A 72,089-nucleotide genomic window follows, 5' to 3' on the forward strand; every position below is an offset into this window, starting at 1 on the left:
CTACTGGAAAAGCCATAGCTTTGACTAGATGTACCTTTGTTGGCAAAGTAATGTCTCTGCTTTTTAATGTGCTGTCTAGGTTGGTCAAAGCTCTTCTTCCAAGTAGCAAGTGTCTTAATTTCATGGCTGCAGTCACCATCTGCAGTGATTTTGGAGAAAAAAAAAAAAAAAAAAACTAGTCTCTCACTGTTTCCATTGATTCCCCATCTATTTGCCATGAAGTGATGGGACCAGATGCCATGATTTTAGTTTTTGAATGTTGAGTTTTAGGCCAACTTTTTCACTCTCCTCTTTCACTTTCATCAAGAGACTCTTTAGTTCTTTGCTGCACAGCATGTCTCATAGCTTCACTGAGTTATGTGAGCCCCTTCATCATGACAAGCCTGTGATCCTTGAAGAGAAAATTACTTGGATTAATTTCATTTCTTTCAATTCTGTGATTGTCATGATTAGGACCTCCAGAACCATATTGAATAGAAGTAGAAAGAGGGAACATATCTGTCTCATTCCTGATCATGGAGGAAATACTTTCAGCTTTTTACTGTTGAGTACAATGTTACCTGTGGGTTTGTTATATATGGCCTTTTGTTATTTTGAGGTAGGTTTCCTCTATACCCACTTTCTGGAGAATTTTTTTTTAAGTCATAAATGGGTATTGAATTTTATCAAAAGCTTTTCCTGCATCTATTAAGATGATCATATGGATTTTATTCTTCAGTTTTTTAATGATTTGCAGATATTGAAACATCCTTGTTTCCTTGGGATAAATTCTACTTGATTGTGGCATATGTTCCTTTTAAATTATTGTTTGATTCAGTTTCCTATTATTTTGCTGGCAATTCTTGCATCTATGTTCATCAGTGATATTGGCCTCTAATTTTCTTTTTTGTGTGATATCTTTGTCTGGTTTGGTATCAGAGTGATAGTGGCCTCATTAAATGAGTTTGGGAGTGTTCCTCTCTCTACAGTTTTTGGGAAGAGTTTCAGGATAGGTGTTAACCCTTCTCTAAATGTTTGATATAACTTTCCTGTGAAACCATCTGTTGCTAAATTTTGTTTGTTGAGATATTTTAAACCACAGTTTCAATTTCAGTACTTGTGATTGATCTATTCATAATTTCTTTCTTCCTGGTTCAGCTGGGCAAGGTTGGAGCTTTCTAAGAATTGTCCATTTCTTCTAGGTTGTCCTTTTTATTGGCGTAAAGTTGCTTGTGGCAGTCTCTTATGAGTCTTTGTTTTTCTGTGGTATTGGTTGTAATTTCCTTTTTGTTTCTAATTTTATTGATTTACATCCTCTTTTTTTGATGACTTTGGCAAAAAAAAAAAAAACTAGAATAGGTAAAAGCAACTATGTAAAACAAGAAGACAGTTGAGCAGAATTACTCAACTTTAATACTTATTATATAGCTTCAGTCATTAAAAACAATGTAATTCTATGGAGGCATAAACACACAAATCAATGGAACACAATAAAGAGTCCAAAAATAGATTCATACAAATATTCCCAATTTCTTTTTACAAAGGTGAAAAATCAATTCAGTTTGAAGACATAAACAACAAATTGTGCTGGAGCAATTGGATATCCATAGACAAAAATTTACGCTTACTCCTTATACAAAAAAATAAACTTTTAGAGCAAAACAAAAAAGGAGATCCTTGGGACCTACGACTTCATAACAAGTTCTGATATTTGACACTAAAAGCACAATGCATTATAGGGATAATTGATGAATTGGTTCTCACATTATCAACCTTAAAAACTTTTGATCTATAAGAGGCCTTGCTAAAATAATGAAAAAACAAGCTACATGCTGGAAGAAAATATTTGCAAACCATATATCTGTCAAAGGACTTATATCTAGAACATATAAAGATTTCACCTGGTTCCCAGAATTTTTTGAATTGAGCAGTTTCTAGCCTTTGTTAGTATGTCTTTAAGACATTCCTAAATTTTAAGTCATCAGGCCTATATAAATGTCACTCTTATAATTCAGACTTTTAGTGTGATTCTGATGCCTAATAATTTCCTGAACTCCCATACCTTGATACAGAAGATCTAAGCAATCTACCATTAATTTACAAACACTTGGCTGCTCACAAACTGACCTGAGAATTCCTCTAGCTATAAAAAGGGATTGATAGTACCTGACCTGTGAGTAAGGTAACACTGTTGTTGCAAGAAGTTTTTAAAAGTATTATTATCTTTATTTTCCAAATTTAACTAATGAGGATGTAGAAGATGCAGCAACTTGCCCAAGATTATGGACCGAAATAATAGATAGTTATTACCTTTTTTCTATAGTTTTTTTGTGTCTATTTCATTTATTTCACCTCTGATCTTTATGATTTATTTCCATCTACTTACTTTGGATTTTGTTGTTCATACATTTATAATATAATATTTTGAGAGACTTTCTTTTTTTCTAAGACTGAGACTTTTGCTTCCTAGTTGGATGCTTTCTCTCCACTGCATAGCATAGCTCCCTCAATAATATCAGAATGTATGATACCTGAAAGAGATTTTCTTTAACTCAAATTGATAAAATTTGTAGTATATAAAATTTAGTAATATATTCATTCAACATTTCAACAAACATGCATTGAGATCTTACTATGTTGCAGGCCTTGGGCTAAGTAGTATAGAAATATTTGAGGTATTCAAATAGGAATCACTCCTGAATAATTCTCATTAAATAAGTCTCTAGGAGCACTGTTGTATATAACAGTCTGAATTTTTCCAAGAGATCTATTTAGAATATTAGGTTTAAAAGAGTTTGCCAGAAATCAAACTTCCAAGTAGAGGCAAACCCAACTTAATCATAGCTAAATCTAAGTACTGATGTAAGCACTACACACACATGTGCATACACACAGAGTAATCTAATCCACACTATAATTCTAAGAGATAGGTGGCATTTTCTCCACTTTAGAGATGAGGGAATTAGGGTTAGGAAGATTAAGTGACTTGTCCATAACTATATGGCAAGTAAGTAGCTGAGCCAATATTTAAACTCTGTTGTGGGAGTTCACACTTTTAGTCACTTCACTCTTCAACATGCACATTATTTTGTGGATATTAGAGTGTATTCCCCCAAATACTTCCACTAACCTAGGTGAAAAACAGAAAGCACAAAGGAAGCAAAAAAGTAGTCATCTAATTGAGTGCTCTGTATTGACCTTTAAGCTCAAAGAAACTTATCCCACCATATGAAGCAAAAACAAAAGTCATAGAGTTTTCATAAAGGAGTGATGGAGACATTGAACTTGAATTTTATTAGAGTCCCTTTCAAGATAGTACAATTGAAAATGTTCTTTTTAATGACTGAGTAATATTCCATTGTGTATATGTACCACAGCTTTCTTATCCATTCGTCTGCTGATGGGCATCTAGGTAGCTTCCATGTCCTGACTATTATAAACAGTGCTGCGATGAACACTGGGGTGCATGTGTCTCTTTCAGATCTGATTTCCTCAGTGTGTATGCCCAGCAGTGGGATTGCTGGGCCATATGGCAGTTCTATTTCCAGTTTTTTAAGGAATCTCCACACTGTTCTCCATAGTGGCTGCGCTAGTTTGCATTCCCACCAAGAGGGCAAGAGAGTTCCCTTTTCTCCACACCCTCTCCAGTATTTATTGCTGTGTAGACTTTTAGATAGCAGCCATCCTGACTGATGTGTATTGGTACCTCATTGTGGTTTTGATTTGCATTTCTCTGATAATGAGTGATGTTGAGCATCTTTTCAGGTGTTTGTTAGCCATCTGTATGTCTTCTTTGGAGAAATGTCTGTTTAGTTCTTTGGCCCATTTTTTGATTGGGTCATTTATTTTTCTGGAATTGAGCTGCAGGAGTTGCTTGTATATTTTGAGGCTAATCCTTTGTCTGTTCCTTCATTTGCTATTATTTTCTCCCATTCTGAAGGCTGTCTTTTCATCTTGCTTATAGTTTCCTTTGTTGTGCAAAAGCTTTTAAGTTTCATTAGGTCGCATTTGTTTATTTTTGCTTTTATTTCCAATATTCTGGGAGGTGCGTCATAGAGGATCCTGCTGTGATTTATGTCGGAGAGTGTTTTGCCTATGTTTTCCTCTAGGAGTTTTATAGATTCTGGTCTTACATTTAGATGGAATATTACTCAGTCATTAAAAAGAATTCATTTGAATCAGTTCTAATGAGATGGATGAAACTGGAGCCCATTATACAGAGTGAAGTACGCCAGAAAGATAAACACCAATACAGTATACTAATGCATATATATGGAATTTTAAAAGATGGTAACGATAACCCTATATGCAAAACAGAAAAAGAGACACAGATATACAGGACAGAATTTTGGACTCTGTGGGAGAAGGCGAGGGTGGAATGGTCTGAGAGAATAGCATTGAAACAGGTATACTATCAAGGGTGAAACAGATCACCAGTCCAGGTTGGATGCATTAGACAAGTGCTCAGGGCTGGTGCACTGGGAAGACCCAGAGGGATGGGATGGAGAGGGAGGCGGGAGGGGGGATTGGGTTGGGGAACACATGTAAATCCATTGCTGATTCATGTCAATGTATGGCAAAAAACACTATAATATTTTAAAGTAATTAGCCTCCAACTAATAAAAATAAATTTAAAAAAAGAAGAAGAAGAAAATATTCTGCAGGGAGTTTCTTGAGGCAGTTTTTGGTTGTTTTGTTTGTTTGTTTGTTTTGTTTTTTTGAGGAGTCTCTAATATAGTCTCAACTTGACATAAAATGGGGGAAAAGGTAGCACTTCCACTGAGCTTCTGAGTCCTTTGACATACACTCCAAAAGTGTTACTCATCCTACCTCCGCCCCCAACTCCTACTGCCACTCCCACAATGTAACAGTCCAAGTAGTAGAATGTACCTTTTGGAAAAAATTACTCTTTCCAATAATTTTGGATCATAGGAATGTATCCCTTTCTCCCCAGATGGTTTCCCACTTCAATTTCCCAGCAATGAGTGTTTCCTAATACCTAGACTGTTCTCAGTATTTCCACCAAGAAAAGCTGCATCCCAGTCCTGTTGCACAGGGTCAGGTTACAAAATAGTAGTCAGGATGGCAAATGAGGAGGAGCCTAAAACTATTGAATGTGAGGAACAGTAAAATGAACTAGAGATGTTTATCATGAATAGATTTAGTTACTGTAAGGGCTATAATAGAAAACTGAAATCAGACTTTCCTATATAATATAAATGGAGAAGAAAATGGCAATCCATTCTAGTATTCTTGCCTGGAGAATCTCATGGACAGAAGAGCCTGATGGGTTATAGTCCATAAAATTGCAAAAGTTGGACATGACTGAGTGACTAACACACATATAATACAAATGAAATAGGACTACTGGATAGAAGTTGCTGACAAGGGAAACTTTTCTAACAAATCTGGGAATATGCCAGAACTCAAAAAAATGTTTCCTAAAATCAGTTTTAAATTGACTGGAGTGATTACTCACCAATGGCAGATAGAAGTAACAGTGAGCTGGCAGAAAGAGGGATCATCAGAGGACCCAGAATGCTGATGGGAAAAGCTGTGGATTTAATTGAGGTGAGGATAAAAGCAAACTCACAAAGAACCCAAAATGTTAGAGTGGAAAAGCAAAAAATAAGAGCAAAGTGAGGTGAAGTCCCAGTCAGTATGAGTGGGAAACAACCAGAAGAAATGCATATAGTAGTTTCAGATAAAGTCCAGATAGCAGAACCAAGACGGAAAGAGTAATGACAGCTGGATTTTACCCAGGAAGTTATTTCATGGTTCCTTCAGAGATATAAAATATTTAAGAAGGTGACTCAAAAGGACAACTGACTATAAAGATCACTGCCCCCAAGTGATTGAGGAATCTTAAAGCTAGAAGTCACCTTAGAGAGCATATAGTCCATACTCTGTTTCAGTTTTACCTTTGAAATTCTATTTTCTGCAGTGTTTAGTGCACTTTTCCATAACATGCTAGTTTCAAACTGACAGCTAGGCAAAGCACACAAACTTCATACTTGAGGAACATCAGTTACCAACAACTAGGTAACCTTTCTCATTTGGGCAGCTATCTTTTACAGTATTGTAATGTACTTCATCTGAACACTATTTTCAAGCAAACTACAGATTTAGACTCCAAGGATTTCTATCATCCTATCCCTTTCGACAACTTTCCCCACTGTATAAAATGTCCTTAGGTGCTCAGAGCAGTGTAGGCTGATCTTCAATTATTCCTTTAGCAGCCCAAAGACATATAAATGACCAAATGGAAAGAGTACTCCTCAAGGAACCCTACTACTCTAGAGAAAACATGCAGTTGCTCAGCCAATTCCTGTTCATTGTGTTGTCAAGTCCATAGCCTTGTAGTTACAGCGATCAAATATTCTCAAGATCCATCTCATCTTCCACTGATCCTCAGTCAAAGTTAGCCCTGCATCCTAGTGACTATCAAAATTGCCCTTTTTGTGTGTGTGTGGGTTCTAATTTCTTTCTTTTTTTTTTTTCATTTATTTTTTTTTTTATTTGGAGGCTAACTACTTTACAATATTGTAGTAGTTTTTGCCATACACTGACATGAATCAGTCATGGATTTACATCTGTTCCCCATCCTGAACCCCCCTCCCACCTCCCTCCCTATCCCATCCCTCTGGATCATCCCAGTGCACCAGCCCCGAGCACTTGTCTCATGCATTCAACCTGGACTGGTGATCTGTTTCACGCTTGACAATATACATGTTTTGATGCTCTTCCCTCAGATCATCCCACCCTCGCCTTCTCCCATGGAGTCCAAAAGTCTGTTCTATACATCTGTGTCTCTTTTTCTGTTTTGCATATAGGGTTATCATTGCCATCTTTCTAAATTCCATATATATGCATTAGTATACTGTATCGGTGTTTATCTTTCTGGCTTAATTCACTCTGTATAAATCTATGAGGCCACCGTCACCCTAATTCCAAAAACGCCCTTTTTTAAACAAGTGAAAATAAAAGAGGATATAAACACGGGACTTCCTATCCACTAAATACAATTACAAGTGACAAACAAAGAAGAATTTTGAAAGGTAGAACTAGTTAAGGACCCCCAGGATTACAGGGAAAAAGCAGCAGGGTGCCTTACATCATGCCATTCAACAGAAGAAAGTAACCCATGCCTGGCATTTCCTGACCCCCAACTTAATAGCAGAAGGTAGTGCAAGTAGGCTTATTTCTCCCCTAGAGCCCCTGGAGTCTGGCCTACAACACCAGGCCACCCTAGCACCACAGGAAAGGGGGAACTGATCTCCCCACTGACAATAAGTAGCCAGGAGAAGTGTTCTCCTTTCCTATAGGCCTAATACCCTCCTCCCTACCAAAAGATACTGGATGCCTGGGTAGCACAGACAGAGATTGCACAACAAAAACCATCTCCACCAGGGTATGAATCACTCTTCATTATCACAGGCTAGAGCTTCCATTTCCCCACTTATAAGCACCAGATGACATCTCTTTGGGAAGCCCATCTATCTCTTCAGTTAACATCAGCTGAAACCAGTGGGACCCCTAGAAGCACAAGATAAACCAAGTAGATGATACTAGCAATAGAAAGGTTCTGAAAATTACACCTTCATTGAAACTAAAGTTCACAGAAGTATAAGGCCTGCATGTTAAACCTAAATAGAGTGAATACCTGCTAAAATAAAAAATTTAAATAGGACTCCGAATCTGTTAATGTAATAGAAAATATATATTCAGGAAACAATAAAAAATTACCTATTATAATAAGAAAAATGAAAATCATGATCTGAATTTCATTTATTTTACTTTTTTATTATTTTTTATTATTTACTTTAATTTATTTATTTATTTATTTTACTTTACAACATTGTATTGGTTTTGCCATACTTTGACTTGAATCTGCCATGGGTGTACATGTGTTCTCCATCCTGAACCCCCCTCCCACCTCCCTCCCCATCCCATCCCTCTGGATCATTCCAGTGCACCAGCCCCAAGCATTGTGTATCATGCATCGAACCTGGACTGGCGATTCGTTTCACATATGATAATTTACATATCTCAATGCCATTCTCCCATTTCATCCTGCCCTCACCCTCCGCCACAGAGTCCAAAAGACTGTTCAATATATCTGTGTCTCTTTTGCTGTCTCCCATACAGGGTTATCGTTAGCAACTTTATAAATTCCATATATATGCGTTAGTATACTGTATTGGTGGAGAAGGCAATGGCACCCCACTCCAGTACTCTTGCCTGGAAATCCCATGGATGGAGGAGCCTGGTGGGCTGCAGTCCATGGGGTCGCTCAGAGTCGGACACGACTGAGTAACTTCCTTTTCACTCTTCACTTTCATGCATTGGAGAAAGAAATGGCAACCCACTCCAGTGGTCTCGTCTGGAGAATCCCAGGATTGGGGGAGCCTGGTGGGCTGCCATCTATGGGGTTGCACAGTGTCGGACATGACTGATGTAACTTAGCAGCAGCAGCAGTAGCATACTGTATTGGTGTTTTTCTTTCTGGCTTACTTCACTCTGTATAATAGGCTCCAGTTTCATCCACCTCATTAGAACTGATTCATATGTATTCTTTTTAATGACTGAGTAATATTCCATTGTGTATATGTACCACAGCTTTCTTATCCATTCATCTGCTGATGGACATCTAGGTTGCTTCCATGTCCTGGCTATTATAAACAGTGCTGTGATGAACATTGGAGTACACGTGTCTCTTTCAATTCTGGTTTCCTCAGTGTGTATACCCAGCAGTGTGATTGCTGGGTCATATGGCAGTTCTATTTCCAGTTTTTTAAGGAATCTCCACACTGTCCTCCATAGTGGCTGTACTAGTTTGCATTCCCACCAACAGTGTAAGAGGGTTCCCTTTTCTCCACACCCTCTCCAGTATTTATTGCTGTGTAGACTTTTGGATAGCAGCCATTCTGACTGGCGTGCAATGGTACCTCACTGTGGTTTTGATTTTCATTTCTCTGATAATGAGTGACGTTGAGCATCATTTCATGTGCTTGTTAGCCATCTGTATATCTTCTTTTGAGAAATGCCTGTTTAGTTCTTTGGTCCACTTTTTCATTGGGTCTTTTGTTTTTCTGGAATTGAGCTGCAGGAGTTGCTTGTACATTTTTGAGATTACTTCTTTGTTTGTTGCTTTGTTTCCGATGATTTTCTCCCATTCTGAAGGTTGTCTTTTCACTTTCTTTATAGTTTCCTTTGTTGTGCAGAAGCTTTTAATTTTAATTAGGTCCTATTTGTTTATTTTTGCTTTTATTTCCAATATTCTGGGAGGTGGGTCATAGAGGATCCTGCTGTGATTTATGTCGGAGAGTGTTTTACCTATGTTTTCCTCTAGGAGTTTTATAGTTTCTGGTCTTACATTTAGATCTTTAATCCATTTTGAGTTGATTTTTGTGTATGGTGTTAGAAAGTGTTCTAGTTTCATTCTTTTACAAGTGGTTGAGCAGTTTTTCCCAGTACCACTTATTAAAGAGAATGTCTTTTCTCCATATGCATTCTAGCCTCCTTTGTCAAAGATAAGGTGTCCATAAGTGTGTGGATTTATCTCTGGACTTTCTATTTTGTTCCATTTATCTATATTTCTTTGTGCCAGTCCCACACTATCTTGATGACTGTGGCTTTGTAGTAGAGACTGATGTCAAGCAAGTTGATTCCTCCAGTTCCATTCTTCTTTCTCAAAATTGCTTTGGTTATTCGAGGTTTTTCGTATTTCCACACAAATTGTGAAATTATTTGTTCTAGTTCTCTGAAAAATACCATTGGTAGCTTGATAGGGATTGCATTGAATCTATAGATTGCTTTGAATAGTATACTCATTTTCACTATATTGATTCTTTTGGTCCATGAACACGGTATATTTCTCCAACTATTTGTGTCCTCTTTGATTTCTTTCATCAGTGTTTTATAGTTTTCTATGTATAGGTCTTTTGTTTATTTAGTTAGATTTGTTCCTAAGAATTTTATTCTTTTCATTGCAATGGTGAATGTAATTGTTTCCTTAATTTCTCTTTCTGTTTTCTCATGGTTAGTGTATAGAGATGCAAGGGATTTCTGTATGTTAATTTTATATCCTGCAACTTTACTATATTCATTGATTAGCTCTAGTAATTTTCTGGTGGAGTCTTTAGGGTTTTCCATGTAGAGGATCATATCATCTGCAAACAGTGAGAGTTTTACTTCTTCTTTTCCAATCTAGATTCCTTTTATTTCTTTTTCTGCTCTGATTGCTGGCCAACACTTCCAAAACTATGTTGACTAGTAGTGGCGAGAGTGGGCACCCTTGTCTTGTTCCTCTCTTTAGGGGAAATGCTTTCAATTTTTAACCATTGAGGATAATGTTTGCTGAGGGTTTGTCATATATAGCTTTTATTATATTGAGGTATGTTCCTTCTATTCCTGCTTTCTGGAGAGTTTTTATCATGAATAGATGCTGAATTTTGTCAAGTGCTTTCTCTGCCTCTATTGAGATAATCATATGATTTTTATTTTTCAATTTGTTAATGTGGTGTATTACACTGATTGTTTTGCAGATATTGAAGAATCTTTGCATTCCTGGGATAAAGCCCACTTGGTCATGATGTATGATCTTTTCAATATGTTGTTGAATTCTGTTTGCTATAATTTTGTTAAGGATTTTTGCATATATGTTCATCAGTGATATTGGCCTATAATTTTCTTTTTCTTTGTGGCATCTTTGTCAGGTTTTGGTATTAAGGTGATGGTTGCCTCTTAGATTGAGTTTGGAAGTTTACCTTTCTCTGCAATTTTCTGGAAGAGTTTGAGTAGGCTAGGTGTTAGTTATTCTCTAAATTTTTGGTAGAATTCAGCTGTGAAGCCATCTCTTCCTGGACTTTTGTTTGCTTGAAGATTTCTGATTATAGTTTCAATTTCTGTGCTTGTGATGGGTCTGTTGATATTTTCTATTTCTTTCTGGTTCAATTTTGGAAAGTTGTGCTTTTCTAAGAATTTGTCCATTTCTTCCAAGTTGTCCATTTTATTGGCATATAGTTGCTGACAATAGTCTCTTATGATCCTTTGTATTTCGGTGTTGTCTGTTGTGATCTCTCCATTTTAATTTCTAATTTGGTTGATTTGATTTTTCTCCCTTTGTTTCTTGATGAGTCTAGCTAATGGTTTGTCAATTTTATTTACCTTCTCAAAGAACCAGCTTTTGGTTTTGTTGATTTTTGCTATGGTCTCTTTTGCATTTATTTCTGCCCTAATTTTTAAGATTTGTTTCCTTCTACTAACTCTGGGGTTCATAATTTCTTCCTTTTCAAGTTGCTTTAGGTGTAGAGTCAGGTTATTTATTTGACTTTTTTCTTGTCTCTAGAGGTAAGCCTGTACTGCTATGAACCTTCCCCTTAGCATTTCTTTTACAGTGTCCCATAGGTTTTGGGTTGTTGTGTTTTCATTTTCATTCGTTTCTATAAATATTTTCATTTCTTTTTTTCATTTCTTCTGTGATTTGTTGGTTATTCAGCAGCGTGTTGTTCAGCCTCCATATGTTGGAATTTTTAATAGTTTTTCTACTGTAATTGACATCTAATCTTACTGCATTGTGGTCAGAAAAGATACTTGAAATGATTTCAGTTTTTTTGAATTTACCAAGTCTAGATATATGGCCCAGAATGTCATCTATCCTGGAGAAGGTTCCGTGTGCACTTGAGAAAAAGGTGAAATTGATCATTTTGGGGTGAAATGTCCCATAGATATCAATTAGGTCTAACTGGTCCATTGTATCATTTAAAGTTTGTGTTTCCTTGCTAGTTTTCTGTTTAGTTGATCTATCCTTAGGTGTGAGTGGAGTATTAAAGTCTCCCACTATTATTGTGTTATTATTAATTTCCCCTTTCATACTTGTTAGCACTTGTCTTACATATTGTGGTGTTCCTATATTGGGTGCATATATATTTATGATTGTTATATCTTCTTCTTGGCTTGATGCTTTGATCATTATATAGTGTCCTTCTTTGTCTCTTTTCACAGCCTTTGTTTTAAAGTCTATTTTATCTGATATGAGTATTGCTACTCCTGCTTTCTTTTGGTCTCCATTTGCGTGAAATATCTTTCTCCAGCCCTTCATTTTCAGTCTGTATGTGTCCCTTGTTTTGAGGTGGGTCTCTTGTAGACAACGTATATAGGGGTCTTGTTTTTGTATCCCTTCAGCCAGTCTTTGTCTTTTGGTTGGGGCATTCAACCCATTTACGTTTAAGGTAATTATTGATAAATATGATCCGGTCGCCATTTACTTTATTGTTTTGGGTTCAAGTTTTTACTCCCTTTCTGTGTTTCCTGTCTAGAGAAGATTTTTTAGCATTTGTTGAAGAGCTGGTTTGGTGATGCTGAGCTTTTGCTTATCTGTAAAGCTTTTGATTTCTCCTTCATATTTGAATGAGATCCTTGCTGGGTACAGTAATCTGGGCTGTAGGTTATTCTCTTTCATCACTTTAAGTATGTCCTGCCATTCCCTTCTGGCCTGAAGAGTTTCTATTGAAAGATCAGCTGTTACCCTTATGGGAGTCCCCTTGTGTGTTATTTGTTGTTTCTCCCTTGCTGCTTTTAATATTTGTTCTTTGTGTTTGATCTTTGTTAATTTGATTAATATGTGTATTGGGGTGTTTTGTCTTGGGTTTATCCTGTTTGGGACTCTCTGGGTTTCTTGGACTTGGGTGATAATTTCCTTCCCTATTTTAGGGAAGTTTTCAACTCTTATCTCCTCCAGTATTTTCTCGTGGTCTTTTTTCTTGTCCTCTTCTTCTGGGATTCCTATGATTCGAATGTTGGGGCATTTAACATTGTCCCAGAGGTCTCTGAGGTTGTCCTCATTTCTTTTAATTCTTTTTTCTTTTTTCCTCTCTGCTTCATGTATTTCCACCATTTTATCTTCTACTTCACTTATCCTATCTTCTGCCTCCATTATTCTACCGTTGATTCCCTCCAGAGTGTTTTCAATCTCATTTATTGCATTATTCATTATTGGTTGACTTTTATTTCTTCTAGGTCTTCATTAAACCTTTCTTGCATCTTCTCAATCCTTGTCTCCAGACTATTTATATGTAACTCCAATTTGTTTTCAAGATTTTGGATCATTTTCACTATCATTATTCAGAATTCTTTATCAGGTAGATTCCCTATCTCTTCCTCTTTTGTTTGGTTTGATGGGCATTTATCTTGTTCCTTTGGCTGCTGGGTATTTCTCTGCCTTTTCTTCTTATTTATATTGCTGTGTTTGGGGTGGCCATTCTCTATTCTGGCAATTGGTGGTTCCTCTTTGTTGTGGAGGTTCCTCACTGTGGGTGGGGTTGGACAGGTGGCTTGTCAAGGTTTTCTGGTTAGGGAAGCTTGTGTTGGTGTTCTAGTGGGTGGAGCTGGATTTCTTCTCTCTGGAGTGCAATGAAGTGTCCAGTAATAACTTTGGAGATATCAATGGGTTTGGTGTGACTTTGGTCAGCCTGTATATTGAGGCTCAGGGTTATGTTCCTGTGTTGCTGAAGAATTTGCGTGGTATGTCTTGCTCTGGAGATTGTTGGCCCTTGGGTTTCAGTGTAGGTATGGAGGCGTCTGATGGGCTCCTATCATTTAGTGTTCCCTGGATTCAGGACTTCTCTGGTATTCTCAGGATTTGGACTTAAGCCTCCTGCCTCTGGTTTTCAGTCTTATATTTACAGTAACCTGAAGACTTCTCCATCTATACAGCACCAATGATAAAACATTTAGGTTAATGATGAAAAGTTTCTCCACAGTGAGGGACACCTGGAGAGGTACACAGAGTTACATGGAGAAGAGAAGGGGGGAAAGGGAGTTAGAGGTGACCAGGATGAGCAAAAGGGGAGAGAGCAAGCTAGCCAGTAATCACTTCCCTATGTGCTCTCCACAGTCTGGACCCCTCAGAGACGTTCACGGAGTTACACGGAAAGGAGAAGAGGGAGGAAGGAGATAGAGGTGGCCAGGAGGATAAAAGGGGGAATCAAAAGGAGAGAGACAGATCCAGCCAGCAATCAGTTCCCTAGGTGTTCTGCACAGCTTGGAACACACAAAAAGATTCACCGTGTTAGGTAGAGAAGAAAGGGGGCAGGGGGAGATAGAGGCGACCTGGTGGAGAAAAAGGAGAGTCAATCAGGCCAGTGATCCCGCTCCCAAGTCAAAATGGGTACTGAAGATTGGGTTCTTAAATGTACAAAGTTGATAACAAATACCGAAAAGCAAAGATTAAAAATCTTGAGTAGAGGTTAGGTTCCCTAAAATATAATATTTTAAAAAGTAAAAAACAAACAAACAACAACAAAGAAATGTCACAGAAATTGCAATATATATATATATATATGAAGTTTGTTTTAAAAATAGGGTCTTTTTTTGTTTGTTTTTGCAAGGTAATGCTGCTAAGTCACTTCAGTCGTGTCTGACTCTTTGCGACCCCATAGACAGCAACCCACCAGGCTCTGCTGTCCCTGGGATTCTCCAGGCAAGAACACTGGAGTGGGTTGCCATTTCCTTCTCCAGTGCATGAAAGTGAAAAGTGCAAGTGAAGTCGCTCATTTGTGTCCAACTCTTCGCGACCCCATGGACTGCAGCCTACCAGGCTCCTTCATCCATGGGATTTTCCAGGCAAGACTACTCGAGTGAGTCATCACTTCCTACTCCAGCAGTGAAAATACATACTTAATGACAAGGAGATAAACCACTGATCAGAAAAACTGAGGAGTGCCACTCCCGTTACCATTCGATATTGAAGTGCTGCCTAAAGATATTTTATAAAGTAAAAAGTGTTTGAAGTTTAATTTTACAAAAATTGACACCATTAAAACCAACATCGGATTGGGGAATACATGTAACTCCATGGCTGATTCATGTCAATGTATGACAAAATCCACTGCAATGTTGTGAAGTAATTAGCCTCCAACTAATTTTAAAAAAAAAATCAACATGATTATTTGCTACTCATCCAATCACTGAGGTAACAATATTATAAAAATATGTAAAAAATTCTAGTTTCATAATAACCAGATATGCTAATTCCCATATAGCTAGTATAAATTTGATTATTAAAAAATCGTTTTGTTTCCTTAAAAGTACTTGGTTCATTTATCATTTAATATCACATAGGTATTTGCTATCTTGAAGTACCAAAAAAGTTACAAATAAAAATGGCAATGTCTATACTCTGGATTTCTCGTTGGGCATATCCTGAAGACTAAATATTGGAATTTCACCAGAAGGAGCATGTGGAATTCTCTTTGAAGACACCTTCTTGCCAATTGTTTCAATCTGGAAGCCAGTGGTTTGTAGTTCATTGTGGAGCCCTTCCAGGACACGTAGTCCATCAAAGATAAAAGCTGGTTTCAGCATTTTTTTATGAATGCATTCATAATCCAGTTCCTTAAACATGTCCCACTCAGTGCAAATAACAACAGCATGGGCACCATCACAAGCTTCATAGGGATCCTTGGAGATGGTCACAAGCCGGGCCACTTGGTCATCCTTTGAAATCCTGGATGAGAAAGATCCACAACTATTTGTTCCCTTGGTAATTTTGGATCATATATATGGAGGTATGTGCCTTTATCCATCAAGTATTTGTTAATAATATATATACTAGATGACTCTCTTGTATCACCAGTGTCCTTTTTGAAAGCAAACCCCAAAATAGTTATCTTCTTATCTGTCACTGTATTAAACAGACTGTCTGTGATCCGGTAAGCAAACCTCCTTCTCTGGTAGTCATTCATGTCTATAACCTGCTGCCAATAATGAGCTACTTCAGGCAAATTTAGAGCTTCACAGAGATAAACCAAATTCAGAATGTCCTTTTGAAAGCAACTTCCACCAAAACCAACACTGACTTTCAGAAACTTATTTCCAATTCTCTGGTCCATTCCAATGGCTGTTGCCACCTCTTCTACATCAGCTCCTGTTGCTTCACAGAAACCGAGGGCAGAGTCTGGTAGGGCTTGGCTCCCAGGGAATGAATCCTCCGCCTTCTCAGGTGGAAGCCTTTAAATATGGGCTCGGACCCGGGACTCGGGGTACAGCACCTGGCAGCCCGAGAAGGATGTGCAGTGAGGAAAGATCAGACGGAGCAGGGCGCAAATGCTGAAGTTGCGACTGTGTGGCCCAGAGTGAGGAGCTGCAAGGTAATAGTAGGTTATAAAAACTGAAAATTAAAGGAGTAATGGGGACTTAAAAAATAAAAAAAAGTAAAAAAAAATTTTTTTAATTTAAAAAATGATAGTAGTAAAAATATATCTAAGACTTTCTCTAGAGCTGTTGCGGACAGTGTGGGGACATTTCATCTTCAGATAGTTCCTTGGTCTGGCTTGTACTTCTCAAGGACTATAGGCCCCTTCCTACGTAGTTGGGGCTAACTACAGGGTTTTAATCTATTGCACCTGTCACTTCCAAAGCAGTTCTGTCTGTTTATTTTAGCTTCTGTTTGCTGGTCTCTTCAGTGTCTAATTTCCACCCTGCCACAAGGGGGGCAGTGGTGGTTGCCTTTTTTTTTTAGGCTCGCTTGTTCAGTCGTGCTTTGGGGAGGGAGGAACACTGCAAACAACTATCACTGGCGTGTGCTCACAGTGATTCAGCCACACTGGGTTTGCCCCCGCTCATGGCGTGTGTGCTTTCCCAGTCTACACTGCTCAGACTCTAGGTTGCTCTGCTGGGAACAGGCCCTGTTTTACATGTACTTCCCAGGTCTAGCTGCTCAGGTTCAGGTTCTCGGGTACTCCACAAACGTGCAGACTTGGTTGGGCCTGCATTTTGCACCCGTTCCAGGTCCAAGAAGCTGAGGTGACCAGGTGCTTGGCACGCATAGTGGCCCCCAGTTGAAGGCTGTGGCTTATCCCCTCCCCTGTTCCAGGCACTCGGTTTTCTGGGTGTACAATGGGCGTGCCTTCTTAGGTGTGCTGTGTGTCTATACTGGGGAGCTGGTCTCTGGCTGTGACCCTCCTGGCAAATGTCAATCGTCCAGAATCCCAAGGAGTCTTGGTTAGCAGAGAAGTCTGCTTGCAATTTGGTATAGGATGCCTTTCTGGGGCCGAGATTGCCCACTTCTGGCTCTGGCAGCCCTCACCTGCCTGTCTCCGGCGGGGGATGGGCTGGTCTGCAGCCAGCTAGCTCTGCTCAGTCCTTTGTTCTGTGAGCATGCCTGGCACTGGTTAAGGCTTTTCGCGGGATAGCTGTCCCACAGTCTGGGTTGTTTTCTCAAGTTGGTTCCCTCAGATTGCCCTCAGGGCATTCAGGCCCAGTCCTTATCCTAAGCAATGCCACCTGATCCTCCCTGTCCCTCCCCCACTTGCTAGTGGGGGATGTGAGCGTCTGGGCTGTTGCACTGCTGGGAGTTGCTTTTAGGCACATAATCTGTCGGTTTTGATCATTTATTTATTTTTCCTCCTGGTTATTTTGCCCTCTGAGATTCCAAGGCTCACTACAGACCCGCAGGAGAGAGTGTTTCCTGGTGTTTGGAGACTTCTCTCTTTTTTAAGACTCCCTTCCCGGGGATGGATCTCCGTCCCTGCATCTTTTGTCTCTCTTTTTGTCTTTTATATTTTGTCCTACCTCCTTTTGAAGACAATGGGCTGCTTTTCTGGGTGCCTGATGTCCTCTGCCAGCATTCAGAAGTTGTTCTGTGGAATTTGCTCAGTGCTCAAATGTTCTTTTGATGAATTTGTGGGGGAGAAAGTGGTCTCCCCGTCCTATTCCTCTGCCATCTTAGGGCCGCCCCCCCACAATCTGAACTTTAAAAAAGAGTCAATAGATGGCATCAAAATCAATCAGATTATTCATTATTGGAATTATCCTATGTAAAATTAAAGCAACAAGAATTTTAAACAAAAAAAAAGAATTCAGTAAGCATTACAAATTCTTTTGAAATACATGAAGACATAGAAAATATTAGCAAAGAAAGAGAAGTTATAATAAAAACCAAATGGAAACTATGGAACTAGAACATACAATAACAGATTTTTTTAACTTATGAATGGGCTCAATAGTCAATTGTAGTAATTAGCCTCCAACTAATAAAAATAAATGGAAAAAAATAGTCAATTGTAGATAACAGAAGATAAAATCAGTGAATTTGAGAACATATGAATAGAATTTATGCAACCTGAACAACAGAAGAAATAGTCAGGGGGAAAAAAAGAATAGAGTCTCAGGAGCTTGTAAGATAAGATCAAAAGATCCAACATTTGTAACACTGAATCTCAGAAAAGGAGAGAGTGCAGCTGAAAATCTCTCAAATTTGTTGAAAGATATAAAACCTTAGAATCAAGAAGCTAAGTAAATCCCAAAGAGGATAAATCTAAAGAAATGCATGCCAAGACACATCATAAGTAAACTTCTGAAAATATAGGCAAAGGGAAAAAAAATCTTGAAATCTAAAATTAAAGAAGCAATACATCAAGATCTGGGCAATCCTTTGTTAATAGTCACCATTGCTAGCTACTGTACCTCAAGATGTGGAAAAAATTTGGCCCCAAAATAATGTCTATCAATATCCCTCACCTCGTATTCACCTTCTACCTCCCACTTCAGAGGCTATTTCCATAATATCCAAAAGATTGTGGAGCAAATGTTCTCAGACTTCCTGAGAACTGACAGTCTACCCTAGAAAACATCCATCTTGTCACACAAGCTAGAACTCTTCATGTTTGTTCCCAATACTATCTTACTTTATGTCCTCAGGCATTTTTCAAGTTATAGATCTTCTACCTCCTCCCCTGAAAAAACGATGGCATGATTCATTGGTTTTGTCTAGTAAGATATTTTCTACTTTGTCAGCATATATTCTACCACTCCTTGTCAATTTAATATCATTAATCTTACTTTTCTCTCCCGGTATCACTCCAAATGACTGTTCTGTGTCTCACATTTGTAGGCTATTATCATAGTCTCCTTCTCTCGCTCAGACGTTAATCAGTCTCACTATCCCTAGAGATTCAAGCTGCCCCTTTCCTTTAGGAAGTTCAGAATCCACTTGAATGATCCCAGTTATTTTTCAATAACTCTCTTGAAATTTCCCCAATTTGTTGATATCTGTTTAAAAACAGGATAGAACTTAGCCTTACCTGAGCTTCCCAGTGCCATCACAATACCAGAGTCAATAGGACATTTCCAGGACAGCAAAATTAAGGAGCTGCTGAAAAACATTACATTTAGCCCCAATGCTCAAACTACTGCACAATTGCACTCATCTCACAAACTAGTAAAATAATGCTCAAAGTTCTCCAAGCCAGGCTTCAGCAATATATGAACCGTGAACTTCCAGATGTTCAAGCTGGTTTTAGAAAAGGCAGAGGAACCAGAGATCAAATTGCCAACATCCGCTGGATCATTGAAAAAGCAAGAGAGTTCCAGAAAAACATCTATTTCTGCTTTATTGACTATGCCAAAGCTTTTGACTGTGTGGATCACAATAAACTGTGAAAAATTCTGAAAGAGATCGGAATACTAGGCCACCTGACCCACCTATTGAGAAACCTATATTCAGGTCAGGAGGCAACAGTTAGAACTGGACATGGAACAACAGAGTGGTTCCAAAGAGGAAAAGGAGTTCGTCAAGGCTGTATATTGTCACCCTGCTTGCTTAACTTATATGCAGAGTACACCATGAGAAACGCTGGGCTGGAGGAAGCACAAGCTGGAATCAAGATTGCCGGGAGAAATATCAATAATCTCAGATATGCAGATGACACCATCCTTATGGCAGAAAACGAAGAGAACTAAAAAGCCTCTTGATGAAAGTGAAAGAGGAGAGTGAAAAAGTTGGCTTAAAGCTCAACATTCAGAAAACTAAGATCATGGCATCTGGTCCCATCTCTTCATGGGAAATAGATGGGGAAACAGTGGCTCACTTTATTTTGGGGGGTTCCAAAATCACTGCAGATGGTGATTGCAGCCATGAAATTAAAGGACGCTTACTCCTTGGAAAGAAAGTTATGACCAACCTATATAGCATATTAAAAAGCAGAGACATTACATTGCCAACAAAGGTCCATCTAGTCAAGGCTTTGTTTTTCCAGTGGTCATGTATGGATGTGAGAGCTGGACTGTGAAGAAAGCTGAGCACTGAAAAATTAATGCTTTTGAACTGTGGTGTTGGAGAAGACACCTGAGAGTCCCTTGGACTGCAAGGAGATCCAACCAGTCCATCCTCAATATCAGTCCTGGGTGTTCATTGGAAGGACTGATGCTGAAGCTGAAACTTTGGCCACCTCATGTGAAGAGTTGACTCATTGGAAAAGACCCTGATGCTGGGAAGGATTGGGGGCAGGAGGAGAAGGGGATGACAGAGGATGAGATGGCTGGATGGCATCACTGACTCGATGGGCATGAGTTTGAGTAAACTCCGGGAGTTGGTGATGGGCAGGGAGGCCTGGCGTGCTGCAATTCATGGGGTCACAGAGTCCGACTGAGCGACTGAACGAGTGAACTGAACTGATGTGTGTGTGTTATTCGCTTAGTCGTGTCTGATTCTCTGTGACCCCATGGACTGTAGCCTGCCAGTTCCCTCTGTCCATGAAATTCTCCAAGCAAGAATACTGGAGTTGGTTGCCATTTCCTTCTCCAGGGGATATTCCCAACCCAGGGATCGAAGCTGGGTCTCCTGAATTGCAGGCAGATATTTTACTGTCTGAGCTACCCTTAAGGTCCTGTAATCTTCCTGTGCCTCTATTTATTCTCTGGTTTCTCAGGGGGAAAGTGATTCAGGATCACAATTAGAAATTTAGTGCAAATTGCCTTTCCTATATTACATTTTATCCTATCACTCTCATGCTATTGCTAGTGCCTTCTGTTGCAGAGGAAATGTATTTATTTTTTTAATTGGAGGATACTAGCTTTACAATGTTGTGTTTGTTTCTACCATTCAACAACATAAAACAGTTATAAGTATACATATATTCCTCCTCCTAAGCCTCCCTCCCACTTTATCCCCTATCTCATCCCTCTAGGTCATCACAGAGCACCAGGCTGAGCTCCCTGTGTTATACAGCAACTTCCCACTAGCTATCTATTTTACACATGGTGCTACTCTCTCAATCCATCCCACCCTCTCCTTTCCCCACTGGAAGGAATAAAGACACAAACACAGAGAACAGACTTGTGAAAATGTATTTATATTGAAGTTCTGGATACTTCAGATGTTATGCCTTCATGGGATACTATATTTTAAAAGAAACAGAGAGAAGGCAATGATAAACCCCAAAAGAATATATGACTAAATTGGCAATTCTAAAAAAGAACTTTGGTCTATCACAAGAAGCAATGTGATGTAAGTGGGAAAGGGTTAGGATGAGAACCTGCCACTAATTTACCCCTTAAGGCCTTAGTACTGACTGTGTGAACTTGAACAAATCATTTCACCTTTCTGGACCTTGGAGGACACTCACTTGTATGAAAGGATTTGGACCAACCAATATTAAGATTTCTACTAATCCTTAAATTCTTCAGATTGCCAACAAAGGAGACCTTCCCAACAGGATTCAAATTACAGCACAAAGACATTTTCAACTGCTTACAAACAAAGCTGGTCATAAATACAACTTATCTTCCCCAGCTATGAAAGTGCAAAGTGAGCAATTAATTCTCCTTGAGAGTTTTGGAATAAACTTCATGGAGAATTATTGCATGAAGAGCAATTAGAATATTTTCAGGTGGCAAATGATATAAAGGACATTTTAGCAAAAGAGTAAAATATATGAGATAACATACTAGTATGTTAGAATGTGCCATATCCAACAAATAGTGAGTGTGAGTAAAGCTAGTATATGTATGTGTATATGCCCAGTCGTTTCCAACTCTTTGCGACCCCATGGACTATAGCCCATCAGGCTCCTCTGTCCATGGGAGGATTTCCATGGTAAAGGTAAAGGATTACCACTGAGCCACTGGGGTATTCAAGAAATAGGGAATGTGAGTAAAGCTGGTATATGAGAGTAATAGTAAAAGTTGAACCTAATGTAGGTTAGGTTCTGACTGTGCAGGGCCTTGAATACAATCCTCAGTGTTAGGTATTAATCCTATATGGTCAACCCCAATGGGTAGCTACTGAGGATTTGTAAACTAAGGAGTGACAGAATCACATCTGTGCTTTAGAACAAAACTTCTGGCTAGACAGTAAAATTTATATTTGAGAACAGCCTGGAAGTATAGAGGCTTGTTGTTATAGAAATCTAAGCAGAAGAATGAGGAAGATAAAGGGGCAGAGAAAGGTGGGTGGTACTTTTGTGGGAAAATAATATCAAATTAACCATGTTAATGATTAACATGTTAATCATGTTAACCATGTTTCTAGATCATGAACAAAGTTCTACATTTCTTTCTGCCTCCCACAATGCCCAGTTTGTGGCTAGGCTCACAACAGACATAGAATACACACTTCTCCAAAAGTTGGAGACTCAGGAAGTTTTGGTTCTGCTAAGCATTGTAAGCTAGTTTTCACTTGAAGTAACACAGAATTAAGCATGGAGGAGTCTACACAGAGATGCTCTAAGTCAGTCAAAAAGACTGATTTGGATAACTTTCAGCTCTTATTTTTGATAAGGATTAATTTAACTGACAAGGCAGGACTAGGTTTACAAGGCCTTGCCAGATTTTTGTTCACCTTTCAATCAGAACTTTTGTTTCTTGTACCATATTATCTGTTGTCACAGTTATCAAAAATTATACCTTAAAGCTTATTTTATTTAACTATTCTCCATCTCATTCTATTATAGGAACCCCCTCATAACACTCCTGATAGGTATTATCACTAGGAACCAATATTGAATAGGTGAGGGACACAGAGAGGAATAAGAATCTGTTTTTCAGGGCACTGCCAGTTTCAAATAGTCTACCCAAATTTTCAAATTTGCTCTGATTTTTAGTTTGGAAAATATAGTCACCATAAGTACAAGATATACATGAAAATTGTCACACAGTAAATAATTAGATCAGTGCAATTCATTGCTAGAAACAAAATGAATTTAAATAAGGCTAAAGGAGTTAAAGCATGGCGCTGGAGCGACTGAGGAGATACCCCACATCTGCTGCTTGACACTGCAGTGGCTGTGAGGAGATACCCACATCCAAGGGCAGAGAAGCCCCTGTAAGTGGTAGGCGCTGGAGCAGCAACTATGCGGTGCCGGAGCGACTTTGAGGAGATATCCCATGTCCAGGCGCAAAGGAGAAGCCCCAGTAGGATGGTAGGAGAGGTGAAATCGCATTTAGAATCAAACTCCATACACACCAGAGATGCTCAGAGGGCTCAAACATACCTTGTGCGCACCAGGACCCAGAGACCCCACAGAGACTGAAACAGAACTATGTTTGGCTGTCTCCTGAGGAGGTATGGATCAGCAGTAGACTGCTACGCGGGCAGAGGCTCTGGGTGCAGTAGACATGGGTATGGCACAAGCCCTCTTGGAAGAGGTCGCCATTAACCCACCATAGAGCCACCAGAATTTACACAGGACTGGGGAAACAGACTCTTGGAGGGCACAAGCAGAACCTTGTGCACACTAGGACCCAGGAGAAAGGAGCAGAGACCCCACAAGAGAGTGACCCACACTTGCCTGTGAGTGTCCAGGAGTCTTTGGCTGAGGTGTGGGTCGGCAGTGGACTGCTGCAGGGTTGGGGACACTGAGTGTGGTAGTGCCTGCATGGGACATTTTGAAGAAGGTCGCCATTATCTTTATTACCTCCACCATAGTTTGGCCTCAGGTCAAACAACAGGGAGGGGATACAGCCCCGCACTTCAACATAAAATTGAATTAAAGATTTACTGAGAGTGGCCCTTCATTGGAAGGACTGATGTTGAAGCTGAAACTCCAATATTTTGGCCATCTGATGCAAAGAGTTGACACCTTTGAAAAGACCCTGATGCTGGGAAGGACTGAAGGATGAAGGAGAAGGGGAAAACAGAGGATGAGATTGTCAGATGGCATCATAGACTCAATGGACATGAGTTTGAGTAAACTCTCGGAGTTGATGATGGACAAGGAGGCCTGGCATGCTGCAGTCCATGGAGTTGCAAAGAGTCGGACACAACTGAGTGACTGAACTGAACTGAGGATGGCCCCGCCCATCAGAACAAGACCCATTGTCCCTCTCAGTCAGTCTCTCCCATCAGGAAACTTCCATAAGCTTCTTACCCTTCTCCATCAGAGGGCAGACAGACTGAAAACCACAATAATGGAAAACTAACCAGTCTGATCACATGGGCCACAGGCTTGTCTAACTCAACAAAACTATGAGTCATGCCATGTCGGGCAACTCATGATGGATGGGTCATGGTGGAGAGTGCTGACAAAACATGGTCTGCTGGAGAAGGGAATGCAAACCACTTCAGTATTCTTGCCTTCAGAACTCCATGAACAGTATGAAAAGGCAAAAAGATAGGATACAGAAAGATGAACTCCCCAGGTCAGTAGGTGCCCAATATGCTACTGGAGATCAGGGGAGAAATAACTCCAGAAAGAATGAAGAGATGGAGGCAAAGCAAAGACAACACCCAGTTGTGGATGTGACTGGTGATGGAAGTAGAGTCAGATGCTGTGAAGAACAATATTGCATAGGAGCCTGGATTGTTAGGTCCATGAATCAAGGCAAATTGGAAGTAGCTAAACAGAAGATGGCAAGAGTAAACATCAACATTTTAGGAATCAGTGAACTAAAATGGACTAGAATGGGTGATTTTAACTCAGATGACCATTATATCTACTACTGTAGGCAAGAATCCCTTAGAAGAAATGGAGTAGCCATCATAGTCAACAAAAGAGTCCAAAATGCAGTACTTGGACGCAATCTCAAAAACGAACGAATGATCTCTGTTCGTTTCTAAGGCAAACCATTCAATATTACAGAAATACAAGTCTATGCCTGGACCAGGAATGCTGAAGAAGCTGAAGTTGAATGTTTCTACGAAGACCTATAAGACCTTCTAGAACTCATACCCAAAGAAAGATGTCCTTTTCATTATAGGGGACTGGAATGCAAAAGTAGGAATTCAAGAAATGCCTGGAGTAACGGGCCTTGCAGTTTGGTCTTGCAGTACACAATGAAGCAGGGTAAAGGCTAATAGAGTTTTGCCGAGAGAACACACTGGTCATAGCAAACACCATCTTCCAACAACACAAGAGAAGACTCTACACATGGACATCACCAGATGGTCAACACCGAAATCAGATTGATTATATTCTTTGCAGTCAAAGATGGAGAAGGTCTATACCATCAGCAAAAACAAGACTGGGAGCTGATTGTGGCTCAGATCATGAACTCCTTATTGCCAAATTCAGACTTAAATTGAAGAAAGTAGGGAAAACCACTAGAATATTCAGGTATGAACTAACTGTAATCCCTTACAACAGTGGAATCCCTTATACAGTGGAAGTGACATATAGGTTAAAGGGATTAGATCTGATAGACAGAGTGCCTGAAGAACTATGGATAGAGGTTCATGACATTGTACAGGATGCAGTGATCAAGATCTTTCCCAAGAAAAGGAAATGCAAAAAGACAACATGGTTGCTGAGGAGGCCTCACAGACAGCTATTAAAAGAAGAGAATCAAAAGGCAAAGGAGAAAAGGAAAGATATACCTATTTAAATGCAGAGTTCCAAAGAATAGCAAGGAGAGATAAGAAAGCCTTCCTCAGTGATCAATGCAAAGAAATAAAGGAAAAAAACAGAATGGGAAAGACTAGAGATCTCTTCAAGAAAATTAGAGATACAAAGGGAACTTTTCATGCAAATCTGGGCACAATAAAAGACAGAAATGGTATGGACCTAACAGGAACAGATTATTAGTGGTGGCAAGAATATACAGAAGAACTATACAAAAAAGATCTTCATGACCCATATAATCACGATGATGTGATCACTCACCTAGAGCCAGACATCCTGGAACGCGAAGTCAAATGGGCCTTAGAAGCATCATTGCAAACAAAGCTAGTGGAGGTGATGGAATTCCAGTTGAGCTATTTCAAATCCTAAAAGATGATGCTGGGAAAGTGCTGCACTCAATATGCCAGCAAATTTGGAAAATTCAGCAGTGGCCACAGGACTGGAAAAGGTCAGTTTTCATTCCAATCCAAAAGAAAGGCAATGCCAAAGAATGTTCATTCTAGTGCACAACTGCACTCATCTCACATGCTAGCAAAGTATTGCTCAAAATTCCCCAAGCCCGGCTTCAACAGTATGTGAACCATGAACTTCCAGATGTTCAAGCTGGATTTAGAAAAGGCAGAGGAACCAGAGATCAAATTGCCAACATCTGTTGGATCATCGAAAAAGCAAGTGAGTTCCAGAAAAACATATACTTCTGCTTTATTGGCTATGCCAAAGCCTTTGACAGTGTGGATCACAACAAACCATGGAAAATTCTTAAAGAGATGGGAATACCAGACCACCTTACCTACCTCCTGAGAAATCTGTATGCAGGTCAAGAAGCAACAGTGAGAACTAGACATGGAGCAACAGACCCGTTCCAAATAGGAAAAGGAGTACGTGAAGGCTGTATATTGTCACCCTGCTTATTTAACCTATATGTAGAGTACATCATAAGAAATGTTGGGCTGAATGAAGCCCAAGCTGGAATCAAGATTGTCAAGAGAAATATCAATAACCTCAGATATGCAGATGACACCACACTTATGGCAGAAAGCAAAGAACTAAAGAGACTCTTGATGAAAGTGAAAGAGGAGAGTGAAAAAGTTGGCTTAAAACTCAACATTCAGAAAACTAAGATCAGGGCATCTGGTCCCATCACTTCATTGCAGATAGATGGGGAAACAGTGAGAGACTTTATTTTGGGGGCCTCCAAAATTACTGCAGATGGTGACCACAGCCAGGAAATTAAAAGTGCTTGCTAATTGGAAGAAAAGCTATAAACATCCTAGACAGCATATTAAAAAGCAGAGACATTACTTTGCCAACAAAGGTCCGTCTAGTCAAAGCTATGGCTTTTCCAGTAGTCATGTATGGATGTGAGAGTTGGACTGTGAAGAAAGCTGAGTGCTGAAAAATTGATGCTTTTGAACAGAGGTGTTGGAGAAGACTCTTGAGAGTCTCTTGGACTGCAAGGAGATTCAACCAGTCCATCCTAAAGGAAATCAGTCCTGAATGTTCATTGGAAGGACTGCTGTTGAAGCTGAAGCTCCAAATCTTTGGCCACCTGATGCGAAGAACTGACTCATTTGAAAAGACCCTGATGCTGGGAAAGATTGAAGGCAGGAGAAGGGGATGACAGAGGATGAGATGGTTGGATGGCATCTCCGACTCAATGGACATGATTCTGAGTAAACTCCAGGAGTTGGTAATGGACAGGGAGGCCTGTCATGCTGCAGTCTATGGGGTCTCAAAGAGTCAGACATAACTGAGCGACTGAGCTGAACTGATAGTTTGCATGCATGTGTGCTCGGTCATGTTTGACACTTTGTGACCCTGTGTACTGTAGCCCACCAGACTCCTCTGTACACGGGATATTCCAGGCAAGAATATTGGAGTGAGTTGCCATTTCCTCCTCCAGGATAATATAGCATAGGGAATTGCCAAATTACTATATCATACTTTTAAAAACTGTAGGCAGGACACTGTATATGAATTGACTGTAGAAACTAAGTACAAGGAGAAATTTGATTCAGTAATTTTAAAATAAGCTAATTTTATAACTGCTCACTAAGTTGTACAACTCTAATTTAAACATATAATGAATACATATAAGAAACCTATTTTTTTAGTTCAAGTTTTTTAATTCACTTTTTCATAGCAAACTACCTGTTAATTCAATATTTATTTTAAAGACATACTAGAACTTATACACCCAAATGTGTGCTGTAGTTTTCAAAGTAGTCCTTTTGGGAATATTTATATTTATTATTTTATTATTTTTTCTGATTTTTTTTCATTTATTTTTATTAGCTGGAGGCTAATTACTTTACAATATTGTAGTGATTTTTGCCATACACTGACATGAATCAGCCATGGATTTACATGTGTTCCCCATCCCGATCCCCCCTCCCGCCTCCCTCCCCATCCCATCCCTCTGGGTCTTCCCAGTGCACCAGCCGTGAACACTTGTCTCATGCATTCAACCTGGGCTGGTGATCTGTTTCATCCTTGATAGTATACTTGTTTCAATGCTATTCTCTCAGAACATCCACCCTCGCCTTCCCAGAATATTTTCAAAATGCTGCTTTAGAACTGCCTTCAGAACCAGCTTATGAACTACACAATTAAAAGTCAAATTATTTTCTTCTCATATTTCAAAAGGTAATGTTTATGACATATATCAGCTATACAATATATTAGCTACATATATATATATATATACCAAATTAATACAATAAATTAGAATGCAGTCATTTTATTATTAAAGCCCTTTCCCACACTACCCTCTGAGCTTTTTCTCAGGCTGGATCCAAAACCAGTTCCTTCCTCTCCACCAACCCTCCCTCTCAGAAGATACATGTAAATCCATGGCTGATTCATGTCAATGTATGGCAAAAACCACTACAATATTGTAAAGTAGTTAGTCTCCAACTAATAAAAATAAATGAAAAAAAGAAAGAAAAGTATTGGCCATCATTTGTTTCAAAACTCTAAGCTGAACTTACTTCAATAAAGTTTCTGAATATACTATACTTGGCTGGACAAAGCAGCTAGACTATAAGCTTCATGATAACAGAAAACTTTCCTGTCTGGTTCACTGCTGTAACCCCAGTGTCTAGAGCAGAGTCTGGCATGTTGACGTTGCTCAATAAATATTTGTTGAATGGGTGAATCTATGGATGAATTAATGAAATTTCTTTCAGAGTCATTATGGATCAACAAACATAGGTGGGCAAATGTGAAATATCAAGGTGATGGCTATGTTGAAATTAAAACCGTATTTCCATCTGACAACGAGCCCAAGATATCATTTTTTGGCTGTGGTTTACAAAGATACTGGTGGTGGCTATAGCATGTCTCTAGATTAGGAGCTAGTTAGCTTAGTGTGACTTTAAAGGCTGGTGTCATGCCCTTTGTGGACCAGTTTGCTCATAATATTCCATTCATAGATTAGGCCTCTGGTACCAGCCTAAGTGGCAATGGGCTTTATTTTCTAGGGTAAATACCAAAACCTAGAGATTAAGAGTGGTTTGGGCTAGGTCACATAGCAAACTAATGAAGAGTAGAAGAGATTTGGTCTGAGATAAGAGAAATACAATAACATACAAGCCTGTACTTTTCTGGTATTTACTCTGTTCCCAGCTAGAATTATAGTCTTGCAATCTTCTTCCATGATACTATCACCCTCTATATAAGCTAGGAAATTATGACCTTGAGGCCCTCTTCAGCTCAACTCACTTGAGAAAAGCTCTCATTGCCAGGAGTGGTAGAATAAAAATAGGTAGTAGTAACAGTAGTGATAGTAGTAGTTGTTATAGTTGTAGTAGAAGAAGTAGTAAAGGTAAAGTATTTGCAGCTTAATACATGCTATATACTGTGTAGACTCTACATGTGATCTCTTTTATTTCTCTTCACAAACCTATCAAGTAAGCAACATTATTATCACCATTTTACAGATGAGAAAACTGAAGCTCTGAGAGGTTAAATCACTCAACTAGTCAGAAGTCTAAGCTTTTGTCTGCCTAAGTCAGAAAACCAAAGCACTGAAGCATGACAGAATGTTGCCTCTTCAGCATTATGCTCTGTTATCTGACCCACCCTTCTCCTGGCCTACAGTAAAGCTATAAGTAAAATCTGAAGAGCCACCATGGTTTAAACATTAGAGTGATTTGGCTGTACTTATAGCATTAAATAATAATGGCTGCAAAGCAACAGAGTCCTATAGAATGAACACCTGTTTTAAGATCTTAAGTGAGAATGTTTTTCTGGAATATCCTCTTAGAAATGTTTTATTTGTTAAAACAAGTTAAAGTCTGGACACCTTCTGATGTCTTTCTTGATTTGTTATATGCCAAGTATGACATGATCCTTCTGCATGTGGTCTGGGTTAGGTGGAAGCATTGTACATATTTGAGACACTGGGCAAGCCCTCCAGAGTTGCCCCTAAATTCAGACAAGCAGGCCCCCTGAGGAAATATCAGCCCTAGTATGGCTGAGCTGGAACCATTGGTTGGCTGAATCACCCCAGAACCCCCAGTGGGGAGACAGCCTTTGCCTGACAGCTAAGATGTTTATGTTCTCCTAAACTTTCCTTTGCCTTCTCTGCCTGGATATTTTCTGGTCTTTGGGACAGGTTCCAGAAACACCCATGGGACTTATGCCTTGAAGCTTAAGAGTTTCAGAGGCTCTGAGCCAAACTACTAGCCCAGGGCTGCTATAATCTTACTTTCCTGCCACAAGCCACCTGAGCTCTATCTGCTGTACCATGAAATCACTAGCAAATATTAATGTCATTAGCAGGTACCTCACTGCACATAACAGGAAGGGACTACAATTTCAGACAGTTTAACAGCTTTAGCAGGATGGAAGCATTTTCTGTGGACAGATTGAATGTAACATCTTAGCATGCATTTGTGGGAGATGCTGCAGAGCCCATCAGCAAACCTGCCACATGGCCAAGTACATATGAGTGATGGAAACATGACTGTGGTGAGAGGCCAGGGTTGCTAATGAGGAGGGAGATACTAAAATCTAAGGGAAATCTCTGAATTCCCAACATCTGTGAGACAATCAGGTGAGGATAGAAGGCAAAAAGCAACAGAAAAGCATTTAGCTGATATAGGTATATAAGGAAAGAAGCAAAGAAGATCAAATCTTATGTTGTGGCTAACAGGAAGCTATAGCTGTCAGATCTACTTTAACATCCAAATTAGGAAATAAAATATACAATGGGAGTGCTTCAAAGTTAGACACAATCTAATTATGGAGGCATCTTTCCTCAGTCCACGATGAAATCCTGAAATTTCCTCCAACTACTCTAGGAAGAATGCAAAATAATGTTATTCCTTCTTCACCTCCCAATATAAAACACACTTGTACCACTAAAAACTGAGTCTATCACCTCCCTGTAAACTTGGTCTAACACTACTGATGGAAAAAGAAACTAAGGTAAATGTTGTTGTATGTTTGTATTGATTGAAGTTAAGGTTTAGAAGGAATTGACCAGATAATGTTTTTTTTTTTCTTCAGATAATGTTATTACAATATTTGAAATGAGGAGTTATAAAGGCCTAAATGAGAATTGAAGTAGTGAGTATGGAAAGGAATTGTTGGTTGTGAGAGAGATTATAAAGGAATATCTACACAACTTGGCAACTGACTGGATTTAGTGGGGCAATGGAAGAATCAGAGATATTAGTCTTAGTAATTGGGAAAATAAAAATGGTGGAGTAAATTCAGAAGAATAAAAAGGTATTATAGGGAACATAAATGAGTTTGAGATGCCATACTGAGAGGCAGAACAGGCAATTTGACATTCTAACTCAGGAGAGGTTGGACTGGAGATAAAAATTCAGGCAGGCATAACTTGTCTGCTCCTTCACCTAAGTATAACTTTCTGGCTCTCAATCCTTATAAACAGAGGCCACACACAAAGGATATTTGAAATGTTCTTCCCTTTGCTTCTGCTGTTATTCTCCCCCATTCCACAGGTTCTTCTGCCCACTAATTATCTCTAGAACCTTACTGCAGAGAAACCTATTCGGCCTCTTTGTCTATTTAACCATTCATTGTAAATGTTTAGTTTTAAGAATAGTTCTTTATTTTCCCAAATACATGTCATTTGTGACTAATAACTGATCCAAGCAGATTATATTTATAAAATGTTTCAACTACTTTGAAAATTATTAATATCAATGAGAAAAACCTAGAAAGGAAAGCTCAGGTGAGTGCTACAGAGTTATAATGACCATATTTTCTGAAGCAAAAAAATGGGCATTGGTTTCTGATGAAAAAAAGATTCATGTTCTGAAGTCCTTTCTGATTGAATGAGGAAATTTAGGAGATGCAATGAGAATGGTGAAACATTGCAATTACCAGGGCATTTGGATTGTTTCTAGGGACAATAAGACAAGATATTTATCCTGGGAAATCTGGAAATCACATAGAAGGGAATGCTAATAACAATGCATACTTTATGGTTTTGAATGGTAAAATTGTCTCCTGTTGTTATTTTATATTCTATAACTTTTAATTTAAGATACCTGACAGTCTTGATATCTGTTCCCTCTCTAAATAACCTTGAGGACTCAAAAGTATTGAAGGTCAGAGTGAGAAGGTACCTTGGATATCAATTAATCCAAACACATTTTTAAAATAGTATAAATAAACTTAGGATCAGAACTAAGAAATGACTTGCCCAAGTTCACACATCAAGTCAATGGCAGAACTAGGACCAGAATCCAAGAAGCCTAACCTCCCAGACATCCTTTCTCCAAACACAAAACCTCCATTTAAGCAATAGTTCTTCCATTCCTTATTCACATCTCAACCCCACCCTTTGCCTTGAGAATCCCTGGAGGAATGGGACCCACTACTAGGAGGGCACAGTGTAAAAGTGCAGAATCCTCAATGGTTGTCTTCTTGAATTTCTTTGACCTAGCAGGAGCATCCCCTCCCCTCACCGAGATACCTTTCTCTCTTAGCTGAAACACCCACACTGCTGTTACATCAGATGTCTTAGGGTGAAATGGGACATCAAAGGGGAATGCAAGTGAAACTTGGATATATGATATTCCCAGCATTGCAGTCCCAGGTTGACAACTTTGCACTTACCTAGATCTGCTAGAATGTCAGCACATTTCCTGCATTTCAAATTTCTCCTAAATTTGTTGGAAGGACAAAACCTCCTATTCAGGGACAAAGACTCACTACTAAGAGAAAATTCATTGATGGTCATATCTCATTCTTTGAGCTTTGTTCAACTCCTCCCTATGGTTAAGCAGGAGAACAATATTACTTTTTATATTTTGCAAAAAAGTGATTTGCCCCAAACCAACACAGCAGGGCTAGAAACCAGGACTTACACTTCACATATCCAAGACTTCCCAAGGCTGTCAGAAAAACCAGTGACCAAGAATGGAACAGGGGTGGCTGATTCTCCCTCATGTGTGACTTCTTTACATGGAGTGAAGTGAAGTTGCTCAGTTGTGTCTGACTCTTTGTGACCCCATGGACTGTAGCCCACCAGCCTCCTCTGTCCATGGAATTTTCCAGGCAAGAATACTGGAGTGGGTTGCCATTTCCTTCTCCAGGGGATCTTCCCAACCTAGGGGTCAAACCTGGGTCTCCCGCATTGCAGGCAGGTGCTTTACCATTTGAGCCACCAGGGAAGTAAGCTCCTGTAATTCCATTAACTATGTATGACACTTTAGAAGTTTCCTCTACGTACTTTTGAGCTTTATGAAGGGGGAATTATAGATAGATTGGTCTGTCTATTCCCAGGGTCTGGGATGCAACCAGGAAGTACATCACAAATGAGTGCAACAGGAGGAGGAGTGTGACAGGAGTACAAAGGGAAGGCCAGGATAGGGGTATGGAGGGCTTTGCATGATACTCCTGGACTCTACAATTCTCAACATAGAGACTGTGCATCTTTGTTTTGTGAAAGACAAAACACTTTCGACATTGGGGTATATAGCTTCATAACATATTTTTTAAATAATCTTCCCAGTTACTTCAGTGCTTATACAAGTATTCAGCCTTTATTTAAAAAAAAAAAAGAAAATATTTGAGGAACACATTGTTCCCAGGCACTCACTCTAATATGTCGCAAGCAATTTGATTGAAGTATTGCATATACCTTGGGCCTGAGACCAAGTGTGAGAAATTTCACCCCATCAGAAAAACCACTAAGGCAGCTTAAGGTAATGGAAACTGGTGCCTTGGACTAAATCTGTCTCTTTCCATCTCTGTTTTTGATACCTGGGTAATGCCTTTGAAGGATAAAACAGAGCAAGTAGATTTAATACTTTGGATTAAAGAGGAAAGAAAGACAAAATGGAGAGGATATGGAGATGTGTTAAAATTTTTAATTCAGGTGCCAATTGGTATCTAAAGATAAATCATGATCAATAAGGTGGAATAGGAGGACGTGGAACATACCTCCCACAAACACAACAAAAAAAATACATCTACATGTGAAGCAGTCTTCACTGAAAACTAACTGGAGAGTGGCAAACTCCAGTACAACCAAGGCTGTAAGAAAGATCCAAGTGGGAATCAGGTAGGAAGGAAAGAAAGCAATCACATTGGGACTTGTGCCCCTGAAAGGGGACTCAGAAGAGAAGGGGGATTACCCAGGCAGAGATCGTCACTGGGTAGTGAGCAGTTGGAGTCACATATTGGGCACCAGGAAGATGGGTTCCCTTGGCTGGTTGGAGAACCTGTGGAGCCAACAGGCACATGAAAAGATGCTCAATATCACTAATCAGAGAAATGCAAATCAAAACTACAGTGAGGTTTCATTTCACACCAGTCAGAAAGGCCATCATCAAAAAGTCCTCAAATGCTAGAGAGGGTATGGAGAAAAGGGAATCCTCCTACACTGTTGGTAGGAACATAAATTGGTACATCCACTATGGAAAACAGTATGGGGGGGGGTTCCTCAAAGAACTAAAAACAGAACTACCATATGACCCAGCAACTCCAATCCTGGGTATATATCTGAAGAAAGTGAAACACTAATTCAAAAAGATATATGCACCCCAACAGTCATAACAGGATTATTTACAATAGTCAAGATATGTAAGCAACCCAAGTGTCCATTATATGTGCTGTGTTTAGTTGCTCCGTCATGTCTGACTCTTTGCAATCTCGTGGACTGCAGCCCACCAGGCTCCTCTGTCCATGGGGATTCTCCAGGCAAGAATACTGGAGTGGGTTGCCATGCCCTCCCCCAGGGGATCTTCCCAACCCAGGGATCAAACCCAGATCTCCCACATTGCAGGTGGATTCTTTACTGTCTGAGCCACCAGGGAAGCCCCCATCATACAAATGTGTGTGTATCTATTTATATGTATACATACATAGTGGAATATTATTCAGCCATTAAAAAGAATGAAATTCTGCCACATGCAACAATGTAGATGGACCTAGAAGTTATTATGCTTAGTGAGATAAGTCAGACAGAGAAAGACAAATACCATAATTTATCACTTATATGCGGAATCTAAAAATAATACAAATTAATGAATAATAATTTGTTGTTATTGTAAATAACAATTGTAAAATTGTTATTAATTATAAAAATTATTAATAATAATGTAATGAACAATACATAAACAAACTCATAGAGAACAAACTAGTGGTTACTAGTGGGGAAAGAGAAGAGGGGAAGGGCAAGATGGGAGTAGCGGATTAAGAGGTACAAACTACTATGTATAAAATAAATAAGCAACAAGAATACATTATACAGTATTGGGAAATATAGCCATTATTTTGTAATAACTTTAAATGGAGCAAGTTATTTTTATACTGAATCATTATATTGTACATGTGAAACTAATATAATATTGTAAATCAACAATAAATAAATAGTAACATGTAAAGAAAATTTTCAAACCAGGGACACCCAACAGGCCACAGTAGGTTCCATCAGCCCTACTCAAGCCTAGAATATTTGCTCTTTTGACTGAAATACAAGACTATGGCCATCCTTTTGTTTTTTCTTATGTTTACCAACTTTCTGTATTGTATTACAATGAGAGTATCTGTTAAACAGATTTATTTATATTTACTACAGTATTGGATACAAAACACTAAAAGAAAAAAGAAAGAAAGAAAGAAAAGAAAAGAAAGTGAAGTCGTTCAGTCATGTCCAACTCTTTGCGATCCCATGGACTGTAGTCTACCAGGCTCCTCCCTCCATCCATGGGATTTTCCAGGTAAGAGTACTGGAGTGGGTTGCTATTTCCTTCTCCAGGGGATCTTCCTGACCCAGGGATCGAACCTGGGTCTCCTGCATTGTAAAGGCTAAGGTAAAAGCTAAAGGTAAATAAGTTGCAGGCTTATAGCATAGTTACCTATTGCAGTTTTAAATGGTTTAGTTACAAGAAAAGAAGGAATGTTAACAAGAATACTTCAAATTCATATAAAGCTTTAGCCTTTTTCAAAGGTCATTTGCTTTGAATTAAGTGCCCAGAACATTAAAAAGTGGTTATTTGTATTAGCCTGCTCATAGGCTGCCATAGCAGACTACCATACCTTGCGTAGCTTAAACAACACACATTTTTGTCTTCATATAATTCTAGAGGACAGATGTACAAGAGTAAGGTACTAGGGAAGGTTTCTGATGAGACATCTCTTCTTGTCTTGTAGATGGTCACTTTCTCAGTATGTTTTCACATTATCCTTTCCTCTGTGCTTGTGCAGGGAGAGATACCTCCAGTATTTATTCTTCTTCTTATGAGGCCACCAGTACTATCAGATTAGAAGGCATTTATGCTTCATTTAACTTTAACTACCTCCCCAAAGGCCCTATCTCCGAGTACAGTTACAAGGAGGATTAGGACTTCAACATACGAATTTTGGAGTTGTACAAAACAGTACTGTCATATTTCACTGATAAAGACACTAAGACTCAAAGAGGTTTGGTAATTTGTACATACTAATAAGTAATAGAAGTCAAGGATAGAACACAGAACTTTGACCTCTTAGTCTGATGTTCTTTATAATATATCTTGTTGCCTCATTGAATGATTTGGGGCTCATTCTTTGACTTCTGTTTTCTGGAAGAAATTATGGAGAACTGGTATAATACCTTTATAAATTTGGTAGAATTCATCAGTGACTACATCAGTGCCTGACACTTTCTGTTTTGGAAGGTTATTATTGATTCAATTTCTTTAATAAATATCAGTTCAGTTCAGTTCAGTCACTCAGTTGTGTCAGACTCTTTGCGACCCCATGAATCTCAGGACACCAGGCCTCCCTGTCCATCACCAACTCCCAGAGTTTACTCAAACCCATGTCCATAGAGTCGGTGATGCCATCCAACCATCTCATCTTCTGTCGTCCCCTTCTCCTCCTGCTCCCAATCCCTCCCAGCATCAGGGTCTTTTCCAATGAGTCAACTCTTCGCATGAGGTGGCCAAAGTATTGGAGTTTCAACTTCAGCATCAGTCCTTCCAATGAACACCCAGGGCTGATCTTCTTGAGGATGGACTGGTTGGATCTCCCTGCAGTCCAAGGGACTCTCAAGAGTCTTTGCCAACACCATAGTTCAAAAGCATCAATTTTTTGGTGCTCAGTTTTCTTCACAGTCCAACTCTCACATCCATACATGACCACTGGAAAAACCATAGCCTTGACTAGATGGACCTTTGTTGGCAAAGTAAAGTCTCTGCTTTTTAATATGCTATATAGGTTGGTCATAACTTTCTTTCCAACGAGTAAACGTCTTTTAATTTCATGGCTGCAGTCACCATCCGTAGTGATTTTGGAGCCCCCCAAAATAAAGTCTGACACCGTTTCCACTGTCTCCCCATCTATTTCCTATGAAGTGATGGGACCAGATGCCATGATCTTAGTTTTCTGAACGTTGAGCTTTAAGCCAACTTTTTCGCTCTCCTCTTTCACTTTCATCAAGAGGCTTTTTGTTCCTCTTCGCTTTCTGCCATAAGGATGGTGTCATCTGCATATCTGAGTTTATTGATATTTCTCCCGGCAATCTTGATTCCAGCTTGTGCTTCTTCCAGCCCAGCGTTTTTCATAATGTACTCTGCATATAAGTTAAATAAGCATAGGCCTACTCAAATTATCTCTCTCTCTTTGAGTGAGTTTTAGTAGATTGTGTCTTTCAAGGAACTGGTCCATTTTATCTAGGTTATCAAATTTGTGATCACATAACTGTTCATCATATACCTTTATTATCTTTTAATATCCATTGGATCAGTAGTTATTGTCCCTCTTTCATTTCAAATATTAGTAGTTTGTATCTTTTATTTTTTTTAGTACTGGCTAGACATTTATCAATTTTATTAACCTGTTCAAAGAAGCAACTTTTAGTTTTGTTGATTTTCTCTGTTGATCTCCTCTTTTTAACTTCATTGATTTCTCTTCTAATTTTTATCATTTCATTTCTTCTGCTTACCTAGTATTTAATTTACTCTTTTCCTATTTCTCTAAGGTAGAAGCTTAGATTGTTGATGGCAGGTTTTTTCTAATATATGTATTCAGTGCTATAAATTTTCCTTCGATTACTGCTTTTGCTATATCCCATGAATTTTGACATTATATTTTTTCATTTAATGTGAAATATTTCTTAATTTCTCATGATACTTTCTTTTTTGACCTATGTGTTATTTATTTACTTATTTTAAGCTTATTTTATTTTTAATTGGAGGATAATTACTTTACAATATTGTGTTAGTTTCTGTCATATATCAACATGAATCAGCCATAAGTATACATACATCCCCTCCCTCTTGAACTTTCCTCCAACCTCCCACTCCTTCCCACCCCTCTAAATTGTCACAGAGCACTGAATTTGGGTTCCTTGTGTCACACAGCAAATTCCCTAATGTATATGCTTCAATGCCATCCCACCTTCTCCCTCTCCCAATGTGCCCACAAGTCTGTTCTCTATGTCTGCGTCTCCTTTGCTGCCCTGCAAATAGGTTACTCAGTGCCATCATTTTAGATTTCATATATATTCATTAATATATGATATTTTTTCTCTTTCTGAATTGCTTCACTCTTTTATAGAGTGAAGAGCCTGTATATAGACTCTAGGTTCATGCACCTCATTAGAACTGATTCAAATGCATTCCTTTTTATAGCTGAGTAATATTCCATTGTATGTATATATATATATATATATATATATATATATATACCACATAGTCTTTATTCATTCATCCGTCTATGGACATTTAGGTTTCTTCCATGTCTTAGCTATTGTATATAGTGTCATGATGAATATTGAAGTATATGTGTTTTTTTCAATTATGATTTCCTTAGGGTATATGCCCAGGAGTGGGATTGTTGAGTCATGTCATAATTTTATTCTTAGTTTTCTAAGGAATCTCCATGCTGTTCTCCATAGTGGCTGTATCCATTTGGATTCCTATCAACAGTGCAAGAGGGTTCCCTTTTCTCCACACCCTCTCCAGCATGTATTGCTTGTAGATTTTTTTATGATGGCCATTCTTAATCACAAATATTATGAGGTTTTCCAACTATCTTTCTGTTATTGATTTTAGTTCAACTCCATTGTGATCTGGCAGCACACTTTGTATGATTGCTGTTCTTTTAAATCTTATCAAGGTATGTTTTATAGCCCAGAAGGTGGTCTATCTTGGTAAATGTTCAGTGTGATCTTGAGAAGAATGTACATTTTGCTGGTGTTGGATAAAGTATTCTATAAAATACTTATAAAATTGATTAATCTAGTTGTTTGATGGTGCTGTTCAGTTCAACTCTGTCCCTGTTGACTTTCTGCCTGCTTGGATCTCTCAAGTACTAATAGACAGGTATTGAAATCTCAAATTATTATAGTAAGCTTATCTATTTCTCCTTGCAGTCTATAAGATTTTTCCTCACATATTTTGATGCCTTATTGTTAGGTGCATACATATTGAAGATTTTTATGTATTCTCAGAGTCATTTCAGTCACTCAGTTGTGTCTGACTCTTTGCGACCCCGTGAACCACAGCACACCAGGCGTCCCTGTCCATCACCAACTCCCAAAGCCTGCTCAAACTCATGTCCATTGAGTTGGTGATGACATCCAACCATCTCATTATCTGTCATCCCCTTCTCTTATTGCCTTCAAACTTTCCCAGCATCAGGGTCTTTTCCAATGTGTCAGTTTGCCGCATCATGTGGCCAAATTATTGGAGCTTCAGCTTCAGCATCAGTCCTTCCAATGAATATTCAGGACTGATCTCTTTTAGGATGGACTGGTTTGATCTCCTTGCTGTCCAAAGGACTCTCAAGAGTCTTCTCCAACATCACAGTTCAAAAGCATCAATTCTTCCATGCTCAGCTGCCTTTATAGTCCAATTCTCAAATCCATACGTGACCACAGGAAAAACCATAGCTTTGACAAGATGGACCTTTGTCAGCAAAGTAATGTCTCTGCCTTTTTTTTTTTTTTTTTTTTTTTTTTGTCTCTGCTTTTTAATATGCTGTCTAGGTTGGTCATAGTTCTTCTTCCAAGAAGCAAGCATCTTTTTATTTTATGTTTGTCACTGTTTTGTTGTTGTTGTTTTTTTTCATTTATTTTTATTAGTTGGAGGCTAGTTACTTTACAATATTGTAGTGGTTTTCGTTATACATTGACATGAAACAGCCATGGAGTTACATGTTTTCCCCATCCCGATTCCCCCTCCCACCTCCCTCTCCACCCGATTCCTCTGGGTCTTCCCAGTGCACCAGGCCCGAGCACTTGTCTCATGCATCCAACCTGGGCTGGGGATCTGTTTCACCCTAGATAATATGCATGTTTAGATGCTGTTCTCTCAAAACATCCCACCTTCACCTTCTCCCACAGAGTCCAAAAGTCTGTTCTGTACATCTGTGTCTCTTTTTCTGTTTTGCATATAGGGTTATCAATACCATCTTTCTAAATTCCGTATATATGTGTTAGTATGCTGTAATGTTCTTTATCTTTCTGGCTTACTTCACTCTGTATAATGGGCTCCAGTTTCATCCATCTCATTAGAACTGATTCAAATGAATTCTTTTTAATGGCTGAGTAATATTCCATGGTGTATATGTACCAGAGCTTCCTTATCCGTTCGTCTGCTGATGGGCATCTAGGTTGCTCCCATGTCCTGGCTATTATAAACAGTGCTGTGATGAACATTGGGGTGCACGTGTCTCTTTCAGATCTGGTTTCCTCAGTGTGTATGCCCAGAAGTGGTATTGCTGGGTCATATGGCAGTTCTATTTCCAGTTTTTTTAAGAAATCTCCACACTGTTCTCCATAGTGGCTGTACTAGTTTGCATTCCTACCAACAGTGTAAGAGGGTTCCCTTTTCTCCACACCCTCTCCAGCATTTATTGCTTGTAGACTTTTGGATAGCAGCCATCCTGACTGGCGTGTAATGGTACCTCATTTTGGTTTTGATTTGCGTTTCTCTGATAATGAGTGATGTTAAGCATCTTTTCATGTGTTTGTTAGCCATCTGTATGTCTTCTTTGGAGAAATGTCTGTTTAGTTCTTTGGCCCATTTTTTGATTGGGTCATTTATTTTTCTGGAATTGAGCTTCAGGAGTTGCTTGTATATTTTTGAGATTAATCCTTTGTCTGTTGCTTCATTTGCTATTATTTTCTCCCAATCTGAGGGCTGTCTTTTCACCTTGAAGAAGCAAGCGTCTTTTAATTTCATGACTGTAGTCACCATCCGCAGTGATTTGGAGCTGCCCAAAAATAAAGTCTCTCACTGTTTCCATTGTTTCCCCATCTATTTGCCATGAAGTGATGGGACCAGATGCCATGATCTTAGGTTTCTGAATGTTGACTTTTAAGCCAACTTTTTCACTCTCCTCTTTCATTTTCATCAAGAGGCTGTTTAGTTCCTCTTCGCTTTCTGCCATAAGGGTGGTGTCATCTGCATATCTGAGGTTATTGATATTTCTCCCGGCAATCTTGATCCCAGCTTGTGCTTCATCCACCCATAATTTCACGTTATATTCTGCATGTAAGTTAAATAAGCAGGGTGACAATTTACAACCTTGACATACTCCTTTCCCTATTTAGAACCAGTCTGTTGTTCCACATCCAGTTCTAACTGTTGCTTCCTGACCTGCATGCAGGTTTCTCAAGGGGCAGGTCAGGTGGTCTGGTATTTCCATCTCTTTAAGAATTTTCCACAGTTTGTTGTGATCCACATGGTCAAAGGCTTTGGCATAGTGAATAAAGCAGAAGTAGATGTTTCTACTTCTACTGGAGAAGGCAGTGGCAAACCACTTCAGTATTCTTGACTTGAGAACCCCATGAACAGTATTAAAAGGCAAAAAGACTCTCAGAGCATTGACTCCCTTATCACTATATAATGTCCCTGTTTATCCATGATAATTTTCCTTGCTCTGAAGTCTGCTTTGTCTGAAATTATTATAGCTACTCCATTATTCTTTTGATTTATATGAGCCTGGTATATACTTCTTCATTCACTTTTAATTTATCTCTGTCTTTATATTTCCATTTGGGTTCTTATATAACAGATCAGCTTCTTCTTGTTTTTTAGTCACTACATTGTGTCCAACTCTTTTGGACCCATGGACTGCCAGGCTTCTCTGTCCGTGGGGTTTCCCAGGCAAGAACACCGGAATGGGTTGCCCTTTCCCTCTCCAGGGTATCTTCTTGACTCAGGGATTGAACACACATCTCCTGCACTGGCAGGCAGATTCTTTACCACTGAGCCACCAGGGAAGACCCAAATTCTTATAGCTGAGTCTTTTTTTAATCTACTCTAAAAGTCTCTGTATTTTATTTTTTTAATTTTGGAGTTTTTTTTCCAGGTAAAAGTCTTTATTTAAAATAAACTGGTTTAAATGGTTTAAGTGAGATGAGTATCACTAGAAAAAACATTAAAAATTAATGTTTCAAGTTGTCAGGAACTATTTTGATCAAATGGTCTTCAAAATTGTTCTATAATGTATATGAAAGAAACAAAAATTATAAAATACTTCCCAGATAGAATTAGCTTTCTGCTTTTCTCGCATGGTGGCATGGTTTCAGTTCCTTTCAAAAGCTCAAATATGTGCCCAGAAGCAAATTTGCTGAGATGCTAACGAATTTAAGCTATCAGCCCTCTTATTTGCAGGACTCCATGCAGTATGTTCATGTGGATAATGGATATCTTTGCGAAATTTGCAAAAGTAATTCTATATTCTCTTTTCTTAAAAAGGGCCCACAAAATGTTACGTCTCAGGCCTCCCAAATCCTGGCTCTGATGAAGACTGTTAGGGTTCTAAGTTGGAGAGGCCCACTCAAGTTAACCCTTTCTGAAACATGGAGTTTGGGAGATCTATGTGGGAATAATGGAAACTGGGAGTGTCCCTAAATGTAGCCAGACACAGATATTGGACTCATTGCCTCTTCCATGTTCCCATTACCTTCTTTCTTTGAGCTTTTGTTTATCTTTCTCTACTGACTGCCCACTTCACTAGGGAGTGAATGTTTCTCTCCCTTATTTTTTCCCTTTAACCATGGAGTCATCTCCCTTAGACTTCATCTTGTTTGTGGTTTGTTGCAGCCCCCACAGCCTCTCCTCAGCCTCTCCTCAACCTCTCAGATTCAGCTCCTCTCTCTGCCTGCCCCACCCTCTTCACTCACAGGCCAGCCTTGTTTTTCTCACATTTGATCTCAGCCAAAGTCTCTGGGCAACTTTGGGGTTTGCTTTCTCTGCTTAGGGGGCCATAGTTTTATGGAATGCATTGTGGTTACCTAAGGGTCAGGGTTACCTAAGGCCTCCAGCTCTGGTTAAGCAAACAAAGAACACATGCACTTCATGAGATTCAAGGAAGTGGCCAAGAAAAGCAGCAATTGATCAGAGCAAAAGGAAAACAAATGGCTAGCAAGTGTCCAGGGAAGAGAGTGGTATCCTAAATTGCACCTGGAAAGAAGTTTTGATTTGAAAACACTGGGAGAAGAACAATTCAATTAACTTCAAGCAGTGCACATTTCCCATGAACATTGATAGCCTGCCATATGCATGACTCTGCATCAGTGCCTTGGCAGGCAGAAGGTGGACTAGATTAGGACACAGTGTGCTGTGGTGAAGGAGGAAAAAGATTATCTTTCAACTGAGGGTATTTATTTCATTGACATTTAAAGTGATTATTGATATAGCTGGATTAATAGCTATCATGTTTAGTACTGTTTTCTATTTGTTGCCCTTGATCTTTGTATACCTATGGCTGATTCATGTTGATGTATGTGCTTATTTAACTTATATGCAGAGTACATCATGAGAAACGCCGGGCTGGAAGAAGCACAAGCTGGAATCAAGATTGCTGGGAGAAATATCAATAATCTCAGATATGCAGATGACACCACCCTTCTGGCAGAAAGCAAAGAGGAACTAAAAAGCCTCTTGATGAAAGTGAAAGAGGAGAGTGGAAAAGTTGACTTAAAGCCCAACGTTCAGAAAACTAGGGTCATGGCATCTGGTCCCATCACTTCATAGGAAATAGATGGGGAGACAGTGGAAACGGTGTCAGACTTTATTTTGGGGGGCTCCAAAATCACTACGGATGGTGACTGCAGCCATGAAATTAAAGACGCTTACTCCTTGGAAGGAAAGTTATGACCAACCTAGATAGCATACCAACAAAGGTCCGTCTAGTCAAGGCTATGGTTTTTCCAGTGGTCATGTATGGATGTGAGAGTTGGACTGTGAAGAAAGCTGAGTGCCGAAAAATTAATGCTTTTGAACTATGGTGTTGGCAAAAACTCTTGAGAGTCCCTTGGACTGCAGGGAGATCCAACCAGTCCATCCTCAAGAAGATCAGCCCTGGGTGTTCATTGGAAGGACTGATGCTGAAGTTGAAACTCCAATACTTTGGCCACCTCATGCGAAGAGTTGACTCATTGGAAAAGACCCTGATGCTGGGAGGGATTGGGAGCAGGAGGAGAAGGGGACGACAGAAGATGAGATGGTTGGATGGCATCACCGACTCTATGGACATGGGTTTGAGTAAACTCTGGGAGTTAGTGATGGACAGGGAGGCCTGGCGTGCTGAGATTCATGGGGTTGCAAAGAGTCTGACATGACTGAGGGACTGATCTGACTGGCTGACTGATGGCGGAAACCAACACAATATTGTAAGCAATTAATTATCTTTCAATTAAAATAAATAAAATTTTTAAAAAGAATATGAAAAAGCATGATTATTATATAAACTGAATTACATGTATGTATATATGTGTGTGTGTATATATATACATATGTATATATAACTGAATCACTAACTATACAGTAGAAATCGACACATTGTAAATCAACTATATTTCAATAAAATAAAAATATTTTATTTTACTTTCATTTATTCTTTCTCTAATGCTCTTCTCTTCTTGTAGATCCAAGCTTCTGACTTTTATCATTTTCCTTCTTTCTGAAGAACTTTAAACATTTCTTACAAGGCAGGTCTTACTGGTGACAAATTCTTTCAACTTTTGTCTCAGAAAGTCTATTTCTTTTTCAGTTTTGAAGCATAATTTCTCTAGATACAGAATTCTCAGTTAATGGGCTTCTTCCTTCTTGTACTCCATGCCCAATTTTGAATAAGTCCATTGCTCCATGTCCAGTACCAACTGCTGCTTCTTGACTTGCATATAGATTTCTCAGGAGGTAGGTAAGATGCTCTGGTATTCCCATCACTTTAAGAATTTTCCAGTTTGTTTTGATCCACACAGTCAAAGGCATTAGCATAGTCAATGAAGCAGAAGTAGATGTTTTTCTTGAATTCTCTTGTTTTTTGTATGGTCCAACAGATGTTGGTATTTTGATTTCTGGTTCCTCTGCCTTTTCTAAATCCAGCTTGTACATCTGGAAGTTCTTGGTTCATGTACTGTTGAAGCATAGCTTGAAGGACTTTGAGCATTATTTTGCTAGTTTGTGAAATGAGTGCAATTGTGTTTGAACATTCTTTGGCATTGCCCTTCTTTGGGGTTGGAATGAAAACTGATCTTTTCCAGACCTGTGGTTACTGCTGAGTTTTTCAAATTTGCTGGCATATTGAGTGCAGCACTTTCACAGCATCACCTTTTAGGATTTCAAATAGCTCAGCTGGAATGCCATCACCTCTACTAGCTTTGTTCATAGTAATGCTTCCTGAGGCCCACTTGACTTCACAACCAGGATGTCTGGCCCTAGGTGAGTGATCACACCATTGTGCTCATCCGGTTCATTAAGACTTTTTTTTTTTTTTTTGTATAGTTCTTCTGTGTATTTTTGCCACCTCTTCTTAATATCTTCTTCTTCTGTTAGGTCCATACCATTTTTGTCCTTTATTTTGCCCATCTTTGCATGAAATGTTCCATTGATATCTCTAATTTTCTTGAAGAGATCTCTAGTCTTTCCCATTTTGTTGTTGTTGTTGTTGTTGTTTCTATTTTTTGCATTGTTCACTTAAGAAGGCTTTCTTATCTCTCCTTGCTATCCTTTGGAACTCTGCATTCAAATGAGTATATCTTTCCTTTTCTTCCTTGACTTCCCTTCTCTTCTTTCCTCAGCTATTTGTAAAGCTTCCTCGAACGACCATTTTGCCTTTCTTTTTCTTGGGGAAGATTTTGATCACTGCTTCCTGTACAATGTTATGAGCCTCCATCCATAGTTCTTCAGACACTCTATGAGATCTGATCCCTTGACTCTATTTGTCACCTCTACTATATAATCATAAGAGATTTAATTTAGGACATACCTGAATGGTCTAGTGATTTTCCCTGCCTTCTTCAAATTATGTCTGAATTTTGCAACAAGGAGCTGATGATTCGAGCCGCAGTCAGCTCCTGGTCTTATTTTTGCTCACTATCTATAGCTTCTTCATTTTCCACTCAAAGAATATAATCAACCTGATTTTGCTGTTGACCATCTGGTGATGTCCATGTGTATAGTTTTCTCTTGTGTTGTTAGAAGACAGTGTTTGCTATGACCAGTGTGTTCTCTTGGCAAAACTCTGTTAGTCTTTGCCCTGCTTCATTTTGTACTCCAAGGCCAAACTTGCCTGTTACTCCAGATAATTCTTGCAAATTCCTAATTTTGCATTCCAGTCCTCTATGATGAAAAGGACATTTTTGGGGGGAGGGGAATTACTTTTAGAAAGTCTTGTAGGTCTTCATAGAACCAATCAACTTCAGTTTCTTCGGCATTAGTGTTTGGGGCATAGACGCAGATTACTGTGATGCTGAATGGTTTGCTTGGATACAAACTGAGATTATTGTGTCGTTTTTGAGATGAGTACTTGAAATGCACTAAGTATTGCATTTTAGACTCTTTTGTTGACTATGAGGGCTATTGCATTTCTTCTAAGGGATTCTTGCCCACAGTAGTAGATATAATGGTCATCTGAATTAAAGTCACCTATTCCTATTATTTTAGTTCACCAATTCTTAAGATGTTGATGTTCACTCTTGCCATCTCCAGTTTAACCACTTCCAGTTTACCTTGATTCATGGATCTAACATTCCAGGTTCCTTTACAATATTGTTCTTTACAGCAACGGACTTTACTTTCACCTCCAGGCACATCCACAGCTGGGCGTCATTTCCGCTTTGACCCAGCCTCTCTATTCCTTCTGGAGCTATTTATCCATTATTCTCCAGTAGCATGTTCGACCTAATGACCTGAGGGCTTCATCTTTCAGTGTCATATCTTTTTGCCTTTTCATACTGTTCATGGGCTTCTCAAGGCAAGAATACTTGAAAGGATATGTCATTCTCTTCTCCAGTGGATCACAAATTTGGGAACTATTACAATCTCATGACATTGTTGCCTTTACTTAACACTATCAGTGTGTTACACTGAGTACTGTCAAAGAAAAATGAACATTTACAACACGTGGTAAAAATTGTACTCTGGTTATCAAAGCCTCTGTGGGAAATATCTGGTGATTGAAATTATAATTTCCTCTTTGAATCCCCATCTGTAGGGATTCTGTAGGGAGGCTGTAGGACAGACTCCCACTTGTTAGCTATAACAATCAAACAAATTTTAATACAATGAACCTTCAGGTTTAGACAACTAGACAGAAGGAAGACCGCTTGAATCAGGCCTGAATAGCTGTCAAGGACAACATCTTTGCTAATCCTTCTTCCCTTCCACCCTCTGAGTTTAATGGCAAACACCTGGTACTGGGATGACTTCAAGAGCAAATCTTTAGTTCAGGCAACAAGAAGAAAATCTGGAATGTTTTCTTTCTAATGACAACAGGATTTAGTTTGCTTAGCATAAACTAACTTCATTACCCTATTCCTATCTTCTCCATAATTTCTTTTGTTTTTTACTTCTTTTGCTTTTCATTGAATTGTAGAAAGCTCCCCCTCTCTCTTTTTCCTCCCCTACCCGCTTCCTTTCTCTCTTTATCTCTCATCTCTCTCTCCCTTCCCCTAGTTAGAACTGTGAGAATAATCCCTTGTCTAAGTAAACAAACTAAACTCTTATAGTTATGTATGAGAGATGGGAAATGCCTGTCTCCTACTTGAATAGAAATAAATCCAGAAAAAACCAACCACACTTTGACACCCTGAGGGTCCTCAGCTAATAATAGACCTTAAAATAATAATTTTTTGAAAACAGCAAACTAGGTCAGTGCCACGGATGTCCACCTCTATTGCATTTCTACCAATCCCATCCTCTTGCAAGGAAATCAAGAATATAACACAACCTTCATATCTGAAAGTTTGAAAAAAAGTTTCTGGGGTCAGAAATCACTATTTGGTCACAATTTAAAGGCAAGTTGGAATTATAAGTGCAACCCTGTGGTGAAAGTCTCTGAAACATGACAAAATGAAAGCAGTTAGCCACAACCAACAGTGTTTTCCCAGAACTAAACCTGACTGAAAATCTTAAAAAAAAAAAAATAGATTTTGAGCAGATTTCTTTGAGGACTACTAAGATGGCAAATTCAGTGCTCTCTGTGTCTGGCTGAAATTCCTCTACTGGATATCATCTTGATATTGGAAACTGATTTCTACAGACTGTTTTCTCGAATTTTAGTAGTTCTGAGTTTATGCAGCATGAGCTCCTACCTATCAAGGCTTTTAAAAACCAAAAGGAATAAGGTCATAGCTTTGGTCATCTACTATGGAGTCTTATCCAATGTGTGACTGAATTTTTCCAACAGCTATATATATTATGTTAGGAAGAAAAGAATGAGCCATGAAAGACTGAATTTTATCAGTGATTTCATATACGTAATTTTAACAAGGGTGAAAATATTCACTGAGATGAAAAGGAGGCAGGGGCAGACCTAAGCCCTGAGCCACCAACTATGGAGCTCGTTGTCAGTGGAAATGCTGGACTCCAAGTAATAATAATAATACATTCAAGTGATCTTTTCCTACTTATCTTCATGTTTTCTATGGATACAGGAAACAAGAGACAGTCATGTGTCCTCAAGAAGCTATTATACTCTAATAAGGTAGGCTCTCTCCAGACGCTCTGGCAGTTTGTGCTTCCCTATCACTGTGTTAATATAACAATCAAATTCTTATTGTCATCCATATATTTATAATGAATGTCTCCCCAGCTGGACCGTGAGGGCTTTGAGAGCAGTTCTTTCCACTTATATATTATTTACACCTACAAAGATAATAGATACCCACTAAAAACTGTTTCAATAAATAAACAGAAAAGAAAACAGGTATGGACTACAAAAAAGCAAAATCAGGAATAGGTCAAAGTTGAAAGCTTCTAATCTCATCATTCTCCAATATGTGTTATACACTTTTAGTAGAAGGAACTTTCCCACAAATTTGATCAGATCACTATTTTAGTTGAATGAGTCTTCACTGCAGTGGGACTATAACCTAAACTCCTTAAGCCTTAGTGATGTGTCCTGTGCCTGCCTTACCCCTCACTACAGCATGGATCATATTATTGTAATCATGAGTGACTCCAACTAGACTATGATTTCCCAAAGGGTAAGGATCATCTCTACTTTATCTGTGTGGTACCAGTGCTTACAGCAGAGTGTCTTTTTTTTTTTTTTTCTTTTTTAAAAAATTTATTAATTTTTTTTTATTGAAGGATAATTGCTTTACAGAGTTTTGTTGTTTTCTGTCAAACCTCAACATGAATCAGCCATAGGTGTATATATATCCCCTCCCTTTTGAACTTCTCTCCCATCTGTCTCCCCATACCACCCCTCTAGGCTGATACAGTCAGTCTTTGAGTCAGTTCTAATGAGATGGGTGAACCTAGAGCCTATTATACAGAGTAAAGTAAGTCAAAAAGAGAAAAATAAATATCGTATTCTAACACATATATATGGAATCTAGAAAAATGGTACTGAAGAATTTATTTACAGGGCAGCAATGGAGAAACTGACATAGAAAAAGCAGAGTTTCTTAATACTAACTAAACATTTACTATTTACCAGATCCCCCCAGTGGCACTGGGATGTTAACCACATATTCATTTATTCCTATATTCTTTGTCATTTAACTGTACCTCATAGCCCTTATAAAATTTTCCAAATAAACAATAATTCCAAAGCCCTTTTTTGAACCAGTAAACTCAGCTTTTGGTGCTGAAAAATGACTGATGTTGAAGCTGAAGCTCCAATACTTTGGATACCTAATGCAAAGAAGTGACTCACTGGAAAAGACCCTGATGCTGGGAAGGATTGAAGGCAGGAGGAGAAGAGGATGGCAGAGGATGAGATGGTTGGATGGCATCACAGACGTGATGAACATGAGTTTGAAAAAGCCCCAGAGTTAGTGATGGACAGGGAAGCCTGGCATGCTGCAGTCCATGGGGTCACAAATAGTCAGACATGACTGAGTGACGGAACTGAACTGAAACTCAGCTTCTAGTCATGGCTGTCCTACTATTTAGCTGAATTCATCTCTGCTTGTTTCATTGGTCATAAAATAAAAATATTATCACCTGTATTTTTTTACCTTACATGTTATTCTAAGCTGATATCCTTTCTGTAATATGGTAGAATATAAATAAATATCCACATACACAAATGTTGTAAAAAGCAAATTATGTAATTATATAAGTATAAAGTGGTATAGTTATAACATGTTATATTTATTGACTGAATCTGGAGCCAGGTTATCTGGATTCAAATCTTGACTCAGACACCTGTGATCAAGGGTTTTCTTTTAATCACTATCTTCATCTATAACTGGAGATAATAATTTTATTTACTTCTTTGTGTTGTATTAAAGATGAGTAAATCATGTGAAATGTTTAGAACATTACCTGGTATCTAATAGATACTCAACAAATGTCAAAACAAGTGTGTGTGTGGTTTTTTTTTTTCAGTTATCTGTGACTGGAGTGTGGCAGTAACTATCAAGTTACCCAACCAATAAAGGCATCAGCTGCATACATCTGATAGCTACCTAAGACCTAAGAGCTAAATTTTAGGATGCTCAGAGATAAACTCACCTTTAAATTCTACCCAAGGATGCCCACTCTCACCACTACTATTCAACATAGTGTTGGAAGTTTTGGCCACAGCAATCAGAGCAGAAAAAGACATAAAAGGAATCCAGATAGGAAAAGAAGAAGTGAAACTCTCGCTGTTTGCAGATGACATGATCCTCTACATAGAAAACCCTAAAGACTCTTCCAGAAAATTACTAGAGCTAATCAATGAATATAGTAAAGTTGCAGGATATAAAATTAACACACAGAAATCCCTTGCATTCCTATACACTAACAATGAAAAAACAGAAAGAGAAATTAAGGAAACAATACCATTCACCATTGCAACAAAAAGAATAAAATACTTAGGAGTATATCTACCTAAAGAAACAAAAGACCTATACATAGAAAACTATAAAACACTGATGAAAGAAATCAAAGAGGACACAAACAGATGGAGAAACATACCGTGTTCATGGATTGGAAGAATCAATATTGTCAAAATGGCTATTCTACCCAAAGCAATCTATAGATTCAATGCAATCCCTATCAAGCTACCAACGGTATTTTTCACAGAACTAGAACAAATAATTTCACAATTTGTATGGAAATACAAAAAACCTCGAATAGCCAAAGTAATCTTGAGAAAGAAGAATGGAACTGGAGGAATCAACCTGCCTGACTTCAGACTCTACTACAAAGCCACAGTCATCAAGACAGTATGGTACTGGCACAAAGACAGAAATATAGATCAATGGAACAGAATAGAAAGCCCAGAGATAAATCCACGAACCTATGGACACCTTATCTTTGACAAAGGAGGCAAGGATATACAATGGAAAAAAGACAATCTCTTTAACAAGTGGTGCTGGGAAAACTGGTCAACCACTTGTAAAAGAATGAAACTAGAACACTTTCTAACACCATACACAAAAATAAACTCAAAATGGATTAAAGATCTAAATGTAAGACCAGAATCTATAAAACTCCTAGAGGAGAACATAGGCAAAACACTCTCCGACATAAATCACAGCAAGATCTTCTATGACCCACCTCCCAGAATATTGGAAATAAAAGCAAAAATAAACAAATGGGACCTAATGAAAATTAAAAGCTTTTGCACAACAAAGGAAACTATAAGCAAGGTGAAAAGACAGCCCTCAGATTGGGAGAAAATAATAACAAATGAGGAAACAGACAAAGGATTAATCTCAAAAATATACAAGCAACTCCTGAAGCTCAATTCCAGAAAAATAAACGACCCAATCAAAAAATGGGCCAAAGAACTAAACAGACATTTCTCCAAAGAAGACATACAGATGGCTAACAAACACATGAAAAGATGCTCAACATCACTCATCATCAGAGAAATGCAAATCAAAACCACAATGAGGTACCATTACACGCCAGTCAGGATGGCTGCTATCCAAAAGTCTACAAGCAATAAATGCTGGAGAGGGTGTGGAGAAAAGGGAACCCTCTTACACTGTTGGTGGGAATGCAAACTAGTACAGCCACTATGGAAAACAGTGTGGAGATTTCTTAAAAAACTGGAAATAGAACTGCCATATGACCCAGCGATACCACTTCTGGGCATACACACTGAGGAATCCAGATCTGAAAGAGACACGTGCACCCCAATGTTCATCGCAGCACTGTTTATAATAGCCAGGACATGGAAGCAACCCAGATGCCCATCAACAGATGAATGGATAAGGAAGCTGTGGTACATATACACCATGGAATATTACTCAGCCGTTAAAAAGAATTCATTTGAATCAGTTCTAATGAGATGGATGAAACTGGAGCCCATTATACAGAGTGAAGTAAGCCAGAAAGATAAAGAACATTACAGTATACTAACACATATATACGGAATTTAGATAGATGGTGGCGATAACCCTATATGCAAAACAGAAAAAGAGACACAGAAGTACAGAACAGACTTTTGAACTCTGGGGGAGAACGTGAGGGTGGGATGTTTTGAAAGAACAGCATGTATACTATCTATGGTGAAACGGACCACCAGCCCAGGTGGGATACATGAGTCAGGTGCTCGGGCCTGGTGCACTGGGAGGACCCTGAGGAGTCGGGTGGGGAGGGAGGTGGGAGGGGGGATCGGGATGGGGAATACGTGTAACTCTATGGCTGATTCATGTCAATGTATGACAAAACCCACTGAAATGTTGTAAAGTGATTGGCCTCCAACTAATAAAATAATATTTTAAAAAAAAAAAAAAAAAAATTCTACCCAAAATGGAAGATGTGTGGCTAACTCTTGAGAACTTCCCAAACACTTAAGGTATGCTGTCTAGTGCTCAATATTGACTACAGTTTCACTTATTTGAAAACTTCTCATGAATTTTCCTCAGTAAATAGGGAAAGTTCCAAGTTTACATATATCCAATGTAATAGTCAATTCCCCTCAAGTAGGTGTGATATGAGGGTTTCCCCAAAACCCACATTTTCTAATAAATCCCTACTGAACTCTTTTCTACCACCCTCCTGTCTGATAAGAAAGCCAATTGACAGAGCTCTCTTGAGTCAACAAAATCTTCAGAGAGTGAAAGGTTGGAGACAGCTTTTTATGTTAAGCACTTCTCAGAGTTGCAAATATTGTAGCTTGAGCTGCCTTGAACCACTTCAGCTAAGATTATATCTTATGACAGTTTCACAAATCCAATTCAGAGGATATCACAGAAAAATTGATTTGGAGGAAAAGTCAAAAAGAAAGAGATAGAAAGTAAACGTGCTTGATTTTAGACATCCAAATTTGCAGTACAGGTATAATCAGACATCCTTATTTATCCTGAGAGAGTTAATTCTTAGGTAAGCTTATGAGGAGTCCAGGGCCCCTGAGGAGGAAGAAGGGGTCTGGGGCCTTCAAGGAGAAGAAAAGGACAAACATTTTTTTCCCTACATTCCTTCCTCTTAGTCATATAAAACTTTTTTTCCTTTAAACCCAGAGCTAATGATTGCACAACAAAACAACTCATCTTGTTCAAGGGTATGTCTTTCCTTACAGGAGACTTGAGTCAGGCAGCATGTGGCATAAGCCCTCATGGAAGAGGTTGCAATTAGCCCCACCTTAGAACCACCTAACAGTCCACAAATTTCAGAACAATTATACCAAATAAACTCTTGCACTATTAAGAAAGTTCTAGGACCCACAACAGATTTACCAACCTGGGTCTCTGGCAAAGGGACTGAGAACCCCCAGGGAATTTGACTTTGGAGGACAGAGGGATTTGATTACAGAACATACACAGAACTGGGGGAAAAGACTCATGGAGGGCACAAACAAAACCTTGTGTGCACCAGGATCCAGGAGAAAGGAGCAGTGACCCCACAAGAGACTGACCCACACTTTCCCATGAGTGTTTGGGAGTCTCCAGCAGAGCCATGGGTCGTTGGTGGCTTCTGCAGGGTTGGGGGCACACAGCAGTGTGTATATAGGACGTTTTGAGGGAGCTCACCATTATCTTCCTTATCTCCAACATAGTTTGGTCTCAGGTCAAACAACAGGGAAAGTACACAACCCCACCCTTCAACAGAAAACTGGATTAAAGATTTACTGAGCATGGCCCCGCCCATCAGAACAAGACCCAGGATCAGGATCAGTTTCTCCCTTCAGGAAGCTTACATAAGTCTCTTACCTTATCTTTCAGAGGGTACGCAGAGTGAAAGCCACAATCACAGAAAACTAATCAAACTGATCAAGGGACCACAGCCTTGTCTAACTCAATGAAACTATGAGCCATGCCATGAAGGGCCACCTAAGATGGACGGATCATGGTGGAAAGTTCTGACAAAACGTGGTCCACTGGAGAAGGGAATGGCAAACCACTTCAGTATTCTTGTCTTGAGAGCCCCATTAGCAGTATGAAAAGAAAAAAATATATAACACTGAAAGATGAACTCCCCAAGTCAGTAGGTGCCCAATATGCATCTGAAGAAGAGTGGAGAAATAACTCTAGAAAGATAAAGAGAAGGAGCCAAAGCAAAAACAATGCCCAGTTGTGAATGTGACCAGTGATAGAAGTAAAGTCAAATGCTTCAAAGAACAATACTGCATAGGACCCTGGAATGTTAGACCCATAAATCAAGGTAAATTCGAAGCAGTCAAACAGGAAATGGCAAGGTGAACACTGACATTTTAGGAATCAGTGAACTAAAATGGAGTGGAATGGGTGAATTTAATTCAGAGGATCATTATATCACATTGTGGGCAAAAATCCCTTAGGAGAAATGGAGTAGCCCTCATAGTCAACAAGAGTCCAAAATGCAGTACTTTGGTGCAATCTCAAAAATGACAGAATGATCTGTTAGTTTCCAAGGCAAACCATTCAATATCACAGTGATCCAAGTCTATACTCCAACAAATAATGGTGAAGAAAGTGAAGTTGAAAGGTTCTAAGAGGACCTACAAGATTTTCTAGAACTAACACACAAAAAAGATGTCCTTTTCATCATAGGTGACTGGAAGGTAAAAGTAGGAAGTCAAGAGATATGTGGAGGAAAAGGCAAATTTGGCCTTCAAGTACAAAATGAAGCAGGGCAAAAACTAACAGAGTTTTGCTGAGAACACACTGGTGATTGCAAACACCCTATTCCAAAAACACAAGAGAAGACTCTACACATGGAAATCAAGACATAGTCAATACTGAAATCAGATTGATTATATACTTTGCAGCTGAAGATGGAGAAGCTCTATACAGTCAGCAAAAACAAGACCAGGAGCTGACTGTAGCTCAAATCATGAACTCTTTATTATAAAATTCGGACTTAAATTGAAGAAAGTAGGGGAAATCACTAGACCACTTAGGTATGACGTAAATCAAACCCCTTATGATTATACAGTGGAAGTGACAAATAGATTCAAGGGATTAGATCTGGTAGACAGAGTGCCTGAAGAACTATGGACAGAGGTTCGTGACATTGTACAGGAGGCAGGGATCAAGACTATCCCCAAGAAAAAGAAGTAGAAAAAGCAAATTGGTTGTGTGAAGAGGCCTTTCAAACAGCTGAGAAAACAAAAGATGCAAAAGGCAAAGGAGAAAAGGAAAGATACACCCATTTGAATACAAAGTTCCAAAGGATAGCAAGGAGAGATAAGAGAGCCTTCCTCAGTGATCACTGCAAACAAAGGAAAACAAAAGAATGGGAAAGACTAGAGATCTCTTCAAGAAAATTAGATATACCAAGGGGACTTTTCATGCAAAGATGGGCACAATAAAGGACCGAAGTGGTATGGACCTAACAGAAGAAAAAGATATTAAGAAGTTATGGTAAAAATACACAGAAGAGCTATACAGGAAAGATCTTCATGACCCAGATAATCACGATGGTGTGATCACTCACCTAGAGCCAGACATCCTGGCTGAACGCAAAGTCACGTGGGCTTTAGTAAGCATCACTATGAACAATGCTATTGGAGGTAATGGAATTCCAGTTGAGCTATTTCAAATCTAAAAGATGATGCTGTGAAAGTACTGCACTCAATATGCCAGCAAATTTGGAAAACTCAGCAGTGGCCACAGGACTGGAGAAGGTCTGTTTTCATTCTAATCCCAAAGAAAGGCAATGCAAAGAATGCTCAAACTACTGTACAATTGCACTCATCTCACACGCTTACAAAGTAATGCTCAAAATTCTCCAAGCAAGGCTTCAACTGTACGTGAACTGTGAACTTCCACATGTTCAAGGTGGATTTAGAAAAGGCAGAGGAGCCAGAGATCAAATTTCCAACATCAATTGGATCATCAAAAAAGTGAGGGAGTTCCAGAAAAAACATGTACTTCTGCTTTATTGATTATGCCAAGGCCTTTGACTGTGTGGATCACAACAAATTGGAAAATTCTTAAAAAGATGGAAATACCAGACCACCTTCCCTGCCTTCTGAGAAATCTGTATGGTGGTCAAGAAGCAACAGTAAGAACTGGACATGAAATAGCAGGTTTGTTCCAGTTTGGGAAAGGATTACATCATGGCTGTATATTGTCACATTGCTTATTTAACCTATATGCAGGGTACATCATGTGAAATGTTGGGCTGGATGAAGCACAACCTGGAATCAATATTGCCAGGAGAAATATCAATAACCTCAGATATGCAGATGACACCACTCTTGTGGCAGAAAGTGAAGAAGAACTAAAGAGCCTCTTGATGAAAGTGAAAGAGGAGAGTGAAAAAATTGGCTTAAAGCTCAACATTCAGAAAACTAAGATCATGGCATCTGGTCCCATCACTTCATGGCAAATAGATGGGGAAACAATGAAAATAAGTGACAGACTTTTTTTTTTTGGGGGGGGGCCTCCAAAATCACTGCAGATGGTGTCTGCAGCCATGAAATTAAAATACGCTTGCTCCTTGGAGGAAAAACTATCACCAACCTAGACAGCATATTAAAAATCAGAGACATTCTGCCGACATAGGTCCATCTTGTCAAAGCTATGGTTTTCCCAGTAGTCATGTATGTATGTGAGAGTTGGACTATAAAGAAGGCTGAGAGCCAAAGAATTGATGCTTTTGAACTGTGGTGTTGAAGAAGACTCTTGAAAGTCCCCTGGGCTGCAAAGGAGATCCATCCAGTCCATCCTAAAGGAAATCAGTTCTGAATATTCATTGGAAAGACTGATGCTAAAGATGAAACTCCAATACTTTGGCCACCTGATGCAAAGAACTGACTCATTGGGAAAGACCCTGATGCTGGGAAAGATTGAAGGCAGGAGAAGGGGATGATAGAGGATTCGATGGTTGGATGGCATCACCGACTCTATGGCCATTAATTTGAGTAAGCTCTGGGAGTTGGTTATGGACAGGGAAGCCTCGCATGTTGCAGTCTATGTGGTTGCATAGAGTCGAACATGACTGAGCGACTGAACTGAACTGAGGTTTGCCATAATTTTTCTTCCAAGGAGCAAGCGTCTTTTAATTTTGCGGATAGTCACCTTCTGTAGTGATTTTGGAGCCCAAGAAAATAAAGTCTGTCACTGTTTCCATTGTTTCCCCATCTATATGCCATGAAGTGATGGAACCCGATACCACGATCTTAGTTTTTTGAATATTGAGTTTTAAGCCAGCTTTTTCACTCTCCTCTTTCCACTTCATCAAGAGATTCTTTATTTCCTCTTCACTTTCTACCATAAGAGTGGTGCATCACCTGCATATCTGAGGTTGTTGATGTTTCTCCCAGGAATCTTGATTCCAGCTTGTGCTTCATCCAGCCTGGCATGTCTCATGATGTACTCTGCATGTAAGTTTAATAAACAGGTCTTGAAGTACTCCTTTTCTAATTTTGAACCAGTCCATTGTTCCATGTCCATTTCTAACTGTTGCTCTTGACCTGCACACAGATTTTTCAAGAAGCAGGTAAGGTGGCCTGGTACTCCCATCTCTTGAAGAATTTTCCAGTTTGTTGTGATCCACACAGCCAAAGGCTTTAGTGTAGTTAATGAAGCAGAAGTAGATGTTTTTCTGGAATTCTCTTGCTTTTTTCTATGATCCAACACATGTTGTCAATTTGATCTCTGATTCGTCTGCCTTTCCCAGATGCAGTTTGAACATCTGGGAGTTCTTGGTTCATGTACTGTGGAAGCCTAGCTTGGAAAATTTTGAGCATTACTTTGCTGGCATGTGAAATTAGTACAATTATGTGGTAGTTTGAACATTCATTGGTATTCCCCTTCTTTAGGATTGGAATGAAAGCTGACATTTTCCTGGTCCTGTGGCCACTGACAAATTTTCCAAATTTGCTGACATATTGAGTGCAGCGTTTTATCAGCATCATCTTTTAGGATTTCAAATAGCTCAGCTGGAATTCCATCACCTCCATTACTTTTATTCGTAGAGATGTTTCCTAAGGCCCGCTTGACTTCCCACTCCAAGATGTGTGGTTCTACATGAGTGATCACACCATCATGGTTATCTGGGTCATTAAGATTTTTTTGTAGTGTTCTTCTGTGTATCCTTGCTACCTCTTCTTAATATCATCTGTTTCTATTAGGTCCATACTATTTCTGTCCTCTATAGTGCCCATCTTAGCATGAAGTGTTCCCTTGGTATCTCTAATTTTCTTGACGAGATCTCTAGTCTCTCTTATTCCATTTTTCCCTCTATTTCTTTGCATTGTTCACTTAGGAAGGCTTTTTTTATCTCTCCTTGATATTCTTTGGAACTCTGCATTCAGATGGACATGTCTTTCTTTCTTTTTACTTTTTTAAAAATTTACTTATACTTTAGTTGAAGGATAATTGCTTTACAGAATTTTGTTGTCTTCTGTCAGACCACAACATTAATCAACCTTAGATATACATATATCCTCTCCTTCTTGAACCTCCCTCCTATCTCCCTCACCATCCCACCCCTCTAGGTTAATACAGAGCCCCTGTTTGAGTTTTCTGAGACATACAGCAAATTCTCTTTGGCTGTCTATTTTGTAGATGGCAATGTAAGTTTCCATGTTACTCTCTCCATACATCTCACCCTCTCCTCCCCTCTCCCCATGTCCATAAGTCTGTTCTCTATGTCTGTTTCTCCATTGCTGTCCTGCAAATAAATTCTTCAGTATCTTCTTTCTAGATTCCATATATATGCATTAGTATATGATATTTATCTTTCTCTTTCTGACTTCACTCTGTATTCATCTAGACTCATCCACATCATTAGAACTGACTCAGATGCATTCCATTTTATGGCTGAGTAATACTACATTAAGTATATGTACCATAAACTTCTTTATCCACTCATCTGTTAGTGGACATCTAGATTGCCTCCATGTTCTAGCTATTGTAAATAGTGCTGCAATGAACAATGGAATGGGATACATGTGTCCTTTTCAATTTTGATTTCCTAGGTGTGGTATAGCTGGGTCCTATGGTGGTTTTATTTCTAGTTTTTTAAGGAATCTCTATACCATGTTCCACAGTGGCTGTATAAATTTACATTTCCATCAACAGTTCAACAGTGTGCCCTTTTCTCTACACCCTCTCCAGCATTTAGTTTTTAGACTCTTTGATGATGACCATTCTGAACTTTGTGTGGTAGTATCACATTTTAGTTTTGATTTGCATTTATCTAGTAATAAGCAATGTTGAGCATCTTTTCATGTGTTTGTTAGCCATCTACATGTCCTCTTTGGAGAAGTTCTGCTTAGGTCTTTTCCCTTTTTGGATTGGGTTGTTTGTTTTTCTGGTATTGAGTTGTATGAGCTGCTTGTATATTTTGGAAATTAGGTAAACATATCTTTCCTTTTCTCCTTTGCCTTTCTCTTCTCTTCTTTTCTCAGCTATTTGTAACTGATAAACATTTTGCCAATTTGCATTTCTTTTTCTTGGGGATGGTTTTGATGACCACCTCCTGTACAATGTTATAAGCCTAAGTCAATAGTTCTTCAGTCATTCTGTCTATCAAATCTAATCCCTTGAATCTATTTGTCACAGAAGTGACAAATTCATAAGGGATTTGATTTAGATGATACCTGTATGGCCTAATGGTTTTCCCTACTTTCTTCAATTTAAGTCTGAATTTTATAATAAAGAGTTCATGATTTGAGCCACAGTCAGCTCCTGATCTTGTTTTTGCTGACTGTATAGAGGGTCTCCATCTTTGACTGCAAAGAATATAATTAATCTGATTTCGGTATTGTCCATGGTGATGTCCATGTATAGAGTCATTTCATGTGTTGTTGGAAGTGCGAGTTTGCTATAACCAGTGCATTCTCTTGGAAAAACTCTGTTAGCCTTTGCCCTGCTTCATTTTTTACTCTAAGGCTAAACTTGCCTGTTCCTCCAGGTATCTCTTGACTTCCTACTTTTGCATTCCAGTCCCATATGATGAAAAGGACATCTTTTTTGATGTTAGTTCTAGAAGGTCTTGTAGGTCTTCATATAACCATTCAACTTCAGCTTCTTTGGCATTGTAGTTGGAGTATAGATTTTGATTAGATAGTGAATGGTTTGTCTTGGAAACAGAGTTCATTCGGTCATTTTTGAGATTACACCCAAGTACTCTTTTGTTGACTATGAGAGCTACCCCATTTCTTCTAAGTGATTCTTGCCCACAGTAGTAGATATAATGGTCACCTTAATTAAATTTGCCCATTCCTGCCCATTTTAGTTCACTGATTCCTAAAATGTCAATGTTCACTCTTGCCATGGAAGGCAAACTGCAGTTTCACTCACAGCTGATGTTGATGGCACAGGTTCTGGTTCCTTGCTGGATTCAATCCTATCTATCCTCTTGAAAAAATAAAATGATCCAGTAATGTTTGAGCAGTAGGTTTTTTTCTTCTCATCATAGATAGCACTGTAGCACTGGATTCCATTCTAAACAGCTGCTGAAACCTTCATGTACCATTTTACATTTGAGTCCTGTTCCTCAAAAACTAACAGTGCCTCCTTAAATAAAGAAAATCTCCTTGCATTTCCTGTGCTGTGAATCTCTTTGGTTCTTCAGTACTTCTTTTTCTTGTCTCTTTCTGTCTTTTCTCTATGCCTTCAACTCCATCAGGTCTTCATTAGTAAGCTCCTTGTGTTGCATAGCAACAGTACTGTATGTTAAAGTACACAAAGTACAACCACTTGTAGATGCACACATGACAATGTTCACCAGACACGTGAACTAACTTACATGAGTAGAATTGTGCACACACATTTGCATCTCTGAAAGTTCACAAATTGAAGATTTGTATGTAGAGAATTTACTGTATTTATGCTTTTATTTTACCTAAAGAATGATGTGCTGAATGATCTCCACATCTAACTATTCTGAACTAGGGCATGTCTAGCTATTGGATCTATATGACAAATATATGAATTCCACCATTCCCATCAGCCAATATGAAATACAAGGAAAAACTAAACAAGGGCTAAGGTTGAAAACTTTATTCTATGTAGCAATTGTTCTTAACTTTTGGAAGATTTCAGATCCTTAGAGAATTTGATCGAAGCTACAGATCCTGAAAAATGTACATATGCATATACACATGAAGTTTTCACATGCAATTTCTGAAGATTCACAGATTTGAGTTTAAAATCCTCTGTCTTAGTTTATTTTGGCTTTCAGCATGGTGCTTCCTATCCTGGCTAAAGATATAACATTCTTACCTGAATGGCTAGTTGGGTTGCCTTCCAGAGACATGGTCCTTGCTTTCTCTGTGCCTCAGGTACTATATGGATGAAGTGTGAATAGTGACACAACTCAGGTTCACTTGGGGTCCTTGGGAAACTGGCATATTGCCACAAGTAGTATCCCTGTCTTGGAGGCAACTGTGCCAGCTCATGTACAACAATAACATAGTAAAAATAACAGAACAAGAACTCCCCAAACTGTTTTTATCCAGCACACTGGCAGGCAAGCAAAACCTGACTGGAGGTGTAACGTTTTTTTTTTTTTTTTTTTTTTTTTTTTTTTGCCTTTTTACATTAATTTTTCTTCCTGATTTCAATTAGCCAAACTTTAATGGAGACATTACAGACAGTTCAACCCCACCTCAGAGCTGTACAGACAGCATTTGCTGCCAAATGTCTATCACCAAGACAACTAGGCCAATGTGCTTTGCTCTGAGTAAATAACTCGTCTGAGCCAGTTGTAGAAGGAGCTTCTTTGCAGTGACTTCCCATCAGAACAAAATTGTTACTCTTAACAATCGAAAATATTTTTTAAAGTACCTGGGGTATATATAATTATTGGTATTTTAAAATAACCCTTCATGCTGATTAACAGAAAGTTTATTTTCAGAGATAGTCTCACATTACGGCTGATTGATTTAAGGGATCTCAAAAATCTCTCTCCTCCCCAGTAGGTCTGAAGTTCCTCTATTTCTGAGTCATTATTATTTTTTTCATTTGCGTTAATCATAACTTTCTTCCAACATCTTCTAAGCCACAAATTCCCCTGAAGTGATCATCAGTAATATAGCAATCTTCTGTCTCTAGTCTCTTCTCTTAAAAACATTTTGAGTAAGAGATGATAAAAAGTAAGATGGCTGACATTGTTACCTCAAATGAAACACTGAGGAGATGGGTTAACTTTCTGGACACAGTGGCATTACCAAATTGTTGATAGGTTCAGATAAATGAGTCGAAAGCAAAAAACTCAAAAAAATTTTTCTTTAGTCTCAGCATTAAAGTATTGTTGTTCAGCATCGAAACATGTATATTATCTATAGTGAAACAGACCACCAGCCCAGGTGGGATGCATGAGACAAGTGCTCGGGCCTGGTGCACTGGGAAGACTCAGAGGGATTGGGTAGAGAGGGAGGTGGGAGGGGGGATCGGGATGGGGAATACATGTAAATCCATGGCTGATTCATGTCAATGTATGACAAAACCCACTACAATATTGTAAAGTAATTAGCCTCCACCTAATAAAAATAAAAAAAATAAAGTGTTGTTGTTTTGGTCCTTGCGGACCCAGCAGAGGTGCCAAATCATTCAACTCCTCCCATCCAAACTTCATTACCTCTTATCTACTCTCAAAAACCTTCTGAGCAGCCCTTCACAAACAGACCCTGTTTGTTGGTCTCCTTGGTGGCAGGTGTCTGCTAATCAAAGGCTTAAGAAAATGTGGGGTTTAGGAGCCAGCCCTGACTGGAAGTAAAACTTTCCATTCAGCCTTGGGCAACAATATTGGAGGTTTTTTTAATGTTGTAATCAACTCTGTGCCAAATGCAGCCCAACCTCTCCCTTCACAGCCCCAGGAATCCAAAAAAAGAAGTGTTTTCAATTCTCTTCAGAATGTCTGATCTCTCACACTGCAGACCAAATAAAAACAGTCTGGACCAATTGTGCCTCCCCTACCCCCATCTACTGTGCAATCTGCCTGGGAGAAACTCAGGAAAATTGACCTCAGGCCAGTACTGGCCTTCTGTAGAGGCAGAAAAATCCCCTCACCTTCCTTCCATGGACTTTTCTGAATACCTCCCAGAGCCTCTATCACAGATATCCCACAGAGAGAGGCAGCTGTGAGGGTCAGGGCAGGGCCTGAGATGATATAGCTGAGATAAGACCTAAAAGGTTCTAATATCTATGTTGTTATGGTCTGTATGCATACTACTTTGTTAGTTACAATTTTTACTATTAGGTAGACTATGAGGAAAAGTGGAAGGAGTTGAAATGATAAGGGATTTAATCTCACTCAGCACCAATGTTTATTAACTATAACCTTAGATAACTTATTTTACAGACTAAGGCTCTCATCCAGCCCTCCCACTGATCAGCCCTATGACCTTGGTCAGACCCCTTCCCCCAACCTTGGTCTTCCCAGCATAAAAATGAAGTTGCACCAGAAAATCTCTAAGGACCTTTTCAAGTCTAGTAGTTTAAATCACACTTCTGGGATCTTGAATTAAGAAAATAATCAAGTGAGACTAGACACTTGGAATTTACTGTCACCCCATCTTCAACCACCACCAACTTCAGTTGGCTTTGGCCATAGCTCCCCAAACCATTCTCTTCGGGGAGGGTCTTCTTGACCCAGAAACAAGAAGGAGGAGTAGGCAATGCAAGGACAGGTCCACAAAAATGTCTAGCTAGCCATGCTCAAAGTAAAATCAGCTTGAAACTATGTTTCCAGTTCAGAACTAGCTTATGGGCTAATAACAAGGTAATACCAACATTTCCCTAAAAATCTTACCAAGCAAAGCTTGTCAGGTAGCTGAGGGGTACCCTGGAGAACATTGTTCAAAACCACCATAGTCAAGGCTCAGACCAGGGCTACAGCTAATGCATCCTGAGCATATAAAGGGAAGAGTAAGTAGTCCAGTCCAGGGGAATCATGGAACATGAGGCTGGGAAACTTTTTGGACACAGAACTATAGAAAGAAACACCTCTAAGAACCCAGCAGAAGGACACAAGGACAGAAATCCCTTTCAAGCTGGGAGCATTATCAACTATGCACCAGAAGAGATGATGTCAAAGGCCTGCATAAACCACCAACAAATAATGGAATGAGGCTACTTAGAAATCAAAACTTACAGAACTAAATGAACAAAAGGTTAAAAGGCAATCATGGAATTTTAGATTCTGTCATAGCTTCTTTAGGAAAATAGTTGGGAGGGTGGAATGGGATAGTAATGTTGAAAAGAATTCCATGAAACTTTTTTTGTTGTTGTTCTTAAGATATAATCATTACCACTTAAAGCTGTTGGGGGTAGGAATATGAGGGACACTATAGTGGAATTCTAAGCAATATGATGCTTATAGTAGAAATATAGACTATTTCCATACTGAAAATTTTAGTTTGAATTTATTAAAATAACTAAATAAATAAACCTAAAATAAAGCTAAATTAAGGACAAGGCTAAATGCAAATTTACATTTTTGTGTTCATGACACTAAATAAACCCATTTTAGTGAATTCCCCCTTTTTAACTCATTGGTTGGTATTGTATGGATGCAGCCAGCATCTAATATGCTTTCAATTGTGTCCTCAGTCCTCAAGACCCTGGGGGTCTGAAATCTCAGCCAACTTTGCAATTTAATCCAAAACCCAAAGCAGTTCAGATTCCAAGTAACCTGTTACCCTCTGTTAGCAAAACATCACTCATGGTTTGAAAAATACCATTTTTAATAACCTCTTTTCAGTTTCCTGGCAGGCCCCCAGCTTCACTTCAAAGTTGATTTTCTCCAGTGAGAGTACAGCTGGAAGAATGCAAAAGTGCACTGCACCATGCCCCCACTATCCCAGGCTGTGAAGGTCCAGCTCTAAGGCAACAAAGAAGGCTGGAGTGAGAAGGTGGGCAGGGGGAGGGGCAGGCTATGGATCACATGCAACTGGCCTAAATTCAGGCCTTCCCAGAGACAAAACAAGCTATCACTTTCAAGAGTGAACAACTGGAGAAACAGAATCCAAATTAAATTTTGGATTATATCATTTTGGCTTATTTTTAAATAAATTTGATAAAAAGAAACCATATAATTTGTGCTGTCTCTTGAGTGCCCTGTGTGTTTTTTAGTGATCAATTCTTCAGATGTCACTCAAACAGATGCCAAGGAAACAATCTATGAAGAGAGGCAGTAGAGGCAAGAGTGGGGGCAAGGAAACAGAACTTCATCTTTGGAGACCTAGGGTCCCTTAAGTACCCACTGAATTCCCCTTAAACTCCAAGACAGTAGCCTTGAAGTCCTAAATTTACTCTTGTTATTTCTTGCCCAGGACTAGTTAAAGTTAGGGTTGCCAATAAAATGACCACTTTGCTCAAAATGTTGCATTTAAAATCCAAGTCTTCTTGAAACAGCAGAGTAGGATTTTGGCCAGAAAGTGCTTTCTAGTACAAATACTAGAGCACTTTTACAAGGCAGGTAAAGCCCAAAATTATGTTGCTAATTAATTTTATATTTCCTTCAGCTACCTAGAACCAACTGCAGCCTGACATTCCCCAACTGGGATTTTGCCAAGAATTCAGATAATGCCATTTATGGATCATGCCAACATCTGAGGTCATATTTTCTGTCTAAAGAGGAAAAAAGAAAGAAAAATTAATAGGAAAGGATTCATAGAAAGTGCATATTAGAAGATAGGGTCAGAAGGGGAAGGAAAAGACAAGAGGTAAAAATCTTTACATAGCAACCAACCTCAGACAGACACACATACTAAATGAGGGCTTAGAGGTTTTGAGTTTGTATTATTGGGGGGTAAAAGTGAAGAAAATAGGAGAATGAAGTGATTGTAGGGAATTTTAGAGAACCAACAATTTGCTCTCAAAAAATAACCTTCTTCCCTTCAAAATGTAAAGAACATAAAAAGGGAAAGCCCTGATGCCTTGTACCATGGCTGGCACAAATATTCTCTGTCACGTGCATGCCAAGAATGTGAATTGCTTGCTACTTGATTTGGGGTTCTGTAATTATCAGCCTTTTTTTTTTTTTTTTTTTCAGAACAAACTGACATTACAAGGACTAGAAAAACCTCTGCAAGTACAGTATCCTAAACATTAGAGCTAGAAAGGAACTTGGATCTCATCTTATCTGATTTTTCCCATTCGAGGGATGAAGAAAATGAAGAAAAGGAAGAGGAAGCTTGTCCAAACGTTAGCCAGTAAATTATCAGCAGAGTCAAAAATAGAACCCAGATCTACCGGGGCAGTACCTAAATATCAGTTTATAATGAACATTTCACTGGTCCGAGGGAAAAATGAGAAAAACAAGGATTACTTAATGATAGCTTCATAAAGTTAATTTTTTAAACTCTGATTATGAGATTATACCCATGCTAGTTTTTATGTTACAATATCCCTTCTTTTATGAAATGATAATCAAGAGAGTAGTTGTTATTTTTATAATATCCTTAACTAGCAAAACAATAAATTGGCAGCCCTATGTGAAAGGGCAAGATTTTTTTGGAAAATTTTTTTTGTGTGAAAACCTAAATCTTCTACCACTAGTCTAGTCCAATTCTTTGGTGTCAAGCAGGATATAACCACTCAATCCAAGGTATCTTCTACCCCTAAGAGGTTCTATATCTACGTGGCATATAGTGAACAAAGTATCAGAAAGAGACTTTTGGCTGGGATGTGAAGTGAAAGACTAACTAGAAAAGGAAAGAAGCCCAAGGCTATACGTGGAGAAACATATTGGTTTATGATCAATGCCTTATCCTGTCTTTTGTTCTGGTAACTTCAAGTTAGCATAAAGCCTTGATTTAATAGGCAATAGCTCTTCCACTGTTTATATTTTTCATTTGTGGCTTAATTCAAATTTTCATCATGAGGAAAAAAAACACAAATACTCAACTTTCGTGAGGTAGGTACATTGTATAGAAGAAGCTAAAAGAAGTTAACTGACTTTCCCAAGATAACTTGGTTGATATGGGATTGTTCCAGGAATAAATCTTAGAACTTTATTCTAGATCTCACAATCCTTCTTTACCCCTTCAAGAATCACAACCTTGTCATAGTGAAGGGGCTTACATAACTCAACAAAGCTATGAGACATGCCATGCAGGGCCACCCAAGATGGACAAGTCATAGTGAAGACTTCCAACAAAATGTGATCCACTAGAGGAGGGAACAGCAAACCACTCAATATTCTTGCCACAAGAACCCCTTGAACAGCATGAAAAGGCAAAAATATATGACATGGGAAGATGAGACGAAACAACAAAAGACTCTGAAATGCAGTACTTGGGTGCAACCTCAAAAATGACAGAATGATCTTGGTTCATTTCCAAGGAAAACCATTCAGCATCACAGTAACCCAAGTCTATGCCCCAACCAATAATGCCGAAGAAGCCAAAATTGATCAGTTCTATGAAAAACTATCTACAAGACTTTCTAGAATTAACATAAAAAAGATGTCCTTTTCATCATAGGAGATTGGAATGCAAAAGTAAGAAGTTAAGATATACCTGGAATAACAGGCAAGTTTGGCCTTGGAGTACAAAATGAAGCAGGGCAAAGTCTAACAGTTTTGTCAAGAGGAAACACTGCTCATGGCAAACAACCTCTTTAACAACAGAAGAGATGACTCTATGCATGGACACCACCAGATGGTCAATACCGAAATCAGACTATATTGACTACATTCTTTGCAGCTTAATATGGAGAAGCTCTATACAGTCAGCAGAAAACAAGACTGGGAGCTGATTGTGGCTCAGATTATGAGCTCCTTATTGCAAAACTCAAGCTTAAATTGAAGAAAGTAGGGGAAACCACTAGGCCATTCAGATATGACCTAAGCCAAATTCCTTCTGCTTACACAGTGGAGGTGACAAATAGATTCAAGGGATTAGATCTGGAAGACAAAGTGCCTGAAAAACTATGGACGGTGGTTCATAACATTGTATAGGAGGCAATACTTAAACCATCCCCAAAGAAAAAGAACATGAGAATGCAAAGTAATTGTCTAAGGAGGCTTTACAAACAGCCGAGGAAAGAAGAGAAGTGAAAGGCAAGGGAGAAAGGGAAAGATGTATCCAACTGAATGCAGAGTTACGGAGAATAGCAAGGAAAGAAAAGAAGGCTTTCTTAAATGGATGATGCAAAAAAAATAGAGGAAAACAATAGAATGGAAAAGTTTAGAGATCTCTTCAAGAAAATTGAAGATATCAAGGGAACATTTCATGCAAGGATATGCACGATAAAGGACAGAAATATAAGGACCTAACAGGAGCACAATAGTTTAAGAGGAGGTATACAAGAATACATAGAATTGTACAAAAAAGATCTTAATGACCCAGATAACCATGATGGTGTGGTCACTCACCTAGAGCTGGACATCCCAGAATGTTAAGTCAAGTGGACCTTAAGAAGCATTACTATAAACAAAGTTAGTGTAGGTGATGGAATTCAGGCTGAGCTACTTCAAATCCAAATTTGAAAAATCCAGAGATGATGCTGTTAAAATGCTGCACTCAATATGTCAGCAAATTTGGAAAACTCGGCAGTGGCCACAGGACTGGAAAAGGTCAGTTTTCATTCCAATCCCAAAGAAGGGAAATGTGAAAGAAAGTTCAAACTGCTGTACAATTGTGCTCATTTCACATGATAGCAAGATTATGCTCAAAATCCTTCAAGCTAGGCTTCAACAGTACATGAACTTATATACAAGCTGAATTTAGAAAAGGCAACGGAACCAGAGATCAAATTGCCAACATGTGTTGGATCACAGAGAAAGCAAAGGAATTCCAGAAAACATCTACTTCTGCTTCATCGACTATACTAAAACACTTGACTGTGTGGATCACAACAAACTGGAAAATTCTTAAAGAGATGGGAATACCAGACCACTTTATCTGTTTCTTGAGAAACCTGTATGTGGGTCAAGAAGTAACAATTGAACTGGACATGGAACAATGGACTGGTTCGGAGTTGGGAAAGGAGTACAACAAGGCTATATATTGTCACCCTGCTTATTTAACTGATATGCAGAGTACATTATGTGGAATGCTAGGCTGGATGAATCACAATCTGAAATCAAGTTTGCTAGGAGAAATATCAGCAACCTCATATATGCAGATCATGCTACTCTAATGGCAGAAAGTGAAGAGAAACTAAAGAGCCTCTTGATGAGGTTGAAAGAGAAGAGTGTAAAAACTGACTTGAAACTCAACATTAAAAAAACTAAAATCTTTCTTTATAGTTGAGTAACATTTCACTGTATATATGTACCACAATTTCTGTATCCATTCATCCGTCAGTGAACATCTAGGTTGCTTCCATGTCCTAGAAGTGCTCTGTGACCACCTAGAAGAGTGGGATGGGGAGGGAGATGGGAGGGGGTTCCAAAGGGAGGGGACATATGTATACCTGTGACTGATTCATGTTGATGTATGGCAGAAAGCAATACAACATTTCAAAGCAATTATCTCCCAATTAAAAAAAAAAAAAAAAAAAAAAAAAACTAAGATCATGGCATCTAGTCCTATCACTTCCTGGCAAATAGATAGGGAAAAAGTGGAAACAGTGACAGATTTTATTTTCTTGAGCTTGCAGATCACTGTGGATGGTGACTGCAGCCACGAATTAAAAGCTGCTTGCTCCTTGGAAGAATAGCTATGACAAACCTATACATCGTATTAAAGAGTAAGAGACATCACTTTACAACAAAGGTCTGTATAGTCAAAGCTATGGTATTTTCAGTAGTCATGTACAGATGTGAGAGTTGGACCATAAAGAAGGCTGAGTGCCAAAGAATTGATGCTTTCAAATTGTGGTGCTGGAGAAGATTCTTTAGAGTCCCTTGGATTGTAAGGAGATCAAACCAGTTCATCCTAAAGGAAATCAACCCTGAATATTCATTGGAAGGACTGATGCTGAAGCTGAAGCTCAAGTACTTTGGCTACTTGATGCGAAGAGCTGACTCACTGGAAAAGACCCTGGTGCTGGGAAAGATTGAAGGCAAAAGGAGAAGAGTTCAGCAGAGAACAAGATGGTTAGATAGCATCCTCATCTCAATGGACATGAATTTTAGCAAACTCTGTGAGACAATGAAGGACAGGGTAGCTTGGCATGCTGTGGTCTATAGGGTCACAAAAAGCTGGACTTAACTTCGTACTGAAGAGCAACAAAAATCCTTCTTTGGGCCTACATTTCTCTCCTGTATGCATCTTAACTGAAATTTTGGATATGATCCATCAGCTTGTCAAAGATTTTGCACCGCCTGTCCCCAAAGTGCCCAGCATCACCATTGTAGGTGCCTGGTACAAGAAGCACCAGGCTCCAGGACCCAGAGGGATTAAAAGGTTACTGGGACTATAAAGGCCTCGGACTCCTGGCTACTCATTGTAGGTGCCCCAACAGTCCCATCATTGTAGCCATCTCTTGCTACCACTTTTAGCCATGTAAAGGTGAGAGGATTGAACTAGTGTATCAAAGTGCACAATTAAGCATCATCATCATCTTTATCATTACCAAATTTTCACTGATCCTCCTTGACATGACTTGACTTACGGATTATGTAGGTTAACTGTTTCATCCTAGACCACCACTTTCCACCACTCAATCAAAACCCACCCTGATAATCTAAATAGATTTTAACATCAGCCTAAAGTTACATAATTTTAAATGTAGAGCAAAAATAATCCAAAATATACTCCAATGTCAAACACAAGTGCCTTTGAGACTCCTGCTATTTGGAATAGTAACTGTTTGGAATGCTATTTGGGATTCTGGATGTTTGGGGCAATCCCCATTTCTGCATCCCTTTGTGTAAGTGGGCAAGAATCACATGGTTTTTTAAAGCAGATGCCAAAACCTGGCTTCTGCCTGCTTGTTAGGTTGATGGCTAGCAACTTCCAGGGCTCTGACTCAGCACAGTGCTAGGAGGAACTACATAGCAGTCACTTAGCTGAGGTGCAGACAGAATCTGCTATCATTTATAATAAATAACCTTTGAAAAGAAAACCAGTATCTCTATCTGGATAAGCACACCCCAGTACAGATCTCAGACCAATGCCTCAATAAATGTTCATCTCTCAGACCTTGGTAAAAACAAAACAGTGCTCAGAGGTTTTGGATAAAAAGATTCACATGGGAAAATTTAATATGGTGGTAAAGAGCCACTTAAAGGCGTGTCTGCCTATATTACAATAACATGCCCTTTTCATTCCCTCAACAACTCTCAAAGGGCACTGTGGACAGCCACATTTTGTGAGTATTTCTCCCAGTCCACACAC

At 38.9% G+C, this 72,089-nt stretch overlaps 1 pseudogene; it reads right to left on the bottom strand.

Moving 5' to 3' along the window:
* Nucleotides 1–15,153: 15,153 nt before the first annotated feature.
* Nucleotides 15,154–23,663, bottom strand: LOC136154525 (UDP-glucose 6-dehydrogenase pseudogene; annotated as a pseudogene).
* Nucleotides 23,664–72,089: the final 48,426 nt, after the last annotated feature.

Source organism: Muntiacus reevesi, chromosome X, assembly GCF_963930625.1.
Source record: "Muntiacus reevesi chromosome X, mMunRee1.1, whole genome shotgun sequence".
In the NCBI taxonomy this organism is placed as follows: domain Eukaryota; kingdom Metazoa; phylum Chordata; class Mammalia; order Artiodactyla; family Cervidae; genus Muntiacus; species Muntiacus reevesi.